This window comes from Zingiber officinale, chromosome 2A (assembly GCF_018446385.1).
Source record: "Zingiber officinale cultivar Zhangliang chromosome 2A, Zo_v1.1, whole genome shotgun sequence".
In the NCBI taxonomy this organism is placed as follows: Eukaryota; Viridiplantae; Streptophyta; class Magnoliopsida; order Zingiberales; family Zingiberaceae; genus Zingiber; species Zingiber officinale.
In genome coordinates, this window is record NC_055988.1 from 161,400,535 (window position 1) to 161,472,623 (window position 72,089).

Consider the following 72,089-nt stretch of genomic DNA (forward strand, 5'->3'; position numbering starts at 1 on the left):
ATATGAACAGCATATTGAAAACCAATAAGGAGAGAAACATAAAGAAAGAAAATAAACAGCATAAATAGAAGAAATCAGTAAGTATCCAGGACAGACATGCATATCCAACAACCAACATCCAAAACATAGACAGTCAAAATGACATCATGGAACAATGTATATCAATCAGCCTCCTCATCATGAGGAGCATCAGCATCATCAACTGGAGGAATGGGTCCCTGAGGTGGCATGCCGCTGCTCGAGGATGGATAGCCCGGGAAATCCTGCGGAGGTGGGTATCTGGCCATCCAATCCATAATCGTCTGATGTGTCGCCAGCTGCTGACTGCGTAAATCATCGTAGCGCTGGTCAATCCGGACGCGCAGCCCGTGAAGCTCAGCAACCAGCAGCTCATCGTGCCGATCAAAGCGACTCTCCAGCTCGGCGATCTGTCAGCGCAGATCAGAATCGGCCTCTCCATCGTCAGCAGCAGGAGGAGCAGCAACAGGAGCAACATGTCGTGGAGGTCCCCGTGGTAACTCACCTAGTGCCCTCCCATCCTTCCACCGAACGTCTCCATTTTGTCCTATGATTCCAGACTTGGAAAATGCCCGCTTCCTAAGTCTGCAATCCTGTCTGACCATCTTGATTAATTTACCCTTAGAGACATCAATCTGAAGGGTCTCGAGCCAATCTGTAATTATATGCCCATAAGGCATATAAACAGTGTAGCCGCTCGGCTCACTATAGGAGATGATCGAAGAGTAGATGCTAGATATGATGTCAAAGTCGAGACGCTGACGCAATCCATAAAGCATCAGGCAATGATATGGTCGGATCTCAGACAATGGTTTAGATGTGATAGGCAGAAGGCAGTTTGTGACAATTTTAAAAAGAATGTAGTCTTGAGGAGATAATCTCAAGGCTGCAAAAGTAGGAAAGTCAACATCTAGCTCATCAAGCCCACCCGGTCTAGGTTGTCTAAAGAAATACTCATAGACGGAGTCAGGTGTGACATCAAAAGGTGAGGGTAGGGGGTCTGGTAGATCAGGAAATATCGAAAAGACATTACCAGAACACCTCCGACAATCGGATACTCAAAGAAGGATGAAAAACTGAAATCAATAGTCCGCTTAGCAACTCTTGTTTTATAACCTACATCATTAGCAGTCTGATGAAGGTTGTTGTAAAACTCAGAGACCAAGTCATAGTTGATATCCCGTTCTAAGTAGACAAGTGAGTCAAGTTTGTAGTAGGAAATGGTTTCAGACACAGTTGGACAAAATTCGTCCATGAATTTACGATCTACAGACCTACACGGGAGTAATTTGAAAGTTCTTTGTCTAAAGGCTTCCTCAAAATTGTGGTTCGGGAATCTCCCGAAAACAGAAGGTTGAGGTCGGGAAGGAGCCTTAGGCTTCGACTTAGCAGGTGACTTAGAGGTACCCTCACCCTCACCCACTGGTTTCTTCCTAAGGTGTAACAATGTGAACCAATAGGGGAAATAAGTGAGCACCGGAGCCATCAACACCCAAAAAGCACAAAATGGTGAGAAATGAAACCGAAATGCCAAGTTATAGAGAAGTAAAGAGTTACCTTGGTGCCATTGAAGTTTTGGCTAGAGCTTTGGCTAGGGTTCCGGCGTGCAAAGAGAAGAGAAGGGAAGAGAAGGTGTAGGGAAGAGTCGGCTAGGGTTCCGCGTGAAAGAGAAAAAGAAGGGATCGGGAAGATTTAAGGGTTTATTGATGGGTGTACAGTTGATGAAATGATCGGACGGCTGTCCGATCAGGAGTATCAGGAGCCTCCTGATCGGTCCATGGACCGATCCAGGAGAATCCTGATCGGTCTGAAGACCGATCAGGAGACTATCAGTACTCGCTGATCGGTCCCTTGACCGATCAGGGAACTTCCTGATCGGTCGATAGACCGATCAGAGATTGATCAGTGGCTTTTGTGACGGATTGATCTGATCGGTCTCCGGACCGATCAGGGAACTCCCTGATCGGTCTGTAGACCGATCATAAAGCGATCAGTAGCGGGCTCTGCGTGCCAGGCTGACCTGATCGGTCCGTAGACTGATCAGTGTCTGATACTTAGATATTTCAGTAACTGAAATTCGCAATTTCAGTAACTGAAATTCATAGAGATGTTCGATAGTTTCTGGGAGTTTCTCTAGGAAAACTTCCAAGTTCAGAACCTAGAACCTGGAGGATCTACAAGCATAACTATTACCTAAAAATTATGGTCTGAACTTGTTTATAGCCCTAAAGTTGCAGACATTTAGAAAACAGACAACTTAAGATCTGAAAACTGAAATTTTTGACCTTTGTTATGTTCAGTTTCAAGTTTGTCAAAATATAACCAACTTGCTATCATTCTTTCAAGGACTTGTCCTAGTATCAATCAAAATCATGAAAAGCATCGTTCAAGTGTATCAAATAGTTCATCAACCACAGTTTCATAAATTCTAGGTAAAGGTCCAACCAAGTTTCCTTGGTTGGAATATATGAGTAAGATCTAGGAACCAAATATACATGAATTATGTAATGGTCTTCCCCATACTCAATTTATGTCTCTTCAACCTAATTATTCAAGGGATGCATGATACATTTTGAATAATTCGGCTGATCCTAGCATCTCACCCCATTTCTAGCAAACAAAAATCATTTGTTAAACCTTATAGTTTGTGTGAGATGTTCCCAAGTTGCCCAAATTAATTTCCCTATTTCTCTTGTTGTTTTAATTGTCCTTATTGATCATGATGAAGTCCTAATGGCCTATTGAGCCAAACACATTCCCAATTCTCTCCTCAAATGACTAAATTCATTTTCCGGAAGAGGTTTGGTGAAAATATCGGCTAGGTTTGACTTTGACTCAACATAGGTGAGTGCAATGTCTCCCCTAGCTACGTGATCTCTAATGAAGTGGTGACGCACTTCAATATGTTTGGTCCTTGAATGATGGACTGGGTTTTTTGTTAGGTTTATTGTGCTGATGTTGTCACACAACACTTGCACTCCCTTATACGAAAGTCCATAATCTTCTAGAGTGTGGATCATCCACAATAATTGTGATACACTCTCTCCCATGGCAATGTATTCAGCCTCGGTCATGGAGAGAGCAACACAATGTTGCTTCCGACTTGACCAACTAACTAATGATGAACCTAAAAATTGGCAACCCCCACTAGTGCTTTTCCGATCCAATTTGTACCCAGCGTAATCGGAGTCGGTATAACCTATCAAGTCAAAAGACTCCGTGCGAGGGTACCACAGACCTACTCTAATTGTGCCCTTAAGGTATCTCAGAATTCTCTTAACTGCAATTTAATGAGATTCCTTGGCACAGACTTGATATCTAGCGCACATGCCCACAGCAAAAAAGTATGTCCGGCCTACTAGCTGTGAGATATAGAAGACTACCAATCATGCTGCTATATTACGTTAGATCAACTGGTTTTCCACTCTCATCATTATCAAGGTGAGTGTTTGTCGCCATTGGAGTGGATACTTCCTTAGAGTCACTCATTTTGAATTTCTTGAGCATCTCTTGAGTGTATTTTGTTTGATGGACATAAATGTCATCTCGAGTTTGTTTGATTTCAAGTCCAAGGAAGAATGTCAATTCTCCCACCAGACTCATTTCAAACTCACTTTCCATGTGAGTGATAAATTCATTCAAATACCCCTTGTTATTTGAGCCACAAATTATGTCATCGACATACACTTGGGCTACAAATATGTTTTCATCATCTCTACGCAGAAATAGTGTTGGGTCTATTTGACCTCTCACAAAACCCTTTTCTAATAGGTAAGTTGACAACCTTTCGTACCAAGCTCGAGGTGCTTGTTTAAGCCCATAAAGAGCTTTCTTGAGCTTGTACACGTGGTTTGGAGCTTCGGTATTCACAAACCCCGGTGGTTGTTCAACATAGACCTCTTCTTTAATGAAACCATTTAAGAAGGCTGATTTGACGTCCATTTGATAGAGCTTGAAGCCTCTATGTGCAGCAAAAGCTAGCATTAAGCGAATGGATTCTAATCGAGCCACGGGAGCATAAGTCTCATCATAATCAAGGCCTTCGACTTGACTATAGCCCTTGGCTACAAGTCTTGCCTTGTTTCTTACTACTTCTCCCTTTTGGTTTAACTTATTTTTGAAGACCCATTTGGTTCTAATAATGGTGGTCTTCTTAGGTCTAGGAACTAAGTCCCACACTTGGCTCCTTTCAAGTTGACCTAACTCATCTTGCATAGCTATGATCCAATCAGGATCGTGCAATGCCTCATCAACTAATTTTGGTTCAATTTCTGAAATCAAAGCGACCTCATTAGACTCATTTCTGAAGAATGATCTAGTCCTAACCCCTTGTTGAATGTCTCCCACAATCTGGTCTTGGGGATGACTAGAGGCTACCCTAGATTGCCTTGGTGTTGACGGTGCCTCATGAGTGATCTCACTAGACACAGGCAAGGGCTCAGTATCAGGTAAAGGATCAGACTGAGTCCTCTCTTGCCTTTGCTCATCGTCATCGGAGTCAACTTCGACTCTTTCTATGTTTTGATCATTTAAACTTAGATTTCTAAGTTCAAATTGAATTTCTCCTACATCCCTTGATTGATCATTTGATTTAGGGATTTCTTCAAATGCTACATCAGAGGATTCTTCAATCAATTTAGTCCTATTGTTGTAGACTCGATAGGCTTTGCTGATGAGAGAGTACCCGACCAGTATCCCTTCATCAGCCTTAGCCGTGAACTTTCCAAGATGATCCTTGGTGTTCAAGATAAACACCTTACAACCAAACACCCTAAGATGTTTAATTGTAGGGGGTTTCCCAAACCAAAGTTCATGGGGAGTCTTTCCTAAAAACCTATGTATCATGACTCGGTTCTGCACATAGCAAGCTATATTTATAGCTTCAGCCCATAGGTAGCTCGGTAGAGAGTACTCATTGAGCATGCTTCGTGCAGCCTCTTGTAAGACTCGGTTCTTTCTCTCCACAACCCCATTTTGTTGTGGGGTCCTTGGAGTAGAGAACTCATGCCTATATCCTTTTTCTTGACAAAATTCCAAAAATCTATGGTTTTGAAATTCTCCACCATGATCACTTCTAATTGTTTTAATTGTTGTTGATTTTTCATTTTCAGTTCTTCTACAAAAGGAAATAAAAATATCTATGGTTTGGTCCTTATTTTTCAAAAAGAAAGTCTATGTAAATCTAGTAAAATCATCAATGATTACTAAGCAATATCTACTTCCATTCAATGAAATAACATTACTGCAATAAAAAAAGTCCATATGCAATAAATCTAAAGCAGTAGATGTACTTACAATGCTTTTACCTTTATGAGGCGCTTTTGTTTGCTTACCCTTTTGACATGCATCACATAGTTTTGACTTTTGGTACTTGATGCTTGGTAGTCCTCGCACTAATCCTTTGTTGACCAGCTTTCGAATGTTCTTCATGTTTACGTGGGCCAACCTCCTATGCCAAAGCCACGATTCTTCTTCTTTTGACATGAAACACTTAGCAGAAGCATTAGTAGCACTTTTAAACGATACTTGATAGATGTTATCTACTCTTGTGCCTACTAGTACCGTGTCAAGTGTGTCAATGTGTTTGACCAGACATTGACTTGAGTGAAACTCAATTGTGTAACCCGTATCACACAATTGGCTAACACTTAGGAGATTAAAAGTCATCCCCTTGACTAGAAGGACATTTCTGATTTGGAGACATTCGGATATATGAATATCTCCAACTCCTATAACCTTAAGGCTACCATTATTACCAAAAGACACATTACCTCTATTTTTGTTTTGAAGGGTAGTAAAGAGTGACTTGTCCCCGGTCATGTGCTTGGAGCATCCACTATCAACAAACCAAGTTAATAGATGCTCCCCCTCGACAAATGTCTACAAGACACGAAAGATAGATGTTTTAGGTACCCAAATCTTGGGACCTAATGTATCTACAATGTAAGACCTAGGAACCCATGCCTTGGTTACACCCTTCCTAGTCTCATGAACCTTAGAAGCATGTGATCTATGAAATTGGGTTCTAGACACTAGTGAAATGAAACTAGACTCTTTGGGTTGATATCCTAACCCGGCTTTGTTGTAGACCGCCCTTTGGGCATTTAGAATCATGTCTAAGATCTTAGAGCTAGTTGAGAATTTCTCAAGCATTTTCTTGAGTTTCTCAACTTCACTCTTTAAAGCTTTGTTTTCATCCTCAAGAAGCTCTTGATGTAGGTCATCGACCTCATCTTCCCTAAGAGCCTTCAATTTTTCTACTTCATCTTTTAGTGATTTAATTTCTGTTTTTGATTTCTTGAGCAAAGTAGATAAATGAGTAATAGTTCTATAATACTTTTCTAAATGAGGCGAAGTTACCTCTTCATCATCCGAAGATGATGAAGCCGCGGCTGACGTGTCACTTGTGTCACCAACACTTCCGGAATCCGGTTCCTCCCTTGCCATGAGTGCTAGTTGACGTGTGCTTTTCTCCTTCTTCTCTTCCTCCGATGAGCTTGAGGAGGATTCATCCCAAGTAGCTTTGAGAGCTTTCTTCTTCTTGGCCCTTTCCTCCTTCTTCTTGAGTTTTGGACACTCGATCCGATAATGTCCTTTCTTGCTACACTCATAACAAGTAACGTTAGTCTTATTAATATTTTGATCAACAGATTTACCTTTCCCTTTGTATCTCCGGCTTCTTCTCATGATCCTCCTTACAAAGTTGGCCATCTCGCTTGATGATGATCGACCTTCATCATCGAACTCGGAGGAGGATGAGGATGTAGGGATCTCTTTCTCCTTCTTCTTTTCTTTCTTTCTTCTTCCATCCTTGCTCTTTTCTCCTGCAACTAAGGCAATACCTTTCTCTTTTTGACCTTTGTTAGCAAGTTCATGAAGTTCCATTTCACAGAAAAATTCATCTAACTTAACAATTGAAAGGTCCTTGGAAACCTTGTAGGCATCTACCATAGATGACCACAAGGCATTCCTTGGAAAGGCTTTGAGTGCATACCTTACGAGATCGTGATTCTCTACGCGTTCATCCACGGAATGAAGACCATTGAGGATCTTTGAACCTTCCGTGTAGTTCACTTACCATTTCGTTCTCCTTCATGGTGAGGTTTTGTAGTTGGTTTAGGAACAAGTCTCTCTTGGCAATCTGAGAGTCTCGGGTTCCTTCTTGGAGCTCGATGAGCTTGTTCCACAAATCTTTTGCACTCGTAACTGGGCCTACCTTGACGAGTTGATCTTTGGCTAGCCCACATTGTAGGGTTACCACTGCCTTGGCATCGGCTTGTCCTTTGCGGGTTTGCTCGGTGGACCACCTTGACGAGTCTAGTTCCTTACCTTCTTCGTCCTTTGGAGGTGTGAACCCTTCCTTGACCGAGAACCACATGGAGATGTCGGTCTTGAGGTAATACTCCATGCGGCTCTTCCAATATTGAAAATCCGCTCCGTCAAAGTAGGGTGGACGATTGGTGCTAAAGCCTTCCTTCATAGCCATCTTCTTGCTCTTTAGGGTGTTAGTCCGGATGAAGAGCGCCAAGCTCTGATACCACTTGTTAGGACCTTCGGATGGCTAAAGAGGGGGGGGTGTGAATAGCCTCTTCGCAAACTTACACAAATTTTCTTCCAGAACTTTGTTAGCACAGCGGAAATAAGCAAAAACAAACTAATACAAGGAAGAAAACAAAACACCACTAACACAATGATGTACGAGGTTCGGGGATAACTTGCCCCTATTCCTCGGCGTGTCTGTAAGGTGGACGATCCCTTGATCTTTCGGTAGATCAACCCCCGGACAGATTCCGGCTAAGTATTTCTCCTTCTCGGTGGAGAAAACCTCTCCACAAAGTCTCAAAAGGATTTAAATGAAGCACAAGACTTACAGGATTTGGTGGCTACAATGAATTCACAATTAACTTACAGCCACAATGAAAGCAGAGCTTAAAGAAGCAGACCCTCAGCCAAGAGCTCCACACGACACTCTTGCTTAATCGACGACAGCGAGTTTGCAATGCAAAAACATTCCCCCAACCTCTCTTCTTTCTCCTTCTTATTTCTCTGCTTTCTTCACTGCGTTTGCCTGCATCGAATCACTACAAGCTGCATAGAATCGCTGCAACCTGTATCGAATCACTGTAATCAACTCAGGCGTCGCCAATCACTCCTCCTCCTCATCTGGTCCTCTGAACTCACACCAATACCATCCATGGTCTTCACTGGTGTCTTCTGAGCTCGAACCAATGCCAAGGAGTCAAGCTGATTGCAGCCAGAACATACCTAGATCGCTAGTATCCGTTGATGCTTCAAATGCACCATTTGCAGCCAAGCTCAGTAGAAAAACCATTTTGTCTTATTCCTCTGATAGACCTTAATTTGAATTCAAGCATCGTCATGATACCTGCAACCTGTAACTCAAAAAGCTCACAGCAGATCGTTAGTTCAGAGAAATCAGAAGTTGCAGAAAGACGGCAGAATACAACATCGGCGTGGATCGATCAGCCGATCCATGGCTCTCGGACGATCGACACATCCCGATCGGTCGGAAGAGTCGATCGATGCGTGGACCGATCGTATGTGGATCGGTCCACGACCGATCCACCCTCTCGCTTTGAGTCTCGGCGTTTTGATCGCTTCTTTCGATCACCAGACCGATCAGATAACCTGAAATGCTACGTGGTTCGATCGGTCCACGCGATCGGATAACCCACGTAAACTTTCGTGGTTCTGATCGGTCACGAGACCGATCGGTGACTTATCACGGATCGGTGCGTGGACCGATCCACAACCAGTTTCACGGATCGGTCAACAAACCGATCCATAACTCTGTGTTAGTTTTAGAGCCTCCCTAACCCTAACATCTTCCTGGTCCGGAGAACGAGCTACCAAGCCCTCTCGACTCCTAGAGAACGAGCCGGCGAGCCCTCTCCGACTTCGTCCGGTCCAAAGAACGAGCTACCGAGCCCTCTCTGACCTAGTCCGAAGAACGAGCTGCCGAGCCCTCTCTGACCTTGTCCGGAGAACGAGCTGCCGAGCCCTCTACGACTTCGTCTGGTCCAGAGAACGAGCTACCGAGCCCTCTCTGACTTTGCGTGCCAAGTATCCGTACTTGGACTTTTCCTCTCCTCATGATCAACCTTGATCATCAATCAGTCTGAGTTTAATTAATGTCTGATACAAACTTAAATCAGTGTCAACATCAAAACAACAGTCAGGTCAGACTGTATCAACACATTGCTGCATCAGAGGCAGCAAAAGAGGCAGTTTGGATTTGTAAGTTCATCACTGAACTTGGGGTGGTTCCTAGTATCGCTAACCCTATTGAGCTCTATTGTGACAACAATGGAGCTATAGCACAGGCAAATGAACCTCGCTCACACCAGCGGACCAAACACATACTACGACGCTTCCATCTCATTCGAGAGATTATCGAGAGAGGAGATGTGAAGATATGCAGAGTACCTACAGAGACTAACATTGCAGATCCCTTGACCAAGGCTTTAGCACAGAGGAAGCATGATGGTCACACTAGGTCATTGGGGCTTAGAGCCTACACTGATTGACACTAGTGCTAGTGGGAGATTGTTAGTTAGAGCCCTAGAGCCAATCATTTGATGATTGTATTATGGACTTGTTGTATCATATTCTTATATAAATAAAGGCATTTGTTTTGGTTATTATACTTACTTGTATTGGTGCCAAATAAACTAAGTATAATAGCGTCCTTGAGTAGAAGGTTCTCACCTATATCAATCGGTTAGTTGAACCGATAGTGAGATGATATAGGGAACACTACTCTTAATCATTCCTAGTCGAGTATTAACATTCAGGGACAATGTTAATGTAATAAGACTAGCATGTAGGTCAACTCGATGACTTGATCTCACAAGTCATGGATATAGAGATATCAAGTTGACACATGGGTATGCATTAGAGAATGTATACTGAATGACCCGCCATGAGAAAGTATCATGAATCGTTATATGAGTGTCATATACTTTCTCATGTGGCTATTAGTATGACTACTAGTCCTTGGACCTGAAGTCACTATAGATCCCTACATAAGGAGTTATGTACTTTGGTTTCGTCAAACGTCACCCGTAACTGGGTGGACTATAAAGGCGATTACTGGGTATGTAACGAATTATGCAGAGGGATGTGAGTGATGTAGATGGGATCTATCCCTCCTATATGACGGGAGCGACATCGATATTCTTGATAGAGTGAGACCACGAAGTGCATGACTATGCCCAAATGAGTCAATATGAGATATTGAGCTCGTTTGATTTAGTGAGTCTACTTAGAGATCAAGATTTAGATTGGTCAGAGGATGACACGGTCTATGCCTCACATTGACCAATCTAGATGTCTAGGATAGAAGGACACTTGTCATATATTGTGAGGAGTCACAAGGTGATGTTGGATCTCAACATTCTTGTAACTTGGGTAGTAATGATGTGTTGCTAGATACCGCTCATTACTTATGCTCTTAAATGAGTTTAGGGGCATTGCCAACGTTATAAGAACCTATAGGGTCACACACTAAGGACAATTAGATGGAGATTAGGTTCATATGATGAACCAAGAGGATAAGATTCATGTGATGAATCAAATTGGATTAAGAGTAATCCTAATTGGGCTAATTGAGTTGGATTCAAGTTGATTCATGTGTTCAATGAGTCTAATTTAGATTATGACTCATTGAATCAATTTAATTAAATGAATTAGATTTATTATATTAAATTGGCTTGAATTAAATGGTTGGATTAGATCAACCATGAGAGAGATTAAGTCAAGTTTGACTTGACTTGAGAGGAAGAGGAAGAGTCAAGTTTGACTTGACTTTATGCCACATCATTTGTGACTTGGCATTAAGTGGCCAATGATGATGTGCCACATCATCATAGTTAACACATGAGTGTGCCACCTAATGGAAGTTACATCTTCTCCTTTGCTTTAATGTGGCCGGCCACATTAATGAGAGGAGTTACACTTGATGTGGCCAGCCACTCAAAATGAATGGGAATTCATTTTTTTCATTCAAGGCTAATTGACATCTTCTTCCTCCTTGAGTTCTTTCTTCTCTCCCTCTCCTCCTACCTTAGTCGAACCCTACTAAGGTGCTAGCACACTTTAGTTTGGTTTTTTTCTCCCTCTTTGTTCGTGTGGATACGCATAGAGAGTTGTCTACCTTGACAACTTGAGATTCGGCACCTTGGACGAGCGGGATTCACGAAAGGCACGTATCAAGGGTAAAACTCATACTCTAATGTAAATCTAGAGTTTATAAACTCGTACTCGTAGTTTTTCGAAAGTTTTATTCTTTGCACGGATCCGGTGGCGAGGTTTCGGGGTTTCCGCGACGCGAAAAAATGGTTTTTGCGACCCGAAAAACCCAACAGGACAGGCATGTGGTTACTATCCGAGCGGCATCCAGTTAGAGAGTTAGCCAAAAGTGTCCGGCTAGGAGAATCTTTCGAGCCAGCGAACGACTGCTCGGAGGCTTCCACAGGAGCCTTGGTGCACTTCCTATAAGATGTACTTTGAGTCCTCTGATCCAACGCACTTGAGTAGGAGCCTAGAGAAGATTCTCTTATACAGTTGATCTCCGACCAAGGTGAACCTGTTAGAGTGTATACTAAAAGCCTAGCTTTTGGTATAAACATTTATCTAGAAATAAGAATCACATTGGTCAAATGTCTACATTTATGATAAATGTAGTTGTTCAATTAATTTATATTGTAGATAACATGGTGTGTGGTGTCACACACAGAAGATCATGTTATCAGTACCTTATAAATTATAAATAGTAGCTCACGACCATAATGGAAAGGAACAAACCATTGGAAGGTCGTAGTGTAATTAGGTATTAGTTTATCTTAACTATATAATTACACTAGTACACTTAGAGTGTATTGAGTAGGACCATTAGAGGTCGTTTCTTTTATACTGACTTTATAAAGAAACAAAGACCTCAGTTGTTATGGAAGTGTGTGCTCTTAATCCTAATATAATAACAAGCACATATATTTGATATTTATTTCTTTAATTTATCAATGGGTGAGATTTAGTTCGATGAATCAATAAGCCCGATAAGTTGGGAAATGATATCACTTATAGTGTGTGTTGTTGATTATAGAAGGAAACTGTGTCCTAGTGATCTAGGTTGAGAATGTCCCCAAGAGGAGCTCATAAGGATTGTCATGTTAAATCCTGCAGGTGGACTTAGTCCGACATGACGATGAAGTTGAGTGGTACTACTCTTGGAGCTAGATATTAATTAAGTGAGTTGTCAGTAACTTACTTAATTAGTGGGCATTTGTTATCTTAAACACAGGGAGACTAACACACTCATAATAAGAAGGAGCCCAAAAATGTAATTTGAGATTGGTGCGGTAGTTCAATAATAGTTCTTTAGTGAAATGAATTATTATTGATGAAATTAAGTTGTGTGTTCGGGGCGAACACGGGATGCTTAATTTCATCGGGAGACCAAAACCAATTCCTCCTCTCGGTCCCTATCGTAGCCTCTAGTATATAGAGATTTATACCCACCGCATACCCACCTTCTTACCCATCCAATGGGGCCGGCCAAGCTAGCTTGGAACCCAAGCTAGGGCCGGCCAAGTCCAAATGGATGAGGCATGTAGGTGGCCGGCCAAAGCATGGGTCCCAAGCTTAGGTGGCCGACCACTAGAATATTTAAAAAGGATTTTTTATTGAAATTATTTCTTATGTGGATATCATGATTTTAAAAGAGAGTTTAAAAATTAAAATTTCCTTTTATAGCTTTCTACAAAAGATTAAGAAAAGAGATTAATCTCTTTCCTTATTTGTAGTTTAAAAGGATGGTTTTAATTTTTGGTAAAAACTTTCCTTATTTGTAAATCACCTACATGTTTAAAAGAAAGTTTAAAATTTGAAATCTTTCCTTATTTGTTGATTAAAGGAGGATTTTAAATTTTAAGAAAACTTTTCTTTTTAATCATGTTCATGATTTAAAAGAGAGTTTAAATTAAATATTCTCTTTTATAAGTCTCTACAAAAGATTAAGAAAAGATTTGATATCTTTCCTTATTTGTAGATTGAAAGAGATTTTAATTTATAGAGATAACTTTCTTTTTATCCACATGTTTAAAAGAAAGATTTTAATTTATTAAATTTCCTTTTTATAAACCAATCATGAAGGGATAAAAATTGTTAGAAATTTTTTATAAATTTCTGAGACAATTTAGGAAGTTTTAATTAATTTAAACTTTCCTTGTTTTGGGGAGAAGAGTGGCCGGCCATTGAAAATTTAAAAGAGAAAATTGTTTTAATTAAATAAATTTTCCTTTTTAATGGCAAAAGAATTAAGGAAGTTTTTATTAAATTTTCCTTATTTGCCAAGACCAAGGATTATAAAAGAGGGGGTAGAGGTGCCTTCATGGTTGAACAACTCTATTCTATTCTTCCTCTCTTTTCCTCCTTGGTGGCCGGCCCTAGCTTCTTCCTCTTCTCTTCTTCTTGTGGCCGGCGGCAATTCCTCTTGGAGCTCTTGATGGTGGCCGGTTCTAGCTAGGAGAAGAAAGAGAGAAAGGAGGTTTTATTTCTTGCATCCCTTGGAGCTTGGTGGTGGTGGCCGGACCTCTACTTCTCTTGGAGAATTTTGGTGGCCGAAACCTAGAAGGAAGAAGAAGGTGCTTGGTGGTTCTCATCTCGGAAGATCGTTGCCCACACAACGTCCGAGGTTAGAAGAGGAATACGGTAGAAGATCAAGAGGTCTTTCTAAAAGGTATAACTAGTATTTTTCCTTTCCGCATCATACTAGTTATTTTTGGAAATAATACCAAATACAAGAGGCTTACGATTCTAGTATTTCAATTTATTTTCGATGTAGTGTTCTTATGTTTTCTTCTTTTCCTTGTGATTTGATTGTTCCTTTTGGTTAACCTAAAGTTATTTTAGGAAATTAAATATTATCTTTCTATAAAAGGTTTTGTCTAGTCGGTGGTGGTTGCTCCCATATCCAAGAAGGTCATGTGCCTCGCCACGTCAGTACTGGGAACCAATTATGGAAATTAATATTTAATGGAATTAATAACTTAGGTGATTTGGATCGAATGTGTTAAGTTCCGCAGGAGATCCAAGTCAAAACCTAAAAGAACAAATAGATTAAGTTTTGGATCAAACGTGTTAAGTTCCGCAGGCGATCCAAAATTTAATTTAAAAGAACACATGGTAGCTAGGAAAAGGTTCAGACCTTTGTACAAAATTTTTGTACAGTGGAACCTCTAGGCTTTCCGAGTAGCAACCAACAGAACCATCTGACCCTCTTTCTTAATAGTCGTGTTGCCTCCTGGTCGGCCGGAATGCTACCCGATTGGAGGAACTCTATCAGCGGTATTCTCCAGTCGATCGAGAAGACTACTCCCTCCATTTGGTTGATGTGCGCCACCAATGAGACATGTTCAATTGGCTGACTAATCATGACTGGTGATAATGAACTAACTAACTTAGCCAGTTCATACGTTGCTTAATTGTCCAATCAAGGGATCTTCTGTATAGTGACCTCTTGAAAATTTATCTTCAATTTCTCAAAAGCTTATGCATATAACTTGAGTCAGGAGCTGCTAATCTTGAACGTCCCTGATAGCTGTTGGGCGGCCAGCTGAGTGTCTGAGTGAATAAGGACTTTTGTTGCTCTGACATGCGGCGTTGCTTGTAAGCTGGCTATCAAGGCTTCATACTCGGTTTTGTTGTTGGTGGCTTGATAATCCAGCCAAACAGAAAGTTGCATCCGGTCTTCTCATGGTGAAATGAGCAGAATGCCGATCTCACTGCCTTGTCGAGTGGATGAGCCATCGACATATATTCTCTAAGTTGCTGCTGGCTCAGCGTTCTGGACCTCTGTGACGAAATCAGCCAAGGCCTGAGCTTTGATCACCATTCAGGGTGGATATTGAATATTAAACTCACTTAGTTTGATTTTCCATTTGATTAGTCGCCCAAATGCCTCTAGTTGAGGAGGACTCTTCTCAGGGTACTGTTGGTCACGACGATGATCGGATGAGCGAGGAAGTACAGGCAGAGTCTCCGAGTGGCCAGCACCAAAGCATAAGCTAACTTTTCGAGATCAGTGTAGAGGGATTTGGTATCTTTCAATATATGGATTAAAAAGAATACGGGTTGTTGTTCATGGTCGTTCTGCTTGACTAATACCGAACCGCCCGCATAGTCGATGAACGAAAAATAGATCAAAAGCGGCTCCTCGGCGCTCGGCTTAGCTAACACGGGTAAGGAGTTAAGATACTCCTTGAGTTCTTTCAATGCCCGGTCACACTCCGCGTCCCACTAGAATCTTGTCACTCGGTGAAGCACGTTGAAGAATGGTAGATTCTGATCGGATGACCTGGATATGAATCTAGACAATGTTGTGATCTGTCCGATCAGCCATTAGGCCTCCTTCAAGCTACGGGGCGGGGGCATGTCTTGCAATGCCTTTACCTTGCTCGGATTCACCTCAATATCTCATTAAGTGACGATATATCTGAGGAAGCATCCACTCTTAGCATCAAACAGACACTTGTTCGGATTCAGCTTCATCCCGTATGTCCTCAAGATTCAGCATGTTTCTTCGATATCTGCACACAGATTAGCAGCTTGGGCTGACTTTATTAATATGTCATCGACATATACCTCCAAGTTGCGGCCGATTTGTTTCTAAGACACCTTGTTCATAAGCCTCTGGTAGGTGACGCTGGCGTTCTTCAGTCCAAACGACATGATGTTAAAGCGGAATGTTCCGTCAGCCATGATAAAGCTGACCATTTTTTGATCCTCTCGGGCGAGCGACACTTGGTGGTAGCCCTGATATGCGTTGAACATGCAGATCAGCTTGTAGTCAGCGTAGAGTCCACCATCTGGTCTATCCGGGGCAACGGATAGAAATCCTTTGGGCATGCCTTATCAAGTCACAGAAGTCGATGCAGACCCGCTATTTGTTACTCGGTTTAGAGACCAACACGACATTAGCGAGCCAACTCAGGAAATGGACTTTTCGGATGTGATCGGTCTCCAGTAATTTCTTTATTTTTGCTCGGATATCAGGTTCTACTCCGCGCTGAAGTCCCTTTTCCTCTACTTTATAGGCTGGGCATCCGGTTGGATATGAAGCTTGTGTTGGATGACGCTCGACGAGATTTTAGGGAGCTCATGGGTTGACCAGGCTAACACGTTATGATTTCGCCTGAGGCAGGCGGACAGCTCCACCTTTTTCTCACTCTCCAGATCGACGACAATGAAGGTGGTCACATCCAATCGGTTCGGGTGAATCTAAACTTCTTCCTTTTCTTCATAAACCATCTCCGGGGGCTTCTCAATGATGACGTTAACCTCCAAGCGCGGGTTTTTTCGGGTGGTCCTTGCTTCTGATATGACTATCTCAATATAGCATCGTCGAGCAGTCAATTGGTCACCTTTGACTTCTCCCACCTTGTCATCCACTAGGAACTTTAATCTTCTAGTAGTAGGTGGGCACCACCGCTCAGAACTCGTTTAGGACTGGTCAGCCTAATAAGACGTTGTATGCTGGCGGTACGTCTACCACAATGAAGTTTATGGTCCTTGTCCTCTTCAGGGGTTCCTCACCAAATGAAATGGCTAGCTTGGTCTGGCCGATCGACAACACTTCATTGCTCGTGAAACTGTAGAGCAGGGTCGTTATCGGCAGCAATTCGCTCCGATCGATTTGTAACTGGTCGAATGTCTTTTTGTATATAATGTTCACCGAGCTCCCTGTATCAACAAAAGTTTGATGGATTGTATAATTAGCAATTACCGCTCAGATGATCGATGTATCATCGTGAGGGATCTCTATTCCCTCCAAGTCTTTAGGGTCGAAGCTGATTTCGGGTCCTTTCAACTTTCTTCTTGCTGCAGCCAAGAACTTGCATCTCGAGTCGTTGAGCATGTGACTTCTTTGCTCGATTAAAATCTCCGCCGGTCGACCCGCCTATGATTATACCTATCTCCTCCTGAGCTGCGTTACTCTGGTTCTCTTCTTCCTGTGCCGACGATTCATTTTGCTCGGTGAAGCATTGGGCGAGACTTGGATCGTTCCCACACTGAGGCTGATGGTGGCGTGGTTCGCGCATTATCCTTTCTCCCTCACTTTGAACGGTTAATCGGTTCCTTTATTGTCGATCAGGTGATGATGATCGACAGTGATATCCCCGCTCGGCTGACCTGCTAGCTGCCAGGTCATAGCAGTCCCAGGTGTTGTGCATTGTTGACTGGTGGAAGAAGCAGAACATCAGCGTCCACACCTTGCCTTTTGGGGCCTTTGGATGAGTGGTTGCCACATGTTGCACGGCATGTGTCTTGGGCTCGTGTGGCGGGGCTCCTCCTGATTGAGGCCCCTTGGGAGGTTGATGGTTGTTCGGCTGTCGCCGTTTAAATACTCCTGCAAGCTCAGCATGCGTCTCCTTCTTCCTTGCCACCTGAGCTTTTTCCACATTGATGTATTCATTGGCCTTTTTTTTGTAGGTGTCCAAAGTCCTTTGGCGGTCTCCAAATAAACGAACAGAAGAATTCTCCTTTGGTGAGCTATTGGGTGAAGACGTTTTCCAACACATCTGAGGAAAGAGTAGGGATGTCCATCGCCTTTTAATTGAAGCGCCAGATATAGGCCCTTAATGGCTCTCAGGGCCCCTTCTTCAATGAGAATATATTCACATTCGTTTTCTGGTGGTGGCGACTGCTAGCAAAGTGGTGCAGGAAGGCCGCTCGGAAGTCCTTGAAGCTGTGGATCGAGTTGCTCGACAACCGCTTGAACCAGCATTGCGCCGATCCACGGCATTTCACCCCATTCATGTACTGGTGAAGTGTGATCGTGTTATCAAACTTGGCCAAATGGTCATCGGGTCAGTCGCTCCATTATATTCCCTAATAGTCAGTGGGGTGTAATATTTTGGCAGAGGGTCATTTAGAACCCCCTTGGAGAACTGTTGATTGACCCGCTCAGGTGAATTATCCTCTTTGGATGCCTTCCTTTTCCTTGTATCTCGAGCGGGTGCCTCATCCGAGGAAGATTCCCAGTCTCTATCCGTTCGGGCCCTCTCTTCTGTTGGAGTCCATAACGACACTCAGTGTAAGGGGGTCGTCGCATGAGGTGCTTCCCCATAGGTGTCGATCGATCTCTCGTTCGGGTCCCCGAATGGAAAGCTATTCAGTTTGGTCCCCTCGCTCAACTTGGCGACCTGCCCAGAAGCTGCAGGCTCCTGCGCTTGCCGATCGGCCAGTGCTTGTTATTATTGTTCCTCCAATTTCTTCATCACTCGAGCCTGTATTAGTGCGTCGAGATCCTCTTGTGTCAGCGTCACTGTTATGAGTCGTCCAGCGTCTTCCACCTTCTCATTCGGCTACAGGCTACGTTCCCACAAATGACACTAAAATGATCATGTCCAACGGAGTGAAGCTGGAAAGCCAAGGATGTGGCAGTTCTACTGACTAGATGAAGACCTCGCTCCTCTCTACAAAACAAAACCAAACCAGGGAAGGGGTCTCTGACGTTGGCCCTCCGACGCTCAAGTCAGAAATAAAAGAAGAATAGAAAGTGAAAGTACTAGGGGCAGAGATTCATCTTGTCTTTCTCTATATCTGACATACTCTTTTATACCTTTCTTAGTGACCCTCCGTCTTCCCCTGTTTAATGATATTAATTACCGACAAAATTTGTCTTGGCTTCTTCTCATTTAATGATAGATGGAGTATTCTCTTTTGTTTTCTCATTTCCTTATTAATTATCTGTCTTTTCTTTTTTTATTTATTATTTTATCGGTTCATTATGTGTACAATGCCAATGTCATACCTCAAGCCGGACAGGTGGTCTGTGTTAAGACCTTCAGATGGCTAGAGAGGGGGGTGTGTGAATAGCCTCCACTAAAAACTCAATCAATTCCTCACAAAAGCTTGTTAGAACAGCGGAAATAAACAAAAAGAAAACTGATGCAAGGAAAGAAAACAACCCACAGCTTACACAAGTATGTACGAGGTTCGGGGATAACTTGCCCCTACTCCTCGGCGTGTCCGTAAGGTGGACGATCCCTTGATCTTTCGGTAGATCACACCCCGGACAAATTCCGGCTAAGTATTTCTCCTTCTCGGTGGAGTAACCTCTCCACAAAGTCACAGAAAAGATTGAAATGAAGCACAAGACTTACAGAGTTCAGTGGCCAAAAGGAATGAACAATAAACTTACAGCCACGAAGCAGAACACAAAGACAGAAGGGATTCCTCAGCCAAGAGCTCAAACACACAGCCTCTTGCTTGATCGACAGAGAGTTTTTCAAAAATCCTTACCAAACCTCTCTTCTGCCTTCTTCTTATTCTGCTTTCTCACTGTCTTCAGCCAGAGCCGAATCACTGTCACCTGTATCGAATCACTGCGACCAACTCAGGCATCGTCAATCACTCTTCCTCCTCATCTAGTTCTCTGAACTCACACCAATACCATCCATGATCTTCACTGGTGTCTCTGAGCTCGAACCAATAAGCAAGAGTCAAGCTGTTGCCAACTGATCGCAACCAGTGAACGTTGACACTCCAATTGCACCATTTGTAGCGAAACACAGTAGAAAGAGCATTTGGTCTTATTCTTCTGATGGAGCTTAATTTGAAATTAAGCACTGGCACGACACCTGCAACCTGTAACTCAAAAATATCACAGCAGATGATTTGATCAGGTGAATCAGAAATCACAGAGAAACAGCAGAAGACAAACGACATTGTTGTGGATTGGTCAACAGACCGATCCATAGCCTTCCGGACCAATCAGGACACACCCTGATCGGTCTGGGATGATGCTGATCGGTCTGTGGACCGATCAGCCTACGGGTGGATCGGTCCATAGACCGATCCCCCCTATCGCTCTGAATCCCATCGCATCCCATCGCTTCTTACTGATCGGTCACCAGACAGAGCTTCCCAGCCCTAAACCCTAACGTCTTCCTGGTCCAGAGAACGAGCTACCAAGCTCTCTCTGACCTAGTCTGGAGAACAAGCTACCGAGCCCTCTCCGACTTCCACGTCCGGTCCAGAGACCGAGCTACCGAGCCCTCTCTGACCTAATCCGGAGAACGAGCTGCCGAGCCCTCTCCGACTTCGTCCGATCCATAGAACGAGCTACCGAGCCCTCTCTGACCTAGTCCGGAGAACGAGCTGCCGAGCCCTCTCCGACTTCGTCCGGTCCAGAGAACGAGCTACCGAGCCCTCTCTGACCTAGTCTGGAGAACGAGCTACTGAGCCCTCTCCGACTTTGCGTGCCAAGTATCCGTACTTGGACTTTTCCTCTCCACATGATCAACCTTGATCATTAATCAGTCTAAGTCTAATTAATATCTGATACAAACTTAAATCAGTGTCAACATCAAAACAACAGCCAGGTCAGACTGTATTAACAGTCTGCTCAACTTGGGCTCTTGGCCCACTCAGTTTGCTCTCCTATCGATCGGGTTGACCAGACATTGGTTTACTCAAATGGTCGACCGGATAATGATCCCTCCAATTGGCCAATGAACCGCTTCCCCCTCGGGTGCGACCGAGACTTGCTTAAGCGCTGGCGTTGACCGCCTCGACTTTGACTTACACTGTAGCAATTGACTCATGCCAGGTAGGCTCCTCCCTCCGCATAAGGGATTTTGTTTATTTTTATTATGCAAGCTATTCACCCTCTGGCCAGTTGCCAAGGGACCAACAAGTGGTATCAGAGCCCAATAGCTTCAAGAGGACTAACCACTGAACGAAGGACAAGAGATGGTTGGACCGAGCATCTATCTACCGAAGTTCAACGGGAAATTCACGAGCTAGAAGAAATAGATGGAGGTATTCTTTAAGACAAATTTCGATTCACTACTAAATATGAAATTTGATTTTGTAGCACTAAAGGGCAAAGAAGAATACCAATGGACGAAGGAACAAGACGACTTCGTGGCAAAAGGCAGAGCAGAGTTTCATCTGCTTAGCGTCTTACCACCTCAAGAAGTCAACCGGCTCGGAGCCTACGAGTTATCCAAGGAGCTCTGGGAGAAATTCCTAGAACTACACGAAGAGACCTCAAAGGCAAAACTCGTGATATGGGATCTTCTCTGGAACCATATCAGCAGCCTCCAATTAGAAGAAGGCGAAACCATTGCACACTTTCACTCTAGAATAAAGGAACTCATCACCGGACTCACGAATTTCGGAGAAAAGATAACCAACCGAGATTCACTAAGGTACGCGCTTAACGCATTCCCTAGGACTACTGAATGAGCATCATTAATAGATGCTTACTATATCTCTAAGGATCTAGAAATAAATACTTTAGAAGAGTTGTTTTCAACTTTTGAAAATGCATGAAACAAGATGTGCAGATCTAAAACAGGAGCCAAAGCACAACATTGCCCTAAAAGCTAAAGTGGATGAACCTGACTTTGAATCTTCTCTCGATGATGATGAAACGACGTTCATGGTAAGGAGATTTAAAAAATTATTTAAAATTAATAAATTTAATCAAGTGCAGGATAAAAGAAGAAGAAGAAAGATAAGATGCTACCACTGCAATAAAGAAGGGCACATGAAAGACAACTGACCTAAATTGAAGAGCAAGGACAAGAACAAGGACAAAAGACCAGTCCAGAAAAAGCATCGAAATCTAAAGGCGACGTGGGACAAAACATCGTCTGAATTGAAGATCGAAGTCATCGTCGGACTTGCGCTAATAGCAAGTCACCAAGAAGATGAAGACGAGCAAGCTCATCTTTAATGAGCATTGAGAGCATCGTTGAAGAGGGAGCATCGTCAGAGGAAAGCAACACTATAGGGGGAGCATCAAAAATAGACAAGGTAAATCAAGTACCGTTCCTATCTCCTGACCAATTATTTAACTTTATAAAAATACTATCGAAGAGTTCCTGCAAATTAGAGATAGAAAATAAAAAATTATTAAAAGAAAATGAAGAATTCAAATTAACCTTAGCAGCATTTTGTCGACTAGAGGATTTCAATAAGATAAAAATATAAAATGAAAAATTGAAAGAAGAAATTAAAAATAATGCATACTCACAAGTTAGAAAGTATAATGGACTAAATTGACATTTTAGATAGCAAAAGGGCCAAATTAGAAGAATATCACAGAGATATATCCCTAAGATATTTTTAATTAACTATTTGGAAGGAATCTATTTTGGGTTCTAAAATCATATTTAAGTTAAAATTATCGTTTGTGCATATTTTTTAATTTTTTAAAAATTAGACCTAGGGTTTTCATAAAGAAAATTAAATATTTAATTTCTTTAAGAGACTTTGTCTAGAAGTGGTTGTTATTCTAATAACTAAGAAGGCCTAGTACCTCACCACTGCCTAGAAGTCAATTACTAAAATGAATATTTAATTGACTAACTATTAAAGTACTTAATTGTTATAAATTATCTAATGCTTTTACATAAATTGGTCTACATAAATTTTCTTAGAAATTAATTAAAATTAATTTTTTTAGAGAAATAAAATGTCATTACTCCGCTGTTAAAATAGTCTTACAATGCTATTTTTTAAAAAAATATATATTTTTCTATAGAACTTTATTATTTTCTCTATTAAGAATTTTTTTCAAAACTTAAATTTTTTTCCAAAAATGGTTCATAAATTGAAAATTCTAGATTTTCAAAACTTAATACTTCTTGATTTTAACCATTAGACTTTGCATAGATTACTCCATTTTAATGTAATCAAAGGGGGAAAATTAGATATTAAGTCTAGGGGGAGGGTACCATTCATTATTATTATTTTTTTTTTTTGCATATTTTATACTTGCAAAATCATTACCTTACTATTATTTATATTTGGTTTACCCTAACTTAACTTGGATTGCTCACATAAAAAAAAAAGGAGATTGTAAGTACTCCGTGGTAGTTTTGATGTGATCAACTAAGTCAAGTTAGGTTATGTTGTGTTTTTAACCCTTGTGTATGTCTAAGTGTGCAGGAACTTAAGAGTACAGAAATTCGAGCGAAAGATGCAACTAGCGAGAAGGATGACACGAGAGAGAGTAGATGGGCTCGATGTGTCTGAGGGATGAAATGTTGCGAAAGTGTACGTTAGCGGACGAGAAGGAGGTGAGCGGCGTTTTCAAGGGACGAGAAGATGGAGCAGAAGGTTGCTCGAGAAGGTCGGAAGATGGGTTGATGAGTCCTATTTCGGATGATCGAAATCACCCAAGCAAGTGAAACTGGAATGGAAGACCAGGACCAATGCGAGTAGAACAGAAGCACTAGACCGGGACCAAAAGTCAAAATGTTGACTTTTTTATGCAGGCGCTCGGAACCCTTCCGGTCGTTTAGACCTGAAATCTCAGCCAAATACGACGTGGCATGTTTCGTTGCGATGGGGATAAAATTTTATCCCCTTCCAGGTGCTTGGAACCCTTACAAGTGCCCCGACGAGGGCTATAAATATAGCCCTGATCTCAGTAAGTCAGAACAACACTTGTAAACGATTCCTCTTTATTTTTGTTCTGTAATTAATTGCTTCAACTGTTGTAAGAGGTTTCTCCGTCTGAAGAAGATTGTTTAGTGAACTTCAACTTATTGGGGTTGTAAGGTTGCAAACATAGTTCCACATTGAAAACACATGGGAAAGATCATGGGTTTATAAGAAAAAGATATCTCCATTAGCATGAGGTCTTTTGGGGAGAGTCCAAGAGCAAAACCATGAGAGCTTAGACTCAAAGTAGGCAATATCATACCATTGTGGAGATATCTAAATTCTTTTCGATCCTACACAACTTCCTTGGATTAGTAATCTCCTGATTGTAAACCAAGTAACTCTTTTGTGCCTCTTTTTTTTTAAAATTAGTCTCTTATTTATTTTATGCAAATGTCTATTCTAATCGAGCTATAAGATCGAAAAAGGGAATTTTGTTTGTTTTTATTGTGCAGGCTATTCACCACCTCTAGCCGGTCTCTAAGAGATTCGTTTACAATTTTAAGAGTGATTTTTTTTCTTGAACATTCACTCTAAGTTGAAAGGGTTCATGAGTCAATTTTTTTTTTTTAACCATGATATGACTCAGGGGAGTGGAGTGAAAATAATAGATCAAAGTTTGGATTAAATTTAAATATTTTAGGTTCAATAATGAATTTTGATCAAATCCATTAATGACTTAAACGATTCTAGAATTGTGAAATTTTAGCATGGACAAACTCAAGAGAGTGCAAGGAGCATATTAGTGCAATCTTAAAGTGAATCAAAGATTTTTAAGTTTTCTAACTAGGGGGAAGCTCATCTACATAATATATATTAAAAAGATGTTTAAATTTTTCAATGACATTATTCTAAAAGTTAAGAGGGATGATTTTTTTTTTTCAACAATCACTCATGTCTAAAAGGGGTAAGGAGTCATTAGTCAATAGGTTTGAAGTATGGTGCGACTCAGGGAAGTGAATGAAGGTCATAAATTTGGACTGAATGTGACTTATCTAAGTTAATTAATGAATGTTGACTATTTAAGTGATCCTGAAATCTTAAAATTTTAGCATGATACAAGTGAATGCAGGGAGCATATCTATGTTGGTTTAGGAGTGATAGTTATGTGTCTAGCCTCATTATTGACAGTGTCAAACTTATTAATGGTTGGATTTTTATTTAATTATAACTTAGAAGGTTTTTGAATCAGGGAATTATAGCATGTTTCAGACTAAAAGGAATGCTAGAAAGAAACTGTTTGAGGCTCGAAGTGATTCTAACATGATTGAAAGATCATTATAAATTGAAAATAGTACAAATTGACATGGGGAGATAATACCAAGTCTTTTGAATGTGTATATGATGATTAAGAATGAATTCTAGGCATCCTTGGCCGATAAGAACTTTTGTTTTATAGAAAACCTTAAATTTGTATCAATCGATTCAAGACTCCAAAAAGTAGAGTATATTAATTCTATTGATCTGACCAAAATAGCAAAGGACACATTACATTTGTAGAGATCAAAACCCCTTTAAATAAAGGAAATTCCTTTAAAAAATCTTGTATCGAAGTAAAAAAATCTACATGTGAAAGTGCCAAAGAAAATAAAAGGTGAATAAATATCAACAACTACGTTGAGCCAAGGCAAATACAACTCATCAATATTGTCATGAGAGCTCTAGAAGTCGCCGATAATCTTTGGAGAAAAAAGATTTTTTAGCATTTTAAGATCATCGGTGCTCCTTTTTGAGGTTAATATGCTGTTGAAACAGTTAGAACGACGACAGTTGAGTGTAAAATGAATTTAGGCACGACACTAAAGGAGTGGCAATTTAGAGGCTCGGGCATTAATTTGGCGGGAACAGTTTGGATATGAAATACGAAGAGGTATTTTATAAAATAAGGGCATAATTTAAAATTTTTGAAATATAAGCGCGTGGTTCAGTAAATCAAACATAGATATTGTCAAATCCCTTTCATAACCTCAATAATCACATAATGAAACTAGGGGGTTGCAACACCGAGTCCATGCTAAAATCTTTGACTTCTCCATTGCAACCCTTCCCCCTATGTTGGACACATAATGAAACTAGCATGGACAAACATAGATATTTTCCACTTCGACTTCTCCATTTTATCAACCACGGCACTTCATGGAACCAAGGCAAGGCAAGGGTAGCTTGTAATGTGGGTAAAGTTATATGTTTCTTCTACACCATATAAGTAATAGGTTGCAACACCGAGTCCAGCCACAACATCTAGAGGATAGATGACAACAGAGTTAGCCAACCATGAACCCAGCAACCAAACCTAGTACCAAGTCACTGCTCCAAAGCATGTGTAATCAAACTCATCCGACCAACTAACCAACCACAAGCCATATTCTTCACCTCGATCAGCCAAAATTCATCGCCTCAAACTAGCGGCCAACCAATTTAATACAACAAAACAAAATCCTTTCGGCGAACTCTAGCTGTTCCAGAATCCAATTCAGGACAAATAGACCTACCTAAATATCTCACTCGACCACTTTCCACTTCTACTAAATCAAACATTGTTGAGACTTTTGTGGGTGGGTCACCTACATATGTTGAAGCCTAACCACAATAATTGACATTTAATTTTTACAATAAGAGCTTGGATAATGACAAGGAAGTATATTGAGTAAAAGCATTTTTGCAGAGTTTGGGTTTTAAACTTTTCTTCAACATTTCTTATACCCTTGTAGCATTATGGACAACCGTGGATGTTCTATCAATTCTTTTAGATAAGTATTACAGGAAATGATGTTGCCTTTTGATTTCATATTTCAAGATATACTTCTTTCCACATTTGGTTAGAAATATTTCAAAGAAAATAAATGCTTCATGGATTCTTGTTGAAGCATTCTCAATTTCAAAAGGCGCCTTTCATCCCCAAGTCAGAGCATTGCAGCGGCACAAATTTATCAGAGTCCAACAATATCAATTTCATGAGGCAAGAAATCTTCACTTGTTCTGTAGTATTTGTCAGGAGAGTATAATCCCAAGTTTGTCACTTGGCTTGTATATAAGCATGCAAACCTCTCTACCTGCAGAAAGATACATTAACATTGGCCTTCTGAGAAATCAAGTACCAGAATGTTTGAAAAAAAAAAAAAAAAGATGCTCCAGAAGTCACGAGTTTGCAGGAAGATACCTGATGCGAGAAGCGTGAATTTTGGTAACCAGTTTTCATAAGTTGCCCCCATACTTTATGAAACTGCATCATAGAACAGAACACAAACATGACAAAGAAATCAAGGCCCTATTTAAACAGTTGAAAAAAGATTATTTTTTTTTTTAATATCTTTCTGTTTTCATATCTTTCTGGAAGTTCCATTTGTACTAAGCTATGGGAATACACTCATCCTTCAGGGATCGTTCAATTCCTAAACATTCATGAAAGCTCAAACATGCTGAACACGGTTTGTTTCTGGATTCTATAATAAAGGAATATAAAACACAGCATAGCTAATAACATCAAACTCATTTTGTTTTCTAGAAAATTAAATCTAATTGTTTTTGTTCAAGGTAAGCATTCGCAATCTATATCTCTACAGTTTGACAGAAATTGGTTATTTACTTTTTGATGAAATTCCCTCTGGGCATCTTGATGGAGACGACGAACTTTCTCCCTTTGTATCTAGCAAATAAACAAAAAGAATCAAAGGAGACGAGCCAGCTTATCATGAAAAGCTCATAATTATTACATTATGCAACGTGCACATTTTTTGCCAAGTCAGAGATCATTGAAGGTGGTAACTCTTCATGCAATGTACAAATTATAAAATATTGGACGAATATATCAGATAAGAAAAAGAGGTAGACTGGAGCAAGGCTCCAGAGAAAAATCAGGTAAGTGTTCTTGCAGAAAAAGGATCAGTTGTATTGTCAAGTTAGAAATTAGGAAGAAGAGTCATGACAGGGATGTCCATAGTCTAGTTTAGATCTATATAAAACAATGGAAATGGTAACACACTTTGATGAAAAGAGATAGGCGATTGAGAAAAATTGAAAAGTGATGAAAAATATTATATACTGGAATGAATTATAAGGACTACAAAAAAAAAAATCAATAAGAGCTTTCACTAACAGCCTAATCAACTTGTTAAATGGATGCACAAATCATGAATTTCTAAATTTAAAAGAGAGCAATTCTCATAATTCAGATGACAACTTATTCATAATGCTTTGCTTTGACAAGTTTTCTTGTGCATTTTATGCATTTTTTCCCCTTTTATCTAATAATAAAACTTGAAACCAAAGACCTTACTAGTTGTGTCCAGCAAAAGCACAGAAAAAGTATTTGAAGTTTGAGAGCAAATGCCAAATTCAATGAATTCTATAATGTATTTCCAGTTATTACTTTGCATTTACTACTCACCTCCAGTTTATCAAGTTCATTTGACAAACACTGTTTCCGATTGGCATCAAAAATATCAAACCTGAAATGGAAAAATGACCTTGATTGAAGCACACAAATAAACTAGATTCACAGAGTTGTTTAGTTAATCTACAAACAGTCAAGAATAGAGGATAGAATCAAATGAATTTTGTACTTGAGAGACCACTTGAGATGATGAATTTTGTCCTCAATAAGGTCGGTCTCTATCCTCAACTGTCGCAGCATCTGGACATAAAATTACAAATTAATGAACTTGGGTATGCTACTGGGTGGAGAAGAGGTATCAATAGCACAGAAGAATTCAAAGCTCCCACTAATGCAAGATTAATAACCTCATCTGGAAGATTTCTCAGTACATCAATGATGAGAAAACCCAACAATATGGTATCTATCAGCTTAAACATCATGAAATTGGTACAAGAATAAACAATAAAGGTATGCATTTTCTCCATTGATTGTAATTCATATGCATAAAATGAAACTTTCATGCCATGAAATACTTGTGCAGTTGTGCTCTTGCTTCAATCTGAAATAGCTCTACTACCGGCATCTAGCTACTTGCTACTTCATTTTACCATAATTTCTAGACCTCATTAGCTTCTGCTTTCTTAGACTTAACAGGGTTCTATATACAATGAAACAAATTGGACTTCGAAATTTCATTTAAAGACACTAGCAAAAGCAAAAGCAATTTTCTTCCAATTGTTTCTAAAGATTTTGTCTGGAAAATATACTTAAGGTCAGAAAGATCATCGAGTAGGTTTGTTTACTATCATTCTTAAATTTTCAAAAGTTGGATAAGCAATAGGAGGCCAATGCCAGCTAAATCTAACATGACATTTATTGAATGTTAAAAATTTAAAAACCGCTGCTACACCCAACACCAACAAAGCATTGCTATGAGCTTGTGCACAAAGTAGCAGCATTCTAAGAATCAAGCGGTAGCGGCCTTGTGGCCAGGCGAGGCCACCACGAGGCCATCACAACCTCGAGAGAGCCTGCAGCTAGGTTGCATGGGATCGACAGAGTTTTACAAGGAGAAAACTGGTTCTCTGTCGATGTTGATGCCAAAGTGTTTCGATGTCGGTCAGCAGGCGAAATGGTAAATTCCACTCGTGCTTGTTGTTATGGCTCGGCAGCTTAATCCCTAGTATAAAGGTGTTAGATGTAGAGTCTAATGTCCTGTAATACTAATATCCCGACGAAGCATAGACTAGGATTCATACCATCCAAAACTTGATACCTTTGATGTTGTAAAATTAATAAAAAAAAATAGCACACAAGAAAATCTGAAATTTTATAAACAATATTAATTTATCTATCTAAAAATGAGTCGGCCATACCAAATGTGTTTTATGAACTATAAGAAACAAATATTTCAAATACCTTACGCATTTCCCTTGACTGACAAAGAAGCTCAACCTCTTTTTCAAGTTCTGGAACAACAAGCATAGTTCTCCAGCCTACATCAGTTAAAAATTCAGTTATTAGTTTGTATTCATTTAGGAACAATATTTTAGAAAAAAAGAGGCCATAAATATTACTGAACTTAAATAATCACATTTATGCTCAATTTATTTGTTTAACAAGACCTAGAAACATTAGGAATGAATTCAAATTTCAAACTTTTCCTGTGTAGATTATTGTCTGAAGGAGCCCTTGAGCTTTCAAAATATGGTTGATTTTAGAAGAGACCTTAGTAGGATGGAGTGAATAAGTTGCTCCTACAATCAGACAGATAAAGCATGCTTATCGGCAGTATCAAGTCATGTTACTCTCAACTATTGTCAACTAAATGTGTATAGAGCTAGTAATATACAAAAAATATTTTAAAATTATGCTAATAAGAGTTTTCTTAGATTCCATGTACCCTATATAACTTAAACTTTATATGAGTCAACTAGTATAACTATATAAACTGTTGGTCGTCTTTAAACATGGTCATATGATCTAAATTTCTGCTTTTGATTTTAATTATAGTGTATTGTTTTTTCATGCTTTTGATTAAGAACTTGATAATAGATATTTCTACGCAGTTTTAGTTTTATTTAACAGATTTATTATGGTGTGTTTTAGTGGACATGATTGTTAATATTCAAATATTTCTTATGATTTTAATCATGGTGTATGGTTTTCTCATGCTTAGCAAGTGTTAAAGACATTGTCATGCAGCCATCATCAGTTCAGTTCCATGCCATACCAATAACCATGGAGAGTCACCTTAGGCATGACAATTTGGATGTAGTAAGGCAAGGTCAATCAACTTTGTTTGGACTAAAAATAAAAAAGTATTTGTTTCCTGTGGATTTAATTGATTGAGTCATTTTAATTGAAAACTTCAATGATGACCTAAATTTTCTACTCGGAACTTATCATATAAATTTACAGTGTTTTCAAGAAGTTTTTGATTGTGAGCTGGTTTTGACATATCAAATTCTACAAATACCTTAAGAGCACAAGTATTAGTGTTGAAATTGAGATTGAAATTTTGTTTTATTATTTGGATCTTTTGTCGTGTCAATATATGGTGCTTAAGAGGGAGCTTGTTGTTAGGTATGCACATACTACAATTCATGATGATGGTGGAGCCACCACTACTCGAGATCATGGAGCCAGTGTCATTCCAAGTTGCAGTTAAGAAACCTCTCAAGATTGTGAAGCAAACACTTATCGAGGCACATGTTAAACTAGAGAAAAAGAGGTTCTATTTATAAATTTTTTCAAAGGTGCCAATTGAGATTGCATAATCTTCTAATCTCTTTTTGACTCTTGTAGTGCTCCAACAGTTATTATGGGAGGACAAACAGTGCATGAATGAATTATCAGCTTCATGAAATTGCCTAGAAAGTTTGGGTCATTCAAGGAAAAGTTCAACTCATTGAAGGTTTGCAAATGTTTTGACAACAAAAAGGATGCTTTCAAAGTGTTTTACTATTTGAAAGATGAGCAGGTTCATTTGCTACTAACTATTTTGATAGAGCTACCATGGAACATCATGAGGCACTTAAAGATCTGGACAAATGATTATCACATGGGTAGCATTTCAAGAGTCCTTCCATAGTGTGCTCTACCCATAGACCTTTTGATGAAATTTACAACCACAAATTTATGCATATAAACAAGGACCTTGCAATGTAGTAGAACATGTATCTAGTTTTGAGGGATTAAAGGAGTTCATCTTGAGGTTGGTAGTTACAAACTGAGCACGCCTTATCTGAGGCCCAGACTTTGCCATCGAAGATCATCTTTCTGTATTGATTACTACCTACCAGCAAATGGTTGCCTTGGCTATACAGATTAAAGCCAGTAGAACACAGATTACTTGGGAGCGAAAAAAGATTAGACTGAAAGAGAAACTTCAACAAGGTGAAGGGCAGTCAGAGAGCCAGAAATCTCATTCCAAGAAAAGTTTTCTAGTGAATCTTTCCATAATGAATTCTAGAGTGGAATAGATGGCAATTCAAGATTATCATGACCTTCATAGTAGGCTTGAATTAACGAATCTCACACTCCAAAGGGTGCACACTGTTGTTTTCTACATATAAATGTCGACCATATATCAAAGCCCTACTCATTTGGTGAGAGATTATGCTATTTCTGTAATAGGATTGAACATCAGACTAACAAGTGTCTCCTACTCAAGGCACCACAAAGCATGAGGCCATCATAGGCAGGACTAGTACTGTCCTCAATGTTATAGGTTAGAGGAAGCAACTACCAACACCAAAATACATGTCAGTTAAGGTATTTGCTAAGTAGTAGGTGAGACAGACAAATGGACTCAAGGCGCTAGGTAAAAAGATTTGTTTTCAAAGTTATTGTCATAGTGGTTTCTTGTTTATTTCCCTTGGCCCTACCCCAGTAGGTGATAGAGTAGGCATATAGATGTATAGGTAGTTTATGGTATAAGATAGAATTGATTGAGACTAAAATGACTAAAATCAATTTAGATGTCAAGTTAAAATGGTCTGAGTTTAACAAAGAAGAATGTATTGGATTTCACAAAGAACAATGTGCTCCTAAATTAAGATAGTCAGTTACAATATTCGAGACATAATAAATGAAGAATATAAGAAGAAAACTAAAGAACATGAAATAAACTATGCAATTGGATAGAAATTACTTACCAAGAACTTTCTTGCTGCGTAAAATATCTCCATAGATATGGTCTCCCACATAAAGAACCTATTAATACCAAAAAATATTGTGGTTGAGGAAAGATCATCAGTGCATATGGTTTAGTAAAATTTCACATTCAACAACATAATAGTAGGGAAGCATATGCCATGCAATTAGCTTATTGAATAACCAAAGCCTCAACCAAATTATATTAAATAAAATGGAGTAATGGAAATACTAAAGTAAGTCTCGAATAGCTTTTAGTTATAGTTCGTCAAGAATTCGTCCATGTAACAAAAAATATTATTTCACATTAGTAATGAATTAGGCACCTGTGAACTTGAAGCTATTGAGAGAAGCTTATGTAGATGTGCAACATTACCTCCCTGAAAATTGAAGTCAAAATAACAATCTCTAAATCAAATTAAATTACCAAGAAATTAGGATAAATATCATAATATTTTAATAAAGCAGCCAAGATATTGGAAAAACTCATCCACTCTCCTAAATCCTATTTAAGAATGAGATTTACCTGAAAAACCCGACAAGTTCTATTCAAGTGTGTAGGTGGTAGTCGTGGTGAAGTATTCCCTACCTGTACAGGTACAAATTTAAATATAAAAATATATACAAATATGAAAAAGGAGGGAAAGGCATGTTACTAGCCTGAGGAACTAGAATCCCATTATCAGTATTAAGAAGCATTCCAGACTCCGGTTCAACTTCAAAAAGATTTACACGATTTTCTTCGTGAAAGAAGCCTGGCTTTGAGCTAAGTAATTCAACAACCAGTACATTATGCTACAGCTAGATTGCAAAAATCCACATAATCTATCATTAAATTATATCAATATGTATTCCTACCTGCCAGTAATAACCACATCAAAGTTTACAAGCCAGCTGTAGTTTCCATCATGGTCATCATCCAATTTATAATTCCCACAAAGGAAATTCATAACCACATTTGTGTAATCCCACAAGCTGCAATTCAGTAATCATGTAGTTAACGTTCATTAGAACTAGCAAGAACTGATCTTGTTTGTGGCAATTAATGGATTCTCAAAAGACTCCTTATGCAATGAGAAAAACCTCAAATGTCAATGAATGAGAAATCCAAATTAAAAGGAATGAATAAAACCATCAGCATTTCAAAGGCCTTGTTATCCAACTTAATAAAAAAATCCATTTATATTCTAGAAAACCAAATGGTGTAGGAGGGTCCATATAGTCGACTTCACTTAGTGGGATAAAAAATTGGTTGTTGTTGTTGTTGTCGTTGTATTCTAGAAAACCAAATAAGAAAAGTCTAATAACTACACTAACTTTTATCATCCCAGATACATTATGCCTCTTATCTCATCCTCTCCTAGTTAGCAATATCAGTGAAATATCTAAACTAATCTTTTAACTACAGTCCTACTCATGTTTTTAAGATGATTGCAAGTCAATTGACACAGGCAAAACTTATCAATTTGTCCGCCAAGTATCTTGCAGAATGTCTAAATGCCACCATCCTCAAATTCAAAAAGTCTAACAACTACACTAACTCTTATCATCCCAGATATGTATCATAATCATTATACCTCTTATCCCATCCTCTGCTAGTTGGCAATATCAATAAAATATCTAAACTAATCTTTTACCTACAGTCCTACTCATGGTTTAAAGATGATTCCAAGTCGATTGACATATGTAAAACTTATCATTTTGCCCACCAAGCATCATGCAAAATGGATTGATGCCACCATCCTCATATTCCATGTAATTCATCTTGTAGTGTCTGAGACCACTTATTTAATTAAGGGGATTTATTGAGTTAAATTGCAATTTAATTAGAATTCGGATGTATTTAATTAAGGAGATTTATTGGATTAATTGCAATTTAATTAGAATTCAAAATTATTTAATTGAGGAGATTTATTTGATTTAATTAAGAATTTATTAATTTAAATAGATGGAGTTAGTTATATTTAATTAATTAAGTTAGCTTACATTTATGAAATTTGAATTGATCAATTAAGAAGACGGGTGAATATAAATATGTATAGAATTTAATTAAAAACCAAATGTGTATATAAAAATTTATATAACCCATGTATATACATTTTTATATAAATTTATATGACTTAGTAAATATATAAAAATTTATATAACCTATGTGAATAATTTTTTATGTAAATTTATAGGACTTAATATGCATATAAAAATTTATATAACCATGCATATAAATTTTTATTATGAACAAAAATTTATAAAGACTTAGTGTGTATATAAAAATTTATATAACATAGAAATATAAATTTTTATATAAAGACCCAACTGGCAACCCTTATGTCGTCGACCGACGACCCTCGGGCATGTGCCGTTACTCACAAGGTCTTCCCACCCCTGGCTAGTGGATTTTTGCCTTCCCCGGGATTCGAACTCTAGACCTCCAGGCTAAGTACTAGAGTTTATGAATCCTGGTAGCCAAAAATCCACTGGTCGGGGATGGGAAGACCTAGTGAGTAACGGCACGGCCGAGGGTCGTCGGTCGACGACATAAGGAGTCGCCAGTTAGGCCGCCAGTTGGGCCGCACTTAGCATTATAAAAGTTATAAGACTTAGTATGTAGATAAAAGCATGAATATAAATTTTTATATAAAAAAATTATATCACTTAGTATGATAAAATTTAGATGTTTTCTTAAATTTGTTATGTGATAATTTTAATAGGACTAGGTTCAATGTTTCTTGTAGAAGAAGGAAAAGAGAGACCAAGTCCTAAGCTTCTAACTGCTTTAAAAAACCCTACCTCCAAAAGCTCCATCTCCTTATGTTTTCCACCGGCTCTAAGAAGCTCCCCTCCCCATTGTTCTCCACTGGTTCTAGAGCTCCAAGGGAAGACAAAGAAGAAAAAGTTCGTAGCTAAAGATTGAAGGCATGTTCCCTGCTTTGTTAATGCTTTAATTAGTTTCTATGTCTTGTGGAATTCGGATCCTGTAGTTCTTGGGTGCTCTATGTAGATTTCGGGTTCTAGGTTTTTGATAAGTTTCGGATTAAGTTTAGGAATGTGTATGTGTCCTCTTACTTCTTATCTTAATAATGTTATAAGTAATATGTGTGAATTTTGGATTCTAGGTTAATGTTTATGTTTCTTTTTAATTCTTATCATAATAACTTTATACATTTATTAATGTCAGTTAGGGTTTTAACATGTTATGAAAGTAATCATGTTTGATAATCGGGTAGGAATATGTTAAATTAGGATTTTTAATGGTTGATTGATTAATCGACTAAATATTGATTAAGTTAGGGAAATCAATTTAATGATTAAATAATGGGATTGATTCATGAATAGATTGAATGATTGGTAGAATATTTGGTGGAATTAATTGAAAGCAAATTAATTATGCCATTGATTGATTAATTATTAGATTATCTTGTTAATGATATTAATTAATTGGGTTAAATAATTTATTAGTTAGTTAATTGATTTACTGACTAATAAGGTTAGAGAATGAATAATTGTTTGATTTAATCGATTAACTATGTTAATTAAAATTTGATTATTGTGATTAAATAATCCATTAATTAATTAATAAATTAAAGGATTAATAAATTATTAATTTCATTAGTGATTATTTAAGTAATTAATTTGATAGCTATTAATTAATTGAATAAATTCATCCGTATATTATACGATAATTAATTCTTTAATAGGTTGAATGATTGGATTAAATCAAAAGATTGATTAATGAGTTAATTGATGGACCAATTAATATATTAATTAATCCATTAATAATTTGACTGATTAACTGATTAAATTGATTTAAGGGGGCGTTTAGTTCTTTCCTAGGAATAGGAATCGGAATGGGAATCATTGTATTGTGGAATGAGAATGGATATGAGCATGGATATCACTCTTAAAAGCAATGTTTGGTTAGTTGCATATTTTCTAACGGAATAAATCAAAATTTCCTTTTTTACCCTTAAAGGAAAATAAGACAAAAAATTATATGTGAGAGAAAGATGAATGTGAGAGAAAAATATAATGAAAGGAGAGAGAAAGTATGATGAAAGAGAAAGTGTGATGAGAAAGAATGAAGAGAGAGAAAGTGCGATGAGAAAAAATGAAGAGAGAAAAAGTGTGAAGAGAGAAAATAATAAAAAAGAGTGTGATAGGAGAGAGCATGATGAGAGAAGATGAAAGAGAAAATATGATGTGAGAGAAAGTATGATGGGAGAGGATGAAGAGACAAAAAATGTAATGAGAAAAAATGAGGAGAGAGAGTGTGATGAGGGAGATTGAGGAGAGAGAAAGTATGGTGAGAGAGAAAGAATGATGAGAAAAAAAAAAGAACGAGTGTGATGGGAGATATTGAGGAGAGAGAAAGTATGATGAGGGAGAAAGTATGATGAGAAAGAAAGTGTGTTGAGGGAAAAAAGGAGGAAGTGTGACAAGAAAGATTGAGGAGAGAGAAAATGTGATGAGAGCGAAAGTGTTATGAGAAAAAAAGAGAAAAGAGAGTGTGATGAGAGAAATTGAGGAGAGAGAAAGTGTGATGAGAGCGTAAGTGTGATGAGAAAAAAAGAAAAAAAAGAGTGTGATGAGAGAGATTGAGGAGAGAGAAAGTATAATGAGAAAAAAAGAAGGAAGAGAGTGCGATGGAAGAGATTGAGGAGAGAGAAAGTATGATGAGAGAGAAAGTGTAATGAGAAAAAAGAGGAAAGAGAGTGTAATAGAAGAGATTAAGGAGAGAGAAAATAGGGTAATGCCTCATTGAAGGGGAGGTACATGGGAATGAGTTATTACCCAATTTCAAGGATTCATTCCCTTATTTGTATTCCTATTCCTATAATCCAAACATTAACAATGACAATCAAGAATTCTCATTCCCCACTCCTATTCCCCTAAACCAATCACCCCCTAAGTAGATTGATTAGAGTGTAAATGAATTAGTTGATAGGTAGATTAATTAATTCCCAAATTGATTAATTGTTTAATATTCAGTAATTTATAAGTCAAATAGGATTTAATCTATTAACTTTAGTAAATTAATCAAGGATTGGTGGATTAATTAAATGATACTTGATTGATTAAAGGTAATTAAGAATAACTACAAGGTTAGTTGCATGAACGAGTAATTATTGATAAGTTTAATGAATAACGTTTAACTCGATTAATGAGTTGATTAACCTAATTATTGATTAAATTGTTAATTTATTTAATAACAAGTTGATCAAGTTGATCAACTAAATTGGTTAACCCATGATTTCTACATAGAGATTTAATAGAACATGTTGACTTTGTTTGAGGAAAGGTGGTTAAGAAGTTGATAAGGTATTAATTTGCTATTAGACGTAAATTGAATTGTGTGAAATCAAAAGAAGGATAGTGCAAATTGATTGTAGCGAGCGAGTAAGGAATTCATCTTAAGAAGGGTCCGGAATTCTTACCAAAATGAAGGGAACGGGTAAGGAATTTGGCTTAAGAAGAGTCTGATGAACCTTACCAAAATAAAAGAGGTCTGGAAATCCGGTTTAAGAAGGGTCCGGTGAACCTTACCAAAATAAAATATGTTTGGGAATCCGACTTAAGGGTCTGGTGAACCTTACCAAAACAAAAGATGTTTGGAAAGCCGGCTTAAGAAGGGTCCGGTGAACCTTACCAAAACAAAAGAGTTCTGGGAATCTGGCTTAAGAAGGGTCCGATGATCTTACCAAAACAAAAGATGTTTAGGAATCCGGCTTAAGAAGGGTCAGGTGAATCTTACTAAAACAAAAGAGGTTTGGGAATCCGGCTTAAGAAGGGTCCGATGAACCTTGTCAAAACAAAAGAGGTTTGGGAATTCGGCTTAAGAAGGGTCCAATGAACCTTACCAAAGTAGAGGGGTTTGAGAATCCAACTTAAGAAGGATCCAAGAAGGATACCTAAGAAATCAGTTAACTTCATGTATAAGACAATGGTATAATCCGGGGGCACACATCCGGGGAGCACGCTAAATCATGAAGGCTTATGGTCATGCTTATGTTCATGTGAATGCTTATATCTATGCTTATATACATGATTATGATTATGTTTATGATTATGATTATGCCTATGTTCGAGTTATGCTGATGATAGGTGTATATATGATCATGTTTATGCTCATCCCTAATATGTATGTCTATGTCATGCAAGTATGTTTATGCCTATGCTATATACAAGCTTATGATAATGTTTATTCTCATGCTTAAACCTATTTATATGTTTATGCTTATGTTTATGTTCTTCTGCTTATGTCGATGCTTATGCTTATGCCAACAGTCAAGTCCTAATTTACCTAGCATGTGTCCCTTAGTACAATAGATTATAGGCGCTAACTATTGTATAACACAATTTTAAATATGCTGAGTCTCTCGACTCGTAGATTTTAGCGTTTTCAAATAATGGGACGAATGAGACTAGTGAGCCAGCTCGAGACAATGAAAGTACAATCCGAAGATCTTCCAATTTAGTTTTCGTATTTGTTAGGTATTTTCTTTGAAGAATAAATTCCAAACTGTATGACCAGTACCAAAGGTTGCTAGTAATTTATGTTTTAAGAGCTATCTATGTATCTTAGTTGAATTGAGAACCCATTATGGAAGTATATGCAAGTGATGTCCACAATTATATATATATATATATATATATATATATATATATATATATATATATATATATATATATATATATATATATATATATATATATATATATATATAATGTAGATGTCCCTTTTTGAAGTTAGGAATTTCTTTTGCAATTGTTAGGGTTTAGGGCTCTACATAGGGTTTGGCACAAGGCTCAGCACAACTAGCATAGCATTGACATCTTTTTTTGCTGAGGACTGATACCCCAATAGGAAGAACATTTAAGCATTTGTCCTACTTATACTAACGGTTTGCTAGAGCTAACTTATCTCATCTTATGTTTGTCCTGGCATTTCATGTCAATTGAGCTTATGCTTGAAGTTAAAGACATGTATAAATGATTTGAATCTGAAAACTACCAAGGACAATTATTTACACTCATCTCCACTTTTGCAATTGAGGATACCTGTTTGTGACCAGAAAAGTAGAACGGCCTGAGTCTCGAAGCATTTTGAGCAGAGGAACAATCAGTCTATCTTCATTAATGTACCTAAGAATCCAAAACATTAAGTTTTCATGTCATATATGATGAGGGAATAATCTTAGAGCATAATCTAAGATGCTAAGGATAACCGAAGTCAACACATGATATACGAAGGTGTGGTGCACTACATCAGTAACATCTCTCAATTTCATAAGTAACGAGTAATGGTAAAACTACAAACTAAAATTGAATTATTAAAATATCAGCTACCTTCCAGGATCCTTTGCGACCATTTGCTTCAAAGTTCCATCTCGATGGCACAAGTCAACTGCAGCCCTTACATCTTTATACATTCGAATGTAGCTGTTTTAGAATGATATATTATGAATGTCAAACCCAAAAATCTAGAACTTACCAAAAGAAAAGACAAGAAACTGAAAAAATGATACACTATATTTTTAGTATCCTAAATAATTGTTAAAAGTAAAATTAGATCCCCAGTGAAGACATCTTTCCATAGAAGATAAAAAGTGCATTTCAAATAACAAATATGTAAAATCTACAAGGTCATTCAGAAGCAGTTAATAAACTTAATGGGCATTATTCCATCATATCAAATAAGAAACTAACAAGCCCTGAGGGCTATAGTGCAGTGGAAGGGCGCCCAATTATCACACAGACAGTCACGGCTCGATTCTCAGCTAAAGTGCATTTGCAAAAAATTTTCCTCCAAATGAGACGCACAACCAAGGGATACTAGGCTTGTGGGCCGTCGATCGCACAGCCATGAGCGCTTCCCGACTTACCCTAGTGGCTGGTGGAAAACTTCCGTGGGACCAAGCCGATCACCCCAAGTTCGACGATACTTGACTTGGTTAACTGAAAAAAAAAAAAACTAACAAATCTCTCTCTAAAAGGAAAATATTCGTGACTCTCCATGATACTTGAACTCCTATCTATCCATCCTAATACTCCTATATGAACACTCCAAGTCAACATTAGACACCACTTTTGATCACAGTTTTCGAAATTGGCAAATTCCAATTTAGATTTGGCTAAGATACTATTGGAATTGACTAAAGCAGATCCAATTTTCTCCAAGCTATCAAAGATAGAACAATAAAGTAAAAATAAATAAATAATCAAATAAAATTTAAAATGAAAAGCCAAAAAAGTGGGCATAAGAGAGAACTTGACCTGGAACAAACAAGGATAAGGCAAGGCCTATGGATATCCATCAATTGGTCTGAGAAATAACCAATGTAATTCATTTGAAGCTTAAAACATGAGGAAAAAAGTAAAAGGAAGTAAAAAAGAATATAAAAGAGAGACGTAAAGAGATGAAGAGACCTAAGTAGTTAATAGGCTTGTTTGACTAAAAGGCCGCTGTCATTCTGAAGCAAAGTCTCCACCATGGAACAAAAACTTCTGTCTCCTTAATGTTGATTTATTTGAAGTATTTATACTATATCATTATTAAGGCTGGTGCTTTCTCCAGATTAATAAATATTATGCGACACATCCAAACATGTATAAGTATATAAATTCTCTTATTTTCAATTAAAAAAAGTAAGGAGAAGTTCATCTTTTTCCGCTGGGTTTCTAAAGTGCCAATCAAGAAATAAGACATGGTAGAAGAAACAACTTTGGAAACAAGAAATAACTACTCAAGGATGGCAGGTACTTACTCCATGCCAAAAGGAAATTTTCCATGGTTCTTATCCATGAAGTCAACAAGCTGGGCAAACAGGTATGCTTCAGCTAGGGAGAAAAGAGTGTCAATCAGAGCATAATCAGGCTCATCAAAGGAATCCCGAGTTAACGTATTTCCATATGTTGAAACTTTTTCTTCTTTAGATAACTCTTTGAAGCCATGGTATGCTACTTTTACATACTTGTGTCGGTCCATCTGATAAAAAAAATAATAATAATTATCACACGAATTGTTTATAGAAGATTAGTGGTGCACAACTAAAATGACATTAACAATTTAATATGAAACTGCCATAATGAATTACTATTGCACATGTCCTCTTCAATGAGGACATATAAATAGGAATTGAAGTATGGCAAATTAAGTCTTTTGGTATACTTTAAAGTAGGACATAAGATATGGTTCAAATAGTAGTTTGAGACATGATGTTTTGTCAGGCATCACAAGAGTGCTCTGGTTGCATGAGAAGTTTGATATTAGGTGCCATTCCTTGGTGGGTATCTAACTATTTCTGATCCAAGTTTAGCAACAGGCTCGATTTCATATCATAAACCCTAGGCTATTGCAGTAGAAGCCCTGTAAATTGGGCTAACCTTTATATAAAATTAGAGTCCAAAAGTTCAATACAGTTAAGAATGGCACAGGCAATTCATAGAAAAATCATTGTAACAATACACGGAACAGTATAAAAAAATTTGATCTTTTGCAGTTGTCCAGTGAGCTAGGGTGGCAGGCTTCCCTAGAAAAACTACCGCATTCCACAAAGTAGTTCACCAATGTTTCCAATCCTTGCAACAATTCTTCAGCAAACAATTTGAAAATCGAGTTCAACTATGTAGTGTGGTTTTCAGTTGCAGAGGTCCAAGAAAGCTAACATATAAACAACTGTATTCCAATAACGGATGCATAATCTATGAGAAATAATCACATATATTAACAAATCTATTCTTGCTACGAATGCAATTCTCCACATGTTTAACACATTCGCAAAGCCATGCTTGCAGAAACAGCAAGTGTGTATATACTATGAACAGCAGAGATAAAAATGCGAAGCTACAAATTGCAAGTTCAAGATGTACACAGAAAAGCTGTGACAAGGAAGCAAGGATATAACTGCATGCTTAAAAACAGCTCAAAGGATATGCACTCAAATATATGCAAAATGTCACAGAGTAGCATCATCAAATCTAAATCAAAAACTTATTTCTTTTGAAGTCGAAAAAATCTAAAGTACTACCTTCAAGATATTGCCCTTCTTCTTGTCAACGACTAGACCCCTAACCATGTATTTCCAGTCAAACGTCCAGTCCAACAACTGCAGAATTCAGGGAATAAAACATATTGTTTAATCATACTGAAGATCAAATATTCTCTCACATAAGAACTTTGAACTTTTACGGTAAAGTTATTAAAAAATGAACTGAACTTAAATAGGAAAGAAACTACTTTGTTCCTGTTACAAATTGTAGAAGATTTTAAACATACCTTAACCCAAAGATGACCAAGTTTAAAGCCAAGAAAGCCACTTATATTGACTAGGGAATCTAGTATTTGAATGGAAATAATTGAGTCGTTAATAAAATCGATGTTATAAAAATAATTTCATTGACAAAACACATAAACTGAGATTTATAATAATGAAAAACCTTATATTCCATATTGTTAATAATTAATATCATTACATCATAGAAAATAGAAAATAACTATTACAATTAGCTATGAAAAGTTGATCTTCTTGCATCTATATATGCAAAGTCATCGATCAATCTTTCATAATTAAGTTTTTCAAGAAACTCACTCTCAATCGAAATCATAGCTAATGCATTCAATCTTATTTGGGTCATGATTGATCTCAAACAAGATTTCAACTTCAATTTAAAAAAATTTCTTTCTACAAATGCAATTGCAATGAATGAACCACAGCCCATAAGTTTCGAACCAAAATCAAAGAACAAGCTCGGGTTTTTCTCACCTCACAAAACAGGCTTGGAATTTCACTACCTAAAGGCAGAAATCAACTCAAAATCTCATAAAAGACACAGACCTAGGTTGCACAACGGTCAGCAATAGCAAACGAGGTGGCGTGCACTACGGAGACACACGATGAGGGCGACAAGTTGAGCTTGGAGTCAAGGATTTATGTGCAATTTTGGTACCAAAGTGTAGCCCAAGCCAAGCTCTATCCAAAACCGTGATCAATTTTCAATTTTCAATTTTCAGTGACCGACAGCTTAAAGCGACGGTGAGGGTTTGAGAGATTTTGGGGAAATTTTTTTGACTTTCGGGAAAAGTAAATGGTTGTGAGGAAAGAGAAACTCCAACTTGTTTTGTTAGCCTTTACTAAAAAAAAAAATTGGGGCCCGCAAAAGGTGGAGCCCTATGCAACAGCCCCACCTTGAACACCCAAAGCCAGCTCTGCAGACAAGCATCATTAAGATCATGTTGCGCAACCCAAGGCCAGAGAGAAGGACTGGATTCAAACTAGAAATGCAATGCACGAAATGGCTTAATGAGAAAATAGCTCTCTAGAGCTTAATATAATTTAATATTTAAAGTACCATATTACTAATCAACTGTAGTTCTAATTCTTAATTTATGTCAGATTGGATGAAATGTGCAAACCTAAATGGATTGACCTATCAGTGAAAACTATATTTCAGCTACAGAGATGGCCTCAAGTTAAAAAGAAGTCCAAAGCTATTTTGTTTTAGGATTATAGCATCTTAAATTCACTTAATATAGACTACAAAATCATGCCACACATGTCTAATTTAGAATCCTTAATGCTCAAATAAAATTTTCACATCTGATTTAGTACTTCACTACAAAATTCATTTCCTTTTGGAGGGTTAACAATAATGAAATTACTGGTAAGGAGAATGTGACTGTTCATATTTCAAAATATATTGATTTTAGGAAACAGGTGAGGTAAATGTTTATCCTGTTTTAGATAGTTAAATCTACTGCAACAATAAACCTATACTGCAATAGGATCTCGAATAAAGTTATTAAATCATCTTAACAATATACATAACTGGAAGTATAATCTTCTATTACCACATAATGTTTGCCATCCTCTTGATTTAAGGATCGATATATGCAAAGCCTCTCACTCAATCACTTACTGTTTCCCAAGTAACAAAGAATGTAACAGATGAATGCATGGTTATTCATGTCTTTAAATTTCACTAGTACTCTCTTGATTATGCAGAATTGAAAAGGTTACCTACTCAAGTAAAAAACCACACTCATTTTGAAAGTAAAGGATTTAACTTCCTTTATTATTTCCTGACTTTCCCCTGAAGCACAAACTTTTCAGGCTTAACTCTTGTACAAGTACCACTCAGTTAAAATTTTAACTTTTCTACTTCTCTTGTGTTACTCTAGAGATCTTTTCTCACTAGAAAGTTGAAATTGAGAACTGAAAATCCAAAAGCATAAAAAGAGGCTAACTTCCAAGTTTGAGAACTTAAGTGTGATGGATAAATAGAATGAGAATGCAAATTTCAATAAACTAATGATTTATCTATCATCTATTTCAAGAAAAATGGTCTGATCGTAAACCAAGAAACTTACCATAAGTTAGTTTGGAAAGGAAACAAAAAATATAGTTGTTAGCATCAGCGTGCAACTCACAACCATACATGAATTAAAAGAGTTCATCTAAGGAATTAGATTGAGAAAAAACTGCCACAAGTAAGAAAACAGACTTTCCAAGTTATTAAATAAGAAATCTACTACTGCAACCAAAAGGAATGTTTTTTACCCACTGATTTATAAGCTCTTAATTTCAGACTCTCCCTTGAGTCCCTACGTCTTGGATCCCTAACTCATGCCTAGACATGAATATATCATACAAAAGTGGATTGACAGATTTTCATTTTCATTTGTAGAAATAGTACAATTCCCTCTAGAACCAGTAAGATTTTAATTCAGGAACTAGTCATCATCTTTTTAAAAGAACAAGGCATTGCAGCAAAATTACCCAAATTCCATAATGCAACGGTAGAATTTCACCAATAATCTTGATAAAGCACATAGAATAAAGGAAATAAAAAGCTAGAATTTAGAAGCACAACCTCACTAGGATAGCCCAGATTATGGACCAGCTTCTTGATAGTCCCATCGTAGGCCATCGACTCGAACGTCTCCGGCTTGTACTGCGCCAGCGTGTAGTCCATATCGAAGCCGACCGCAACGATGTTCTTCATATTCAGCGACCGGTTGCAGAAGATCTGCTTCCCGATGGTAATCTTCCGTCCCCACTCCCGCGACGACCAAATCCGGCGGTTCCCAACGCGTCCGTCGCCCGCCCCATCACAAGGCCCCAAATCAAGCGCCGAGGCCTCCCTCTTCTCGACTCCGACCCCGTCCATCGGCTCGTTGGACACCGACCGGCTGTACCCTAATCCGAGTATTAGGAACTACCATGACCAGTCAAATCCAAGACATTTCTAATCAAACTTCCAAAGGAATAGAAGAAGAAGAAAAACAAAAGGAGCGATTGCCGACCTATTCCGGGAAGATAGGAAGCAGTAGGGCGAAAAGGAAGTACGGAGGAGGCAGAATAAGAAGAAGAACGAAGAACGGCGGCGAGGGGCCTCTTCGGAATCCGCATCGTCCTCCGGGGGATTAAATAGGCATGAGAAAGTTGGATGAGATAAGGGGAATCGGGTGCGCCACCCCCACCACCACCACCATCACTTCCTCCCTCCTCCACCGACCTCGCCCCCCAATGCAGAAGCAGCAGGCAGGCAGGCAGGCGGCAGCAGCGAGTAGTGTATTACTTGGGAAGTAATAAAATCGATGCTCGTCGGGGAGAAGAGGAGGAGACACCCCCAGTACGATGCTCCGCCGGAACAAAATCGAGGCCCTTTCCAACGCCTGAACGCACACGCGTCGCTCTTTGATTTGCTGGAGCTCACAGGTCAAATGTGTGCCACAGACCGCTTCGTCCTGGTAACGCCAACTGATTAACGGATAGCGCTCGCTCGAGTGCTGCTACCGTGTTTTTATTATATATATTTTTTATTTATTTATTAGATGAATACTGGTAAGTGGACACGTGCTGCGTATGGAAAAGGAACTGAAGGATTAAAATGGTTGAAAGTTGGTGTTAATGATCATAGTCTACTATGTCGTAGTCATGTCTTCTTTTAAATTACGTAAAAATTATAATTAATGACTTCTTTGCAAAAGAAAATGTGGAATATGAATCTGGTCATTTAATATCTTATTTAATAAAAAAAAAACCCAACTATTTTGTTGTATGCTGACGAACGACTCACTTCATCATGTAGAATAAATGTGAATTCAATAGTGTAGATGGCATTTCCACTTTACTTTACATTAAAATATTAATAATTTTTTTTATTATATTTTAAAAATTATAGAAAAATATACTAGTTTAGAGATCTTTATTATTTAAAAAGTATCTATTTATTTTTATTTAAAAATTTTATTAAGAAGAATAAATGATGTCAATATAATCTATAAAAGAGATTAGGATGCTAAGTATTAATATTAATGATTTAAGAGTTGAAACAATTTATGATATTAGCTAAGTTGTTTTTCCTAAACCATAAATCATTTCTCCTTAAATTCTAAATCTCAGACCTCATTTACCGATTCAACTTATAGTCGATCGTCTCTTATGCATCATTGCATCCACCTCCTAGCATCGTATCTCACTCAAAATCCTAAATAATTTTTTTTTCTTAAACCCTAGATCAAGATTGCTACTGTCTTGGCAAGAATCGTGTTTATTATAACTCAAAGTCGCTTCTCCACCATGCCAACTAACATCACCTCTAATCATCTCATCTTTCTTAGCACCTGCATTGGAAACTCGTTGAGACAAGGTCATTCGCCATCAAACATCTATTACTATTTCATTAGCAATAACGAAAGTAAGGAAAAGTTGTTGGATATTATTATCTTTTTTTAGTGGGTTTAATTATAAGTTGTGAATATGAATATGAACTGAATCTGTTTAAATGATCTAATTTGATATTATTGAATTTTGGATTAATTAGATGTAAGTTTAATATGTAAAATCTTTTAGTCTAATCCATTATCATCTATGATCTGATAACAAATCAAAGTGCTTGTGTAAAGGAGAGGTCCCCAAGGGGTTAGGATATCTTGACATAACCTTTGTTCTCCATTGACAAAGGTTAAGTGGCGTTGTCCACCCTAATTTTCTTGGAAGGCCTTTCTTATTGATTCCACTTCTTCTTTTCACATGGACTATTGGATTCTAAGACAATGCTACATGACAATGACAATGTCTCTACAATCAAGTTCCTTATCACTTTTGGTTTATGCTTTTACTTTGCTATGTCATGCTTTTATTTAAATAAGATCATGCTTATATGTTGTATTTCCTATTTCAAGTTCTTTTCCGTTAGTAGAATTCATGTGACTTAAGATTTTTAGTTATATCAATTGGTATCAAAGTCATGACTCTGTATCATCATTTTCTATGGCTATACAGTTTATGTTCTTCGTCGATCTTTAGTCTTCCTGCTAGATTAAGGTTTAACTAGTATTTGATCGTTGAACTTCTGTTAAGAAAACCTAGGAAGGGTTTAATCTTCTAGGTTTTTTTGTGATTTTCATGAAGAACAGCGGTGAACCATCACCATCTTCAAGAAGAACCACCGCGTCAAACTATTTTTAAGTTAAATCGCAATGGTGTAATCGATTGTCTTGATCGAGCAATTGACACCAAGCATAAGTTTGAGAACAGAAGTGATTGGAATCGATCAGGTCAATCGATTGAAGCTACCAATCAATTGACAATTTTGCCAATAGATTAGTAGCTTTAAGTCACAATAAAAACTTACTAAGTAATCGATTAAGAATTTTTCCTAATCGATTACAATGTTAAATTGCGGCAAAATTGATTGGAATCGATTAACCTAATTGATTGGTTTCATCAATCGATTACAACCTTAAGGCGGCGTTTGGTTTAGAGGTTTGGGAATGAGAGAATGGATTCAATCGCAAACCTTGTGTTTGGTTTATGGGAATGAAATCAAGATTTTGGAATGAAACCCAAAAACTTGGGTATGGATGAAACCCATCTCCTCCCTTGATTTTTGATGGAATGGGAATAAGAATTAAGTTTTGGACGAAAATACCCTTAGTATATTTGTTTAACTTTTCTTTCATTTCACTCTCTCTCCTTGTTCTCTATCATCATATTTTCTCTCTCCTCATTCTCTCTCATAACACATTTTCTACCATTTTCTCTCTGTATTCTCTCTCATCACACAAACTCTCTCATTATTTTTTTCTCTCTTCATTCTCTCCTCATTTTTCATCATATTTTCTCTCTCATCATACTTTTTCTCTCCTCAATCTCTCTTATCATACTCTCTCTCTCCATATTTTATCCCATCACGCTTTTTTCTCTTCATTCTCTTCCATCACACTCTCTCTCCTCATTCTCTCTCATCACACATTCTCTATCATTTTCTCTCTATATCCTCTCTCATCACTCTCTCTCTCATTATTTTCTCTCTCTTCATTCTCTCCTCATTTTTTCATCATACTTTCTCTCTCATCATACTTTCCTTCTCAATCTCTCTTACTATACTCTCTCTCCATATTGACTTCGCGGGTCATCCGAGTTGGTATGTGGAGGGTGTTGCCACAATGAGGTCGCAGGGTCGATCCTCGGGGCAGTTGGGGAATAAATCCCCTATCCCCGTATTACACCCTGCCCGCCACATGCTCGCTCGGATGCTGCGATTTACCTCCCTTGTGATGGCCTTGGGTCAGGTACGGCGGGGGCGCTGGGGGCGAGTGTTTCGCCTTTTTGCCACAATACTCTCTCCATATTTTCTTTCATCACACTTTCTCTCTTTTCATTCTCTTCCATCATACTCTCTCTTCTCATTTTCTCTCATCACGCTTTCTCTCTCTTCATTTTTTCCCATCACACTTTCTCTCTCATCACATTTTCTCATCACACTTTCTCTCCTCAATCTCTCATTTTCTCTCATCACACTTTCTCTCTCTTTATTTTTTCCCATCACTCTTTCTCTCTCAACACACTTTCTCTCTCATCATACTTTTCTCTTCTCAATCTCTCCTATCACGCTCTCTCTCCTCATTTTCTCTCATCACACTTTCCATCTCTACATTTTTTTCATCACACTTTCTCTCTCATCATTCTCTTTCATCATATGTTTCTCTCACATTCAACTTTCACTTCCATCTAATTTTTTCTCTTATTTTCCTTTAAGGGTAAAAAAGAAAATTTAGGTTCATTCCGATTGAAAATATTCAACTAACCAAATATTATTTTTAAGAATGATACCCAAGCTCATACCCATTTCCATTCCACAATATTATGACTCATTCTCATTCCGATTCCTAGGAGAGAACCAAACGTCACCTAAAATCATGATGAGAAAGGTTTAATTGATCAGCCTAATTGATTGAGGTGACCAATCAATTACTGATTTACGTCGATTGATAAGCAACACTGAAATTGAATACAGAAGGCTTTTAGATTGATCAATCAATCGACTGGACATTACCAATCGATTAGCTCTAATCATTAATCGATTACTGGCCCTGAAGTCGCATACAATAGGTTTTCAAATTAACTCAGGTGATCAATTGGGTAATACGAATCGATTATCATAAGGCATCAATCGATTAATAAATCTAATTTGGAGCTCCTAAGTGATTATATGTTCAATTAAAGTTTCTAAATTTTCTTGGGTCTATCTACACACGTGCTACTAAATTAAATTAATGTGTCAGCCCAAAGAAAGACACATTAAGTAGGTTTAGTGCATCTTATGTCGATAGACGTATATCTATACTAAAAGTAATTGCCCTAAAAGAAAATTACTTTTATGTTAGATATATATTTACGAGTATCCTATAACTATAAAATAATTTTTTTGTTAGATAATGTACAAAATATGTTGGCTCAAAGGAAGATATGTTGCGTGGCAGATTAAAGTTGTTGTAAACTATGGATCAATTTACAACTAAAATAAAGTGATAAATATATGCATAATAAGTTGGCCCAATGAAACACACATTGTGTGACCAATTAATTTTTGAGTTATATTAGAGAGTACTGGTAACAAATTTTGTTTTACTTCACAGAGTATAATATGATGTTGTATTTGATATCTCATAAAGAGCTCATTTATATGCATTTAAAATTTATTTTTATGCTATGCATAATCTTATAGTCTGTACTACTATATGTTCTTGACTTTAATTAAATCATGAGCTTATATTACTTTCACTCTTTTAATTTCAGTGTAATATGTTACTATCAATATTAATAACATTCTCACACTAATTGGTTCAAATTTTATTGAATAGAAAAAAGTACATGATTGTAGTATTAGGCTGTATGGACTTAGATTATGCATTGAGACATGATCTCCCCACACCCCTAACCAGTGCTAGCATTGTAGAGCAAAGTGCATAATTTGACAAGTGGTAGCAATCGAATTGCATGTATCTAAGTATCATGAGGTTTTTCATTTCGGGACTAATTAAAGGCTCAATAACTTAGGGAGAGGATCCCAGGAGTTTTCTTAGTCAATTAGCAGACTATTTCATGGTAAACGAAGAAGTTAAGACTACCACACTTCTTTCGAAGTTGGTAACTATGCGGTATAATGGCAAAGGAAGCGTAAGGGAGTGCATTATAAAGATGTCCAATATCGCCACAAGTCTGAAAGCACTTTAACTCGATGTGCCTGAGTCTATGTTAGTACATTTCATCTTGATGTCTCTACCTGCCCCGTTCACTACTTTTAAGATTTCTTAAAGAAAAAGTGGATATCGAATGATCTTATAACTCAGTGCGTACAAGAGGAGTAGAGACTGAGATGTAAGACACCTGAAAATACTCACTTAACATTTGGTTCTCAGGGGTCGAGTAAGAAGAGAAGGATCAATAAAGTGAAGGGAAAATAAACAGTATATTTTGGGGGTTGTAGCCATAAGGAGGAAAAGAAATAAGATAAGGAGTTCACTTATTTCTTTTGCAAGAAGAAATGTCATATGAAGAAAGACTACCCCAAATACGCCAACTAGTGTATAAAGAAACATAACTTCTTGACTTTGTTAGTTTATAAGTCAATTTGGCTATTGTACCCACTAATACTTAGTGGATAGATACCGGTAATACTACTCATATAAGTGTCACTATGCATGATTGTATCAGGAGCTGACTTCCACTTGATGGTGAAAGATACACCTATACAGGGGATGGAAAGAAGGCAAAAGTAGAGTCAATTGGTGTTTTTAGGCTTTGTTTAGGGGCTAATATCTTTTTGAATTTAGAAATACATTTATTGTATCATCTTTTCGACAAGATTTAATTTCAATTTTGTTTTGGACAAATTAGGTTATTCTTGTTTATTTAGAAATAGAATGTTCAATATTTTCTTGAATTCATTGTTGGTTGGTAATTGTTCCTTAGTTGATAAATTTTACTAATTAAACATTATAACTCCTACGGTTGACAATGTGGTTATGCATAATATAGATACAAAATGCAAATTAACTAACGAGAATTCATTCATATTGTGGCATAGGCGTTAGGACATATATTTAGATAACGCTTAAAAATGTCAATATCATATGGAATTCTTGATTCCCTTGACATGTCAGACTTTAATGTCTGCATTGAGTGTGTTAAGGGGAAGACATCTAACAAAAAGAATAAGGAAGTTGTGAAAATCGGTCAAATTCTCAAATCCATGATTTTAGCTACACCTTAATGAGAAAGTGAAGAATTGATATTTATCTCCACCTTTATGAGAAGATGAAGAGTTGATATTTATCTCAACCTTAATGAGAAGATGAAGAGTTGATATTTATCTCCACCTTAATGAGAAGGTGAAGAGATGAGAAGGTGAATAGTTGATATTTATCTCCACATTAATGAGAAGGTGAAGAGTTGATATTCATCTCTATGAATACCCATACACCTAAGAGAATGAGAAGTATATTTTAAGAAAAAGAGTAGGAAGGAGAAGAGTGGATATTCATCTCTATTTTGGCAAGGAAGGAGAAGTATATTTTAAGAATTCCACCGTTCCTATCTCTTCTTCAATTTCTTAGGATTACTATAAGTGGGCTTATTATTCAAATACTACTAATTCAAAAAAATATTTCTTTCAAATACTACTATTTGACTACTATTGCTATTGATTACTATTTATTACCGACTATTATTATTATTGAATTTTAAAGTACTAAATTGTTAATGAATTAAATGGTAGAAATACTTATTCTGAATATTACTGATTATGAATGTCTCCTCTAGAGGGTTGATATCAATTTAAACCATGATAAACATGATTTTATCTCAGTGCCTGCATCAATTTCTATTTTGAGATTACCTGAGTGACTTCTAAATCACTCACCTATTATAACCTATTTCAGTTAAAGACAAAATGTGCACCGAGAATAAAATCGAGGATAAAAAGCAAGTTGAGTTCTAGGGATGGTGAATTCGCTCCAATGGTTGACAGAAAGACTAGGAGTCTGCTGTAATAATGAACTATTAGATTTAAGTTAAATATAATTCAATTAGTTTCGAATTGTGTAAAGACTGATTTTTTTTTTTTTTTACGATTCCTGTACTACTGAGGTTGGTTGTTCTTAAATTTTATGTTTGAAAACAACGTCGATGTCAGTCACTTGTCGTCGAGGTGTGACAGGAGCAAGTTATTGTAGTAATGTTTTAGAACTAGTACATAGGAACATTTGTGGACCCTAAGCCATCTTGGAATGAGCACACGATTATTCTCGATTTGGCTTTTTGTACCTTATTCATGAGAAGTCATAATCTTTGGACAAGTTTAAAATTTTCAAAGTAAAAGTTGAATTTCAACTAGGTAAGAAAATTAAGGTCATCGGATCCAACCATAAAGGTGAATATAATGGTCTATATAATGGATCGGGTGAACAACATTCAGGTCCTTTTGTGAACACCTTGCTGAGTGTAGGAGTATGCCTCAGTATACCATACCTAGTACTCCTAGTTAGAATGATATAGTTGAGTGATGCAATCATACTCTAAAACTAATGATAAGAAGTATGATGACTTTCACTTTTTTATTTGAATTTTTGTGGGTTGAAACACTCAAGACTATAGTTTATCTACATAATAGAGCACCTAGTAAGGCTAGTCCCTATTCGAGATATGAATGGGTAGGAAGTCTATGTTAGATATTTACACGTCTAGGGTTGTCCAGCTGAGGTTAGGCCTTATAAGCCTAATGAAAAGAAACTGGACTTCAAAATAGTTAATTGTAATTTTATAAGTTACTCTGAGAAGTCAAGAGGGTATAAATTTTATGATTTCTCTAATAATCTTTCTTCAAAATGGGAAACACCAAATTCATTAACGATAGTGGTAGCACTAAAGTCAGTGAAATATCTTTTGAGGAAAGTGTTAACAATCCTCCTCTAGTCACTATTAGTGCAATCAGTAGCAGTATGACTTCCATACCACATATTATGAAAATTATAGATCTAGTAAGAGTAGTGAGTTAAGATATTCTCATATCATTTCTAATGCAATTGGGGGAGCCTACCACTCATATTGAGGTATTACCTCATATTGAGGAGCATATATCTCAATCACCTCAAGTGCAAGTGCCTTTAAGGCAATTCACAAGGGAAGGAAGAATCACAACTTCTCATGATTATGTTTATCTCCAAAAGTATGATTTTAAAATAGAGTTGGAATGTGATCCTACATCTTTCTAGGATGTCAAATAATGCTCTAACTCTGAAAGATTGATTAACGTCAAGGAAGAAGAGTTGAAGTTTATAACAGACAATGATATTTGAGAACTAGTCAAATTATCTGAAGGTTTAAAATCTGTTGGCTAAAAATGGATATTTAAAACCAAGCAGGATTTGAAGGGCAATATCAAAAAGTATAAAACTCATCTTGTTGCCAAAGGATTCACTTAGTAGGAAGGCATTGATTATCTATGTCGACGAAAGACTCTCTTAGGGTAATTATGACACTTGTAGCTCATTATAATTTGCAGCTATACCAAATGAACATAAAGACTACATTTCTCAATGGAGACATTGAGAAGTCTATATAAATGATGCAACTGAAGAACTTTGAGTTCTCAAACTCAAAGCACCTAGTATGTAGATTAAAGAAGTCCATTTATAGTTTGAAACATGCATCCAGTCAGTGGTAATTTATAGTTTGAAACATTTATAGTTTGTCATGTATATGAATGATGTATTGCTTGTGAGTTAAAACCAAATCATTTTTATCTAATATTTTTGAAATAATTGATCTTGGTGAAATATTCTTTATTTTAGGCATACAAATATGTCATGATCGTTCAAGAGACATGTCTATATTGAAAATGTGCTTATAAGATATGACATGCAAAATTATGCACCTAGTGACATACCTGTATCTAGAGATGATAGATTTAGTCTGCAGCAATGTCTACGACTTGAACTTGAAATAAAGGAAATGAAATAATTCCCTTATACATCAGTTGTGGGAAGTTTCATGTATACACAGGTTTGTATACGACCAGATATAGTGTTCATAATGAGGATGTTAGTGTTGGTGCAACCTTAGGTCAAGGTTGACCTGGTTGAACAGACTCGAGTTGACTTGACTCGAGTTATGTTTTGATGTTTGACGAGTTATGACGATGTTTGACGTGAACAGAAAAGTTGTATCTTGATGTTTGACAAGGATACAAGATTGGGAGATTGTGGGTGCAACTCGTGGTCAAGGTTGACCTGGTTGACCCGAGGTGAGGTGACCTGACTCGGAAAAGTCCAAGCAGGGAGCTTGGCACGGGAAAAATCCTAGTGAGTGAAGCTAGGTAAGTTGGAAAGTCCTGGTGAGTGAAGCCAGGCAGTCGGGAAATCCTGGTGAGTGAAGCCAGGTGAAAATCCTAGTGAGTGAAGCTAGGTGAAAGTGAAAGTCCTGGTGAGTGAAGCCAGGCAGTTGGGAAGTCCTGGTGAGTGAAGCCAGGCAGATTGGAAATCCTGGTGAGTGAAGCCAGGTGAAAACCCTAGTGAGTGAAGCTAGGTGAAAGTCCTGGTGAGTGAAGCCGGGCAAGGGAAAATCCAGATGGATCAAGGGTGATCGGACATCTGGTGATGGGAAGTCCAAATAGGTCATAGGAGTGACCGGATACTTGGTACGGAGAGAAAAGTCTAAGTGGGTCAAAGGGATTGACCGGACACTTAGCGGGGAGTCCTAGCAGGTCAAGGGAGTGACCGGATGCTAGGCGCAATGTACCAACAGGTCAAGATTGACCGGATGTTGGTTTGGACTTGGTTTGGGGGAAAACCATGAGCTGGATCGATCTGGTGATCGATCCAGTGTGATACCGCGAATATTCTGATCGGTCTGGTGACCGATCAGTAACACATCAGTAGCATACTGTGTGATAACTGATCGGTCTGGTGACCGATCAGAAGCCGAACAGGAGCGAGGCGCAAGAGGGGCTGATCGGTCTGGGGACCGATCAGCACAAAGCCTGATCGGTCCCCAGACCGATCAGGAAGTTCCCTGATCGGTCTGTGGACCGATCAGGAGGTTCCCTGATCGGTCCATGGACCGATCAGAGACGGAACAGAAGCGAAGGCTAGGGAATAGGATCGGTCTGTGGACCGATCCACATGGAGCCTGATCGGTCCACAGACCGATCCAGGCACTAGCCGTTGCGACGCAACGGCTAGATTTCTTCTGTGTTTCTTCGTTTTCTTCGCAGGTTATAAAAGGAGGGCTGCTGCTGCGAGCCTCAACTCTTCTTTTTCTTCTCCTACTTCTAGCTTGCTGCTGCTTGCGATCTGAGCTTTGTTGAGCTCTCCCCAGTAAGCTTCGTGTGAGCTTCCAGTCGACGGTCAGCTGCTGCTGTTGTCCGAGAAGTTGTTGCTTCACAGGCAGTCGACGAGAAGGCAAGTTAGTGTTTGTACATTGTTCTTGTCTTTCTACTTGTATTTCTTGTACTCCTTCTTGTTGTTGCAAGTTTTGTGGCAAGGTTTCTCCACCCAGAAGGAGTTCATATTAGCCGGTTTTCCAGGGACTCATCCACCGACGGATTGACTGGACTCGTCCACCTTACGGACACGCCGAGGAGTAGGAGCCCTAATCTCCGAACCTCGTTACATCGGTTTGTTTGAGGTTTGTCTTCTTTTCCTTCGTTTCTACGTGTTATTTTCCGCTGCGCTAACCCTAGTTTGTAGAAACGCGACGATTTGAGGTCGGCTATTCACACCCCCCTCTCTAGCCTCCGTACGAAGGATCCTAACAGTTAGGTAGATGTGTAAATAACATAGGCCCATCGCACTGAAAAGTAATAAAGAGAGTGATACAGTATTTGTTGAGAACTAAATGATATATGCTCACCTATCAAAGATCAGATCACCTGGAGGTGATTGGATATTTGAACTCCGATTTTGTTGGATGCTTGGATAGTAGAAGGTCAACTTCATATTATATTTTCATGCTCATAGGAGGGATTATATCTTGAAAAAGTGGCAAGTAGACGCTAATAGTCATTTCTACTATAGAGGCAGAGTTATTATGAAACATCTAATCATGAAATTTGGCTTGGAACTTCATTACAGCGTTACATATCATTGATGGCATTGGCAGACCATTAAGGATCAATTATGATAATAAAGTCATAAAACTCTATGCCAAGAATAATCATAGTTTGTTGAAGTCCAAGCATATCAAGATCAAGTTTCTGGCTATTAAAAAAAGAGCTCAGTGTCATCAAGTCATGATAGAGCACATCAGTACATATTCCACATTGGTAGATCCACTAACAAAGGGTTTGGTGCTTAAGATATTTCATGTGCATATTATGGATATCAGAGTCCTTATAGAAGAAGAACTCATCTAGTGAAAGTTTGTATTTTCTTTATTGCTTTATATTTTTCTTGATAAAAACAAACACTTTTTTTTACTTACTATACATACTTAAAGTTTAAAACATTAATGAGAATTTTATTTATTTATTTGATACTCTGAAATAAAGTATCATGATTTACTACTGTTGTTTAGCATTTGGTGTTTGTAAATATGATATAGATTTTATTTAGAATCACAAGGCTTGGATCATGGTTTACTAGTGCAGTTTAGCATAAAGTTTTAGCAAATATTATCAAATCCTTTTGGGTCACTTTAGGACCAGTTGAAAATTGACATGCACTAATCACATTTCATGTAATTCTACTTTATACATCCACATCTTGATGTATGCCATTATAACATTGGTATTGTAATAACTATTGAGGCTTGTTATAGTCATATATAGTAGTTATGTGTTCCTTAGTTCTATACCAATGAAGTTAATGAACCAAATTTTTTATAGAGGTATTATGTACTCATAAAGTTTGATATCAACAAAAGTTTCACTTGTATTATATATACAACTCACATGTAACCCAAGTAAAAGATTGTTGGATATTATTATCCCTTTTGGTAGACTTAATTGTAAATTGTGAATATGAATACAAACCGAACCAGTTTAAGTGATCTAATTTGAGGTTATAGGGTTACTAAATGAGGTTTTTAATATGTATAATCATTTAGTCTGATTCGTTATCATCTATGCGCTGATAATAAATCAAAGTAGCTATATAAGGGAAAGATCCCCAAGGGGTTAGGGCATCTTGGCATAACCTTTGTTCCCTATTGACGAATGTTAAGAGGCACCATCAACCCTACTTCCCTTGGAAGGTATTTCCTATTGCTTCCACTTCTTCTTACACAGGAATTATTGGATTCTAATACGACGCTGCAAGACCTTGGCTTTACAATCAAGTTCCTTATCGCTTTTGGTTTATACTTTTACTTTGTTATGTCATGCTTTTGTTGAAACAAGATCATACTCATATGTTGTATTTCTTATTTTGAGTTATTTTTAGTTCTTATAATTCATGCAGCTTAGGATTTACAAGTTCTATCAAAAGTACCCCAAGCTATGGTGTAGTGGTACAATACTTATATAGTCTCCCAAGTACTCACAATTCAATTTTCAGCTACGGCGTATTGTAGGATATTTCCTCCAATGGGATAACAAACCTAGGATGTTAGGATGTTGGGTTGTTGAGCCACCCATTGCAAGTACTTTTTGATTTATCCTAATTGTCGATGGTCGATCATCATCCCCAGCCTTAGTCAGTTCGAAAGACTGGATACCTGGTACTAACTAAAAAAAAAAGGGAAAGTTATAGGAACACATCTAAATTTTTCTACAATCTTCTACCCATGTATTTTCTCTTTTAGTGTTAAAAAAGGAGAGGAGTGGAGTGTAGTGGGTGGAGTTTTTCTACTTGTAGGGCAAGAGGTTTTATAAATTCACAAAATTTCATCATAGAAATAATTAGAGAAGCGGAATGTAAAAGACTATTTAATTTTTGATAAATAAATCCATTTAAAAATTTTCTCTCCAATATTTTTGAATGTTGCTCTTGTTGATCTACCTAGAATTGATATTCTCTTCCAATATTTTAAATTGCAAAACCCAACTAAGGTAGTCACCATTAATGTTGAAACCTTTGATCCATCTCAGAGGATATCAGTAAAGGATGAGCATAATGTAGAGTATTTTTTGGACTGATATTCTACCTTGTGACCCAAGAAGTCAGCACAAGTGTGAATCTTTGCATGAATTTTAGACAAAAAGAAGCATCGCAAAGATGTAGATCTACAGCCATATGCTCCCCCTCTAATGTAGGATTGAGAAGAAGTCGGAGGGTGGGGAATAAAATCCCTCCCAACTAGAGAAGTTGTTTAGTCATCGTGATTTATTCCCTTCATCTCACTGTAGTATTGATAGTGAGGGGCGTTTGGAGTGAGCAAGTCACCTTTTGTCATATGAGAAGAGAGAAGTTTCAATTACAGAAGACAACATTTTCCCAATTGGACTGGACAAAAAAAATATAACTATATAAAATCTTAAAACATAAAACACAATAAGTGCACACACCCCACCCTCTTGCCTCCATAGTCCATCCTTCGTAACAAGCTATGTGCTTACTTCCTCTGCCCCTCTACAGCAAGCAAGGAAGCTCAATCAAAGGTAACCCCAATTCCCTAAACCTTTTTCCCCATTGTTCCGCAAAAAAGATGGCGACGTTGGTCTCTTTATTCTTTTGAAATTTACTTTCGAGTTGGACTTAATGGCTAAATTGATTATAAATGTTTGATTTGTGGCTTCGTTGTGATTTATGAACTGGAATCGACCACTGCCTCACTAAGTAATAACGTCATGGCTTGCAAAGCGATCATTTTGATTTTCAATATTGTGTTTGTAAAACTATTTTTAACAATTTTTCTTAGGAAATTGTCAATTTTAGAAATTTATCTAGACAATTTCATGTAAAATAAAAAAATAAAAGGTATCATTTTTTGTTTTGAAGAAAAAGAAGAGTGTTGATATCAATAATCAATTACACTTAGTACTTAATGACCAATATAACGAATAAAACTCTACCTGAGAGGGGGTAAATACCCGATTGAACGTCTATAAGCCCAAGTTAATGCAATGAAAAAATAATAATATCATAAATTATTGGAATTAAATTTAGTAATACAAACCTTTCCCATTCTTAGTAAAAAATTAAAGGTGGAGAACCTTTTTACACTTGCTCTTTTACAAATATAAAAAAAAAAGCCAAAATGCACTTTACAATTATAAAGAAAAAGAGATGGGAAACTTTGAGCACTTAGAAAGAATCATTCAGTAATAAGTCTTTCCCTCATGGCCTTTCCCAAGCTGCTTTGGCCTCCTTAATTATAGCTAAACCATTAGCATTCCTCTCTCTCCAAGAATAATATTTCTAAGTAAGCAGTTAACTATTAAGATCCCATTAATCAATTGTTAACACAATTTGATAACTATATGATTCAATTTTAGTCGACTATTGAAGACACATTAGTTGATTGATACCTAGTAGTCGACTGCTCCAGTCGTTCGCCTTCAATTCCATGTGAATAGAAAGATTTTGGTCGACTGAACTAGTTGATCAATTTTGCTTCCAATTAACTAATACTTTCTATCAACGCACAATCTTTCACGTCATTTCTAGCTTGAGTTTGTGCTTGCCTTCATTAATTCGCCTCAAAATTTTAACATTTCATTGCTGACTTAACCTTGTTGCCAAGAGGCTTTCTAGGCCTCCAAGACTTCCTCCATGTGAAGATGCTCCTCGCTTCTGGGATTTTCTTCTCCTATCTAGTGTTTGGTCCTCATAGACGAAATGGAACTTTTTGCACTTGCCTAACATCCAATCATCATTGATCTATAGGACTCTCTTAATTGTTTAACATTCAATTGACCTTACCCTATTAAGACTTCTATTGTGCCAAGTGTCAACTTAGATTTTCCTTTCCGAGAACCTTTTTGGAATTCCAGTATTTCACTTGTTACTTATGTCAAATTTTCCTATAACTTTTACACTTTTGGAGCAAACTATGAAGTCATCACCTTAGCGGTCACTCCAAGATGGCCTTACACTCTTTAAAAAGGGATAAATCACGGAGGACATTTGGCCTAGCGCAACGGCCCTTTGCATGAAGAATGTTAGGCACCCAATCAAAATACTTTATACCCACTAGAAATTGATCCCAAAATCTATTGGTGCAATGATCCATACAAATACCAATTGCACTAACCCATGAGGGCACCTACACTTGTACACTTGACATTCATGTGAAGTAAACCATATTGCTTAATCTAACATTACTCAAACATCAAAACCGCATGCACATGATCGCACCAACATCCATAATGTGAATCGCCATGTTTTGCTGCTTTCTAAACCTAAGAAAAAAGGAATCCAAAAACCAAAACTAGCCTTAGAACAAAATCAGATTCCAGAACAAAACCTAGAAACTTGAAATCATAACCCCAAAACCAAAAAATGGCAACCTACAACTCAAACCCTATAACAAAATAAGAAAAAAACAATTATAACTCACTAACTGCAACTAAATACTGGAAAATAGAACCAAAACCAAAATCAAAACCCAAATAAAACTAAAAAATCAGAACCCAAAAAAACAGACACAAAAAACCATAACCTAGACATTTGTGAACAAATTTGATATTTGGTTTGATAAAGCTTATTTATGTTTATTTAATAGTAAACTAATATGTTAAATAAACAAACTTAAGCCCCACTAAGGTTAGCTCATTAACGTTCATGAATAAATCGTGAATAATTTATGAATAAACTTATTTATTATATTGCGTAAATTTAAATATAAATTTCTTTCTTGATTTTTCATTCAAATACATAATTATATAGTAATTTATAATTTTTTATAATCATAGGTTAGATAAACATTTAACCTAATTTATAAGGATAATAATGTTTAGTTGAATTCGATAAAAAGTTTAAGCTCAGCTCGAGCTTGATAAAAATTTTAACAAACTAACTCAAAAAGTAAATTAATAAGCTTGAACACATCTAACTTTAGCTCAACCTAAAAACCAAAAACTAAAAACAAAAAAATAAACAAAAAAAACAAATAAATATACCAAACACACATATAGCAACAAAAAATAATAACCCTCATCCTGGGATCCTCACTAGGATTATCTCATACGATTTGGAAAGAAGATAAATCATGGAGGCTTTTCCCAACACAGTTATCCTTTGCATGGGGACCAAACACACTTATAGATGGATAAATCAAAATAAAGGAGTACTTAATCATATGCTCTTAAAGGTAATATCGTTTACCCCAAGCGATTCAATATTATCGGTCCCACGACAAAATACAATCACGTAAATCACATAAGGGTATTTTGTCTTAGCAAAATAGCCCTTTGTATGGGGGAGGTCAGACGTCCAACGAAGCAATCATATGCTGTTAAAGCACTATATTCAAGTTAGGAACATGAAACCGTTGAATTATAAAGTGATGTTTCTAAAAGACTAAATTAATTTAAGTCTAGTGCTTGGTTTCAAGAAATGTTTATGGGCTCGTACTATTTAGGTGGTTTTAATGCATTGTTGTTTTTCAAGAAAATTTACTTCCAATTAGTTGATAGGTGTGAGTCTTTAAATACCTTTGTAATGGTTGTCAAAATTATCTTCCAGTAGTTTTACATTTCTTGTAATTCCTTGAAGTTTCTTCATATCAAGAGAGTTTCCTTCACGGTCAGTCACTTCGATCTTCTTGGAGTGTCGGAGTTTCATCCGTTCTAGTTTTCTTTACATGGCATCAGAGATTCGGTTATTTTCGTGAGGAAGGTAATCGCTCTCTCGATATGGAAGGTACCGGTCGTGTAACGGGACCTGGTTTGGAATTGTTGAATTAGTCCAACTACTCAATTTGGAAGACGTGTATGGAGTCGTACCTTGTGGGTGAAGATTTGTGGGATGTCGTTTCCACTAAGGGTGTTGTTGCTCTAGAAAATGTTGCAGCGAACGTATAAGCGTTTAAGGAATGGAAGCAATAAAATGCCAAGGCAAAATTTGTTTTCAAGAGATCCATTTCTCATGGAATATTTGAGCATATAATCGAATGTGGGTCTGCTCGTGAAATTTGGCAAACTCTCAATCGATTGCTCAATAAGAGGAATGAGGCTCAGTTGCAAATGCTCGAAAACAAATTGGCGGATATGAAGTAAGATGGTATCTCGATTTCTGAATATTTTCTCAAGGTAAAAAATTTGTGTTCATAAATTTCTCTTCTAAATCACAAAGAGTGAATCTCAGAAGCAAGAAAGAAGCGATATATTATCCATGGTCTTCAGCCTGAGTATACTCCGTTTATCACTTCGATTCAAGGATGGACTTAACAACCATCACTAGAAGAACTTGAAAATCTTCTCTCTTCACAGGAGTAATTGGCCAAGCAAATGGCTACAATGAACATTAAAGATGAGTCGAAGAGTGCCTTGTTTATTAAAAAGGGGAGTTTTTATAAAGGCAAATGTAAGATGGAAGAAGGTATTCTAGATTATTCTAAAGCATCTAAGAAGACGTTTAAATGTTACAGGTGCGGCAAACTCGGTCATATTAAAAAGAATTGTTGAATTAAATTGAAGTCAGAAAATTACACAAATCTGGCCAATGTGGTCTTGAAGTCTGAACAACCAAAGGAAGATGATTGGAAGAATTGCTTTCTACTGATATTGTTGATCGAAAAACTCAACAAAAAACATGCTTAATGGCTAAAGGAGCTTCTCACACAAAGCGTTCAACCAACAATGAATGGATTGTGGATTCTGGTTGCGGTCATCATCTTACCAGAGACGAATCAATTTTTTTGTGTTCTCGGTTACATGATAGCGACAACAGTATTATCACCGCTGATAATACGGTTCATAAAATTCAGAAAGAAGGCACCGTTGTCATTGACAACAATCGTGGAGAATCAATCACGCTAAAAAATGTATATCACGTACCAGGGATACAAAAGAATCTTTTTTCAGTCACAGATGCAATGGATGCTGGAAATTTTGTGCTCTGGTACGCGTGTGAATGATTCATTTGTTCTATCTACATCAAATTCATACATTGAGAAGATGAGTATAAATGATACTACCTCTTTGTGGCATGCGAGACTTGGTCGCCCATGACTAAGCTGAAGGTTATGGTTCAAAGAAAATTAGTTGATAGTCTGCCTGATTTATCAAAGTTTAAGGATGAAAGAATTTGTGAAGGTTGTTAGTTTGGAAAGGCACATAGACTTCCTTTTGAGAGCTCAAATTCACGATGCCCAACCCCTTTGGAACGAATCCACAGTGATTTGATGGTCCTACTCGAACCGCTTCTTATTCTGGATCTAATTATATGTTGCTATTTGTGGATGATTATACACGGTTCACATGGGTTTATTTTGTGAAACATAAATCAGAGGTATTTTCAAGATTTCTTGAATTCAAGGAAATTGTAGAAGGGGAATTGTGTAGAAAGATCAAGATTTTGTAGATAGATAACGGAGGGGAATTTGGTTCAAATGCATTTTTCTCATTTTGTCAAAAAAAATAGTATTAAAAGAGAAATGTCTTGTCCAGAAACGCTATAGAAAAATGGCATGGCTGAGCAAAAAATTAGACATCTTGTGGAGACCTGCAAATGTTAGTTGCATGTAAAGAATTTGCCCAAAGCATTGTGGGCAGAGGCCATGAAATGTGCATCTTATGTGATTAACCGGACGCTGCTTAGTCTGACCAATAATAAGGCACCTTATGAATTGCTCTTTGGTGTTAAACCAAATGTGAAGTATCTTCGAGTATTTGGTTTAATCTGCTATGTTCATGTGTCTGATTCTCAAAGGAGTAAGTTGCATGCTAAGGCAATTAAATGCATTTTTGTCGATTATGATGTACAAAGAAAGGGCTGGCGATGTATGGATCCTACGTCTAATAAATGTGTTATATCTCGTGATGTTATCTTTGATGAGGTCTCTTCCCATGATTCTAAAGATGCCTATAAAGGATGAAAATGATACAGTAACTTTGCCATTGTCCAATTTCTTAGAAGATTTGTCCAAAGAAAATCAAGGGGAAAGGGAGAATTTGTGTTCTATCCAAAATGATGGTTCTCAGGAGGAGGCAATCAACCAACGTCTGAGATGAAATGTTGTGAGACTGTCTCATTATAGAGATGATAATTTTGTCACAAATTTTTCTTGCTTCTTTGCAAATCCTATTGACAATGAAGAACCTTCTTTTTATGATGAAGCTAAAGGAGTGAAAGAATGGGAAGCTGCTATGAAGGAAGAAATGGATGCCCTGTAGAAAAATCAAATGTGAGACTTGGTTCCAAAACCTCCTGAAGTGCAACCTGTTTCGTGCAAATGGGTCTTTCGAATAAAAAGGAAGGATGACGGGAGCATAGATCGATTCAAAGCAAGGCTAGTAGCTCGAGGTTTCTCTTAAAAATACGAGGAAGATTACGAAGAAACATTTAGCCCCGTGGCGAAGATGACTTCAGTACATACTGTTTTAGGATTAGCGACTAGTCTTGGCTGGAAATTGTGGCAATTAGACGTTAAAAATGCTTTCTTATATGGAGAGCTTGATAGACATATTTATATGGAGCAACCGTTGGATTTGTGTCTGTGTATCATCCGGATTTTGTGTGTAAGTTGAAGAAGGCCCTCTATGGATTAAAGCAAGCTCCATGAGCGTGGTATGGAAAAATTGCAGAATATTTAAGATTCTACAATTTCGTAACTTCTAAAGCGGATTCGAGTCTCTTTATAAAAAAAACGTCAAGGACTTATGGTGGTCATTTTACTGTATGTGGACGACGTAATTCTAATGAGCAGTAATTATACAGAGGTCTCTAGCCTTCAAGAAGAACTTTCGTTGCGTTTTGATATGAAAAAACTAGGAGAGCTTAGTAATTTTCTTGGGTTGCAAATTGAAAATCTGGATAAGGGAATTTTTTTTGTCTCAATTCAGCTATGCTAAACGGCTCTCAAGAAGTTTGGTTTGATTGCTGGGAAGAAGCGGTCTACACTTGATGTGAGCACAAGACTTTGTCGTGGCGAAGGAACGTGTTTATCGGACCCTCATTCCTTTCGTGCACTTGTGGGAAGTCTTATTTATTTGACAATAACAAGGCTAGATATTGCTTTCTCCGTTGATGTGGTCAGCCGATATATGCAAGAGCCAAGGAAGCCACACTTTGAAGAGGCAAAGAAGATCTTAAAATATGTTAATTCTACTCTTAACATGGGCTTATTTTATGAGAAGGGTGTAGAGTTTTCCATGTAGGGATTTGCAGATGTTGATTTTGGTGGAGACTTGGATGATCGGAGATCAACTTCTGGTTTTATATTTCTATGTGGAGCTACAAGTGTATCGTGGTGTAGCAAAAAACAAGGTTTGGTATCTCTATCCACAACTGAAGTGGAATACAAAGTCTCTGCTCATGCTGCTCAAGAGTGTATGTGGCTTCGTAGACTCTTTGAGAATCTGCACATGCCCATTGATCAACCCATTCCTATTCACGAAGATATTCTGAGTGCAATCAAGCATACATCTAATTCTATCTTCCATGCAAGAACGAACATATTGAACTTGAGCATCATTTCATTCGTGAGAAAGTGCTCGAAGGGATTATTGATATGATCGCAGTTAAAAGTGAAGACAATGTTGTCGATAGTTTTACAAAATCACTTTTGAAGGGTGCATTCGAAGATTTACAATCAAAGCTGGGATTAGTTCTGAGAGCATCATTTAAGGGGGAGTGTTAAATTATAAAGTGATGTTTCTAGAAGATTAAATTAATTTTAGTCTACTGCTTGGTTTCAAGAAATATTTATGGATTCATACTGTTTAGGTGGTTTTAATGCATTGTTATTTTTCAAGAAAATTTACTTCCGATTAGTTGATAGATGTGGGTCTTTAAATACTTTTGTAATGGCTGTCAAAATTATATTCCAGTTGTTTTATATTTCTTGTAATTCCTTGAAGTTTTTTCATATCAAGAGAATTTCCTTCACGGTCGGTCATTTCGATCTTCTTGGAGTGTCAGAGTTTTATCTGTTCTGATTTTCTTTACAGAAACTTCTATTCACTTTGAGAGGGAGTGTTGAAAGATTCAACAAGACAAAAATATAATAGCATAAATTTCTTTGTTATAAGACATCTATCATAAAAAAATTTTGATTTCGGGGTAGATCTAGATTAAGATAATTCACTCAACTAAAGTATATTTATTTAGGCTCACACAAGTGCTCTATGGCTGTCATTCTAAGAAGTTCTAACAATGTTTCATATTCATGTGTATGTGTATATATATATAAAAAATTAATCTTGGAGCTGACCGATTCAATCTACGAAAGTTTTTCATCGATCATCAAGATAAATCTGAAAGTGCAAATGACAATCCATACAATGGCCCAACAGTCCTAGTGGTTCAAACGCGAGAAGCGAATTTCTTATGCTCCCTTAGTTTTGAATCCTAGATACATGGGAGACCTCAAGGTCTGCTTACCACTCTACGACGGGCAAGATTACCCACATTAGTTCATATAAAAAGGTGAGTTAGTAGATATTCAAGCAAATATTCAAAAATAATTTATTGGGTATGTTATAGGCTACGGTGCAGAAGCGTAATATCCCAATCATAGTTTATTATTTTGCTAACTAATCTCAGCTCCGTTGCTCCAATCTTTTCCGCCTAGCATCAGCATCATCTTAACCTAGCTTGTGGATTAACTACTAGAATAATATTCTTTAAGACGCACATAAATACTTTTACAGCATACTTTTAATGACATCAAAAATTTTAGTGACATCATCGATAAATGCCCCCTAACATTTTGTAATGTCATTGATAACTTTAAAAGTATTTCAATTAGGGATATAAATGTCAAGAAAGAATCATATTTTAAGAACATGGACAAAATTTAAATACTAACCAAACTCACAATATAATTTGTCACTAATGATAATTTATTGGATTAATTTAAACTGTCATTTTAACTAATCTATAATGACACTAATAAATATCATTTATAGAGACATTAAAAATTCTCATTAATATTTATTTAAAATATATAATTTAAATTTAAAATTTATTAATCATTATCACAATTCATCCATCACTTAAAATAGAATTAAAAACTTTCAAAATACAAATTAAAGTGTTAATATATAACTTTTATTTATCTAGCAATCATTTAGTCAATTTTATAATACAATACTAATGATAAATCTTTTACCTCCAAAATTAACGTCAGCATTCGACTATGGAGGAAGTGGGTCGGTTTGATTCTTTTGGTTTCCTAAAGAACATTAAGCACTTCATGGATTCTTAGTTGATTACAAAACACCTCTAGGCATATGTTCATTAATCAGACTTGCTGTAATATTCTTAGAAGTGGATGCAGAGATGTTCTTAATTTGGCATGTATTCTTAGTTGCAGTATTCATTCTCAGCGAGTTCAAGAAAACCAAGGTCCTTTATTCCCTCTATTTAGGACCACACACTCGGTTGTTGCCGACTCAATGGTCCAGCAAGATCAGCTAGATCAGTGGATGCGGCCAACTCAACCTCTTGACTGACTTAATAAGCCAACTAGTCCAACTTTTACGATATATATTCTTTCAGATAGATAGAAGGAATGTGCATCTCACATTGATAATGCTGACAATTTGAGTGTCAGTGGGATGCTCATCCCAGTGGCGTGGAATCTAGCACCTGTAACTCTCATTCTAAGCAACAATCACTTATTCTTCTTCTATTTTTTTTTTTCAATTTTTTTATTTTTTTTATAATGATCCAATGTTCAAACTTTGCTTGACTAATTCTGAAAATAAATGAGCATTCCTCGCTCTCTCCAAGAATAATATTTCTAAGTAAGCAGTTAACTGTTCAGATCCCATCAATCAATTGTTAACACAATTTGATAACTATATGATTCAATTTTAGTCGACTGTTGAAGGCACATTAATTGATTGATACCTAGTAGTCGACTGCTCCAGTCGTTCGCCTTCAATTCCATGTGAATAGAAAGATTTTGGTCGACTGAACTAGCCGATCGATTTTGCTTCCAGTTAACTAATACTTTCTATCAATTGCACAATTTTTCACGTCATTTCTAGCTTGAGTTTGTGCTTGCCTCCATTAATTGGTCTCAAAATTTTAACACTTCATTGCTGACTTAACCTTGTTGCCAAGAGGCTTTCTAGGCCTCCAAGACTTCCTCCATGTGAAGATGCTCCTCGCTTCTGGGATTTTCTTCTCCTATCTAGTGTTTGGTCCTCATAGACCAAATGGAACTTTTTGCAGTTGCCTAACATCCAATCATCATCGATCTATAGGACTTTCTTAATTGTCTAACATTTGATTGACCTTACCCTGTTAAGACTTCTATCATGACAAGTGTCCACTTAGATTTTCCTTTCCGAGAACCTTTTTGGACTTCCAGTATTTCACTTGTTACTTATGTCAAGTTTTCCTATACTTTTACACTTTTGGAGCAAAATATGAAGTCATCACCTTAGCAGCCACTCCAAGATGGCCTTACACTCTTTAAAAAGGGATAAATCACGAAGGACATTTGGTCTAGCGCAACGGCCCTTTGCATGAGGAATGTTAGGCACCCATCGAAATATTTTATACCCACTAGAAATTGATCCCAAAATTTATAAGAGCAATCATCCATGCAAATACCAACTGCACTAACCCATGAGGGCACCTACACTTGTACACTTGACATTCATGTGAAGTAAACCATATTGCTTAATCTAACATTACTCAAACATCAAAACTGCATGCACATGATTGCACCAACATCCATAATGTGAATCACCATGTTTTGCTGCTTTCTAAAACTAAGAAAAGAGGAATCCAAAAACCAAAACTAGTCCTAGAACAAAATCAGATTCCATAACAAAACCTAGAAACTTGAAATCATAACCCCAAAACCAAAAAATGGCAACCTACAACCCAAAACCTATAACAAAATAAGAAAAAAAATTATAACTCACTAACTACAACTAAATACTGGAAAATAGAACCAAAACCAAAATCAAAACCCAAATAAAACTCAAAAATTAGAACCCAAAAAATCATAACCCAGACATTTGTGAACAAATTTGATATTTGGTTTGATAAAGCTTATTTATGTTTATTTAATAGTAAACTAATATGTTAAATAAACAAACTTAAGCCCCACTAAGGTTAGCTCATTAACGTTCATGAATAAATCGTGAATAATTTATGAATAAACTTATTTATTATATTGTGTAAATTTAATTATAAATTTATTTCTTGATTTTTCATTCAAATACATAATTATATAGTAATTTATAATTTTTTATAATCATAGGTTAGATAAACATTTAACCTAATTTATAAGGATAATAATGTTTAGTTGAATTTGATAAAAAGTTTAAGCTCGGCTCGAGCTTGATAAAATCTTTAACAAACTAACTCAAAAAGTAAATTAATAAGCTTGAACACATCTAACTTTAGCTCAACCTAAAAACCAAAAACTAAAAACAAAAAAAACAAATAAATAGACCAAACACACATATAGCAATAAAAAATAATAACCCTCATCCTGGGATCCTCGCTAGGATTGTCTCATACAATTTGGAAAGAAGATAAATCATGGAGGCTTTTCCCAACACAGTTATCCTTTGCATGGGGACCAAACACACTTATAGATGGATAAATCAAAATAAAGGAGTACTTAATCATATACTCTTAAAGGTAATATCGTTTACCCCAAGTGATTCAATATTATCGGTCCCAGGATAAAATACAATCACGTAAATCACATAAGGGTATTTTGTCTTAGCATAATAACCCTTTGTATGGGGGAGGTCAGACGTCCAACGACACAATCATATGCAGTTAAAGCACTATATTCAAGTTAGGAACATGAAACTGTTGAATTATAAAGTGATGTTTCTAAAAGACTAAATTAATTTATGTCTACTGTTTGGTTTCAAGAAATGTTTATGGGTTCGTACTATTTAGGTGGTTTTAATGCATTGTTGTTTTTCAAGAAAATTTACTTCCAATTAGTTGATAGGTGTGAGTCTTTAAATATCTTTGTAATGGTTGTCAAAATTATCTTCCAGTAGTTTTACATTTCTTGTAATTCCTTGAAGTTTCTTCATATCAAGAAAGTTTCCTTCACGGTCAATCACTTTGATCTTCTTGGAGTGTCGGAGTTTCATCTGTTCTGGTTTTCTTTACATGGTATCAGAGCTCCGGTTATTTTCGTGAGGAAGGTTAATTGCTCTCTCGATATGGAAGGCACCGGTCGTGTAGCGGGACTTGGTTTGGAATTGTTGAATTAGTCAAACTACTGGATTTGGAAGACATGTATGGAGTCGTACCTTGTGGGTGAAGATTTGTGGGATGTCGTTTCCACTAATGGAGTTGTTGCTCCAAAAAAATGTTGCAGCGAACGCATAAGCGTTTAAGGAATGGAAGCAACAAAATGCCAAGGCAAAATTTGTTTTCAAGAGATCCATTTCTCATGGAATATTTGAGCATATAATCGAATGTGGGTCTGCTCGTGAAATTTGGCAAACTCTCAATCGATTGTTCAATAAGAGGAATGAGGCTCATTTACAAATGCTCGAAAACAAATTGGCGGATATGAAGTAAGATGGTATCTCGATTTCTGAGTATTTTCTCAAGGTAAAAAATTTGTGTTCGGAAATTTCTCTTCTAAATCCCAAAGAGTGAATCTCAGAAGTAAGAAAGAAGCGATATATTATCCATGGTCTTCAGCCTGAGTATACTCCGTTTATCACTTTGATTCAAGGATGGACTTAACAACCATCACTAGAAGAACTTGAAAATCTTCTCTCGTCACAGGAGTCATTGGCCAAGCAAATGGCTACAATGAACATTAAGGATGAGTCGAAGAGTGTCTTGTTTATTAAAAAGGGGAGTTTTTATAAAGGCAAATGTAAGATGAAAGAAGGTATTCCAGATTATTCTAAAGCATCTTAGAAGACGTTTAAATGTTGCAGGTGCAGCAAACTCTGTCATATTAGAAAGAATTGTCGAGTTAAATTGAAGTCATAAAATTACACAAATCTGGCCGATGTGGTCTTGAAGTCTGAACAGCCAAAGGAAGATGATTGGAAGAATTGCTTTCTTACTGATATTGTTGATCGAAAAACTCAATGAGAAACATGCTTAATGGCTAAAGGAGCTTTTCACACAAAGCATTCAACCAACAATGAATGGATTGTGGATTCTGGTTGCGGTCATCATCTTACCGGAGATGAATCAATTTTTTCATGTTCTCAGTTACATGATAGCGACAACTATTATCACCGCTGATAATACGGTTCATAAAATTCAGAAATAAGGCACCGTTGTCATCGACAACAATCATGGAGAATCAATCACGCTAAAAAAATGTATATCACGTACCAGGGATACAAAAGAATCTTTTTTCAGTCACAAATGCAATGGATGTTGAAAATTTTGTGCTCTTCGGACCACGTGATGTGATGTTTCTTTGGAACGTTAAAGAAATTAAAGCCGACATTGTTCATACTAGTACGCGTGTGAATGATTCATTTGTTCTATCTGCATCAAATTCATACATTGAGAAGATGAGTATAAATAATACTACCTCTTTGTGGCATGCGAGACTTGATCATCTAAACATGACTAAGCTGAAGGTTATGGTTCAGAGAAAATTAGTTGATGGTCTGCATGATTTATCAAAGTTTAAGGATGAAAGAATTTGTGAAGGTTGCTAATTTGGAAAGGCACATAGACTTCCTTTCGAGA

The 72,089-nt window shown here is 37.1% G+C and overlaps 1 protein-coding gene across 4 annotated transcripts; it reads right to left on the reverse strand.

Moving 5' to 3' along the window:
• Window positions 1-26,215: 26,215 nt before the first annotated feature.
• On the reverse strand, window positions 26,216-45,623 carry LOC122042949 (5'-nucleotidase domain-containing protein 4-like). 4 transcript variants are annotated; one of them, XM_042603354.1, is made up of 17 exons: window positions 45,336-45,623; window positions 44,903-45,228; window positions 42,061-42,138; window positions 40,798-41,018; window positions 39,380-39,472; window positions 39,092-39,175; window positions 32,894-33,010; window positions 32,696-32,801; window positions 32,562-32,624; window positions 32,362-32,415; window positions 32,038-32,095; window positions 29,297-29,373; window positions 28,065-28,135; window positions 27,890-27,950; window positions 27,089-27,148; window positions 26,663-26,725; window positions 26,216-26,555 (listed from the first exon to the last, which is right to left on the reverse strand). In XM_042603354.1, exons 1-17 carry the CDS (start codon window positions 45,439-45,441, stop codon window positions 26,433-26,435), a joined length of 1,761 nt encoding a protein of 586 aa, XP_042459288.1. In that variant the 5' UTR covers window positions 45,442-45,623; the 3' UTR covers window positions 26,216-26,432. The 4 variants fall into 4 exon arrangements, with proteins under 4 accessions (XP_042459288.1, XP_042459292.1, XP_042459291.1 ...); XM_042603358.1 differs by having other exon boundaries at window positions 44,903-45,221; window positions 45,336-45,622; XM_042603357.1 differs by having other exon boundaries at window positions 44,903-45,247; window positions 45,336-45,622.
• Window positions 45,624-72,089: the final 26,466 nt, after the last annotated feature.

What these genes read in the sequence shown, in the direction of transcription:
- LOC122042949 (XM_042603354.1), bottom strand. Translation starts at nt 45,441, where the DNA reads ATGCGGATTCCGAAGAGGCCCCTCGCCGCCGTTCTTCGTTCTTCTTCT. An exon ending in AAATTTCCTTTTGGCATGGA is followed by an intron (nt 39,473 to 40,797) that starts GTAAGTACCTGC and finishes ATTCTAAAACAG; the next exon opens with CTACATTCGAATGTATAAAG. An exon ending in ATGAACTTGATAAACTGGAG is followed by an intron (nt 27,149 to 27,889) that starts GTGAGTAGTAAA and finishes TTTATTTGCTAG; the next exon opens with ATACAAAGGGAGAAAGTTCG.